At 43.2% G+C, this 72,089-nt stretch overlaps 2 protein-coding genes across 2 annotated transcripts; both read left to right on the top strand.

Moving 5' to 3' along the window:
- The first annotated feature begins 12,676 nt into the window (after positions 1-12,676).
- Positions 12,677-19,703, top strand: FPGT (fucose-1-phosphate guanylyltransferase). The gene is made up of 4 exons (XM_082054147.1): positions 12,677-12,851; positions 12,934-13,101; positions 14,035-14,127; positions 14,944-19,703. The coding sequence occupies exons 1-4, from the start codon at positions 12,776-12,778 to the stop codon at positions 16,344-16,346; spliced, it is 1,740 nt and encodes a 579-aa protein (XP_081910273.1). The 5' UTR covers positions 12,677-12,775; the 3' UTR covers positions 16,347-19,703.
- A 2,121-nt stretch (positions 19,704-21,824) lies between these two features.
- TNNI3K (TNNI3 interacting kinase) lies at positions 21,825-69,670 on the top strand (the record flags this gene model as incomplete). Its single annotated transcript, XM_082054146.1, has 25 exons — positions 21,825-21,864; positions 22,498-22,606; positions 25,045-25,130; positions 26,665-26,762; positions 27,997-28,107; positions 30,743-30,841; positions 32,267-32,405; positions 36,740-36,884; positions 36,969-37,073; positions 37,690-37,784; positions 38,427-38,576; positions 40,586-40,672; positions 41,611-41,667; positions 42,688-42,780; positions 42,866-42,923; positions 43,046-43,240; positions 43,349-43,453; positions 57,503-57,555; positions 58,873-58,925; positions 60,077-60,209; positions 61,106-61,215; positions 65,127-65,186; positions 66,675-66,844; positions 68,514-68,593; positions 69,591-69,670. 25 exons carry the CDS (start codon positions 21,825-21,827, stop codon positions 69,659-69,661), a joined length of 2,502 nt encoding a protein of 833 aa, XP_081910272.1. The 3' UTR covers positions 69,662-69,670.
- Between the last annotated feature and the right edge of the window lie 2,419 nt (positions 69,671-72,089).

Raw genomic sequence — 72,089 nt, 5'->3', positions numbered from 1 at the left:
TAAATGCCTTGTGCTGGGCACTCTGGAAAGCTCGATACTAGAGTTAAGCTGCAAGGCACCAAACCACTGAACAAAAACTGGCAAGAGATGAGCTGCCATCAGCTGCTGCCACCGTGTCCCAAGGACAAAACCTGCCGATCGTCCCCACCTGCCAGCTCCTGTTTAAACAGCCACGGTCCCAGGGACTGTCCTGGACTGGCAAACAGTATTTATCTCTGCACTTAGGTGTGTAATTGCCCCTTTACGCTCATTCTCAGTTGGAGCTCCTGAGCGCTGGGCACGTTCCGAGGCCTGACACTAAAACATGCAGAGCAGCGCATTAAGGCATCAAAAAGGGGAACTTAAAAGTCATTGCCATGGCTACATGACAACTTATTTTGCAGTATAATATGTTTTATGAAGTATGTATGATCCCATTAAATATATAATATTTATTTTTAGCATTTCATTTCTGATAATAGCCTTTTAATGATAATCGTGGTCTTTCAATGATTGTAATAATTAGTCTCTTATAAATCAACATGGTTTATGTTAAATATGTTGAAATTCTTTAAAAATATTTATTTTGCCCTGCACTTTACAAGCTGCTTTGCTCTTTTGCAGTGTCTGGAATCTGTTTAGAGCCACATTCAAAAGTCGTCCTGAGCCGAATTTCTGTGAGAGGCTCCTCAGACCCATTTCTTCTGTCCTTAAGGATAAAGATGGCAAAATCAGGCATCCATGCCCCTGAAGTGCATTCTTCATCTTGTTATTAACCAGAAACCATTACAGGACTAAATCTTGGCAATGAACTTGTAAACAAAGGGCTCAGAACAACAACAACAACAACAAACCACTTCAGAAATAGCATATCTATGCAGCTAAAGGCATCGCCTGGTCTCAGGTGTCAATACAACCAGTAATATTGCTTTATGGACTCACTTTCTTTCTTGTAGAGCTAATATTAGAGAGCTAAGTAGCTTATAACTTTCCCATTCTTTGAAAAACCCACATCCTTTCAGTCTTTCTTGTTAAAAAATATTGACAGCTTTCAGACAGGTTTCAGCAAGATTTCCAGAAGGGAAATTCATTTGATCTTGCAGTGCCCCACATTACACAGGAAGGTTTAATTATACATCTAACTCACCCATTTTGACATAGTTTCATTAGATTTTTATTAAAGACAGGGCTAGGCAAAGAGAGGATCATTTGTAATTCTTTTTATTTTTTTCTTTTTTTTAAAGGGCAAAGTAGCCACCGTGGAAGTGTTTCCATGTGTCTGCCCAGCAGCCACAGGTATAGACCAGACAGATTCCCCTTGTTGGACATGCAAGAGCAAGATGATTTTTTTTTTCCCAAATAAAAAGAAGATTCACCAAAAAGATTGAAATGCGCTTGACAGACACTTTGCATGGATTGGATTTGGGTCACACTGAGGCTCTAATTCCATCAGAAGACAAACATATCAGCATTTGGCTGAGCTGAGGTCACTTCCCACCCACCTAGCTTTGAAAGCAGGTGCTCAGTTATTTTAAAGATTTCCATCCTCCTTTCAAGGTTACTTGGGCTCAGCCAAGAGCTTCAAATACCTTTGGAAAAGACCCAGATGAACAGAGCAGAGCATGGTGACGTGCAGAGCATGGCGATGATGTGCAGACCATGGAGATGTGCAGAGCACGGTGATGATGTGCAGACCATGGAGATGTGCAGACCATGGAGATGTGCAGACCACGGTGATGATGTGCAGACCACGGTGATGATGTGCAGACCATGGAGATGTGCAGACCATGCACTAAAGACCATGCAGCAGCATCCCATGTAGACACAGCAAACCTACGCTACCTCCTGCTGTCTTCCCATGCTGTGGCAGCAGAGGTGAGGGCAGCATTGCTCCACAGCAATTTCGGTGGCAATTAATGAGCAGCACTTCAGTTTCCAAGGAGAAGTCTCTTAATGTTTTCTGTAATCAGACACAAAGGGACTCTGAAGAGAGAAAAATGGGTTTTCAGGTCCTAGCCAGCACCTCAGGATAAATGAACGCCATCAAATGACATGTGGCCCTTGGCTTTTGTGCCTCTCCTTGCCCAAGCTCTGCTTGGGCAGCCTGGTCCCAGCAGCGATGTGACGGACCGACCAGCACCAGCCCCTCTCTGCTGCCTCCTGCTCTGATCCCAGCTGCCCTGGAACCCGACACAAGCCCTGCCCAGGCTGGCAGCGAGCTAACCCAGCTCTAAGGACAGTTTTATTTAAAACAGACAACACTAAACCACATTTGAAACCTGGCAGCGCTCCCGATGGCATCACATCAGGCCGGGTCTGAGATGAACACACCTCGTACAGCCAAGCTCAGCTGCAGCACAGCTGTCCAGAGACACAGTCTGACCGCAAGCAACCAGCACAGCTCTACATCCTGTTACATCAGGAAGCACTGGGACAGCCTTATCCAGGTAACAGCTCCACCACAGAGCAGGCAGCACCGCCAGAGCAGCGTTTGCTCTCGTGGTTTTTGGTGGTGCAAACGCTGTGCTCTGGACAGGCGTGGACACAGAGGTGAGGTGTCTGCCGCTGGGTAAGGACAACGGCTGGGAAACCCGGCTGTGTCCCAGGAGGACACCGAGCACACAGCGCTGTGTGCACAGGGATGCAGCACCTCCTGTGCTGCTGTCCCTCCTCTCCTGTACCCCAGCACACCAGACCCCATCCTGCACACCCACTGCAGCGGGATGGCCAAGAGACGGAAGGAGCATCACCACCCAGCCCGAAAATTACATATTTGCCAGATCTATGAATCCATTATCATGCATCCACACATATTTTAACATTTTCAATGGAGAAAAACTCAATTTAACCAATAATTATAGCAGATCCCCTCTTTATAGTAACAATGGAAGGAGACCATTATCACCACTGCTTGTGGCAACAACTTGAACAAAAACGGGTTAGAGGGGAAAAAAATAATTAGAATGAGACATGCATGCCTGACTCTGAAAGAAAGATTGTTTATGCCTAATACATTAGAGAAATTGCTCAAGAAGAGTTCAGCGAGAACCTGGCTTATCTGTCACGTGCAGCACGCTGGCTCCACAGGCTGCACAAGCCCGACGGCTACAAACCATCTCCAGCAGCCGGCACGAGGGAACATCCCCCACAGACACTTCACAGCTTTATCTTCAAGAGACTCTTGGGAAAAAGCGAGATGGAGAAGAGCAGGAGCATCATCTGCCCGCACCTGCCTCAGGAGAACTGCTCGGCACTGCTCGTTGTTGTAAATGGGAAGGAAAGCCGTGTGGCTTTCCTGGAACCAGAACACGCGTCCTGCACATCGGCACCGGCTGTGGGCACCCCAAACCACCCACCCTGACTGCTCAGCACCCTCATGGACCAGCGTCTCATCCTGCTTATACAGGGGTAAGTGGGCAGAACACGCAAATGCTTGGGGCTCCCTCCAGGCAGAAAGACACCAGGATCCACCCGGAGAGTCTCAGACAAGGGGGAGGCAGTGGTGAGGGTGTGCGCTAAGGCATGTGTACCTCTATTCATGTATGTATAGATATTACCCATTTCTTTAGGTGGGCATGGGGTGCTTCATACACACAGGAGACTTCTCAAAGCAATCCCAGTCAGCAGAGACTCTCCTGCCCCACACCATACCCGAGGATGGATGGAGATGAGAAAAGTTCACTTCACTGCCTGGTCTCTGCTAACACCTGTGGTCCCCACACTGCAGCCGGGCTCCATCAGTGGAGTTAAAAAATACAGAAAACCAGAGTTCTCTGCTTAATATACAAAAGAGTCAAAAGCCTCTAGAACCACAGCTGGGGTAAATACCTTGACTAAAGAGTTATACATTAACAAACCCCCCCCCCAAACAAACCCCCACCAATATATACATTTAGTAGTCAGGGTGGGCTGTGCTGTTCACAGAATTCTAATATTTAAGGAAGGAATGTGAGTTCATGGAAACCAAATACAGAAGTGCCAGTTATATCATCTAGAACCACTCACCCTGTGCCGAGTTCATCATTCACATCTGTCGGGTGTTCTCCAATTCCATAACACAGAGGAGATGGCTGTGGATTCAGGCACGGGATGTTGACTCCCTGGCTCTGCCATGCCTCGGGAATTCTCTCCGGCTCCAGCACTGCAGACACAGCCCAATTCTCTCCAGGGTAAACCACCTATCACTGCAGGGACCTGGGATGCCCTGGGGCTTCGGACCCCGCTCCTCGGGGGGATGACAACAGGTCCCTGGTTCTCAGGAGCATTCCTGCAGAAATAGAGCACCGCTTCGTGTCAGAGGCTGTTCTTTTATGCTTATATATCTGTGAGGCACAGCACAGGGTTGTTGGGTTTTTTTTTTTGTGACAGGAGAAAACAAAAAAAGGGACTCAGCTAGTTCTCTGGGTATCTGCCAAAAGCTATAAAATAAAAACAAACAATAAAGACACAAGCTGCTTCTAACTCCCCAGGCCAGGTATTAACCAGCCTCAGTATATCAGCCCTAACCACAGCATCGTGTGAGCGCAGACATTTGTCCCTGCCTCGTTATCCATCCTTGAACGCTGAGTGACCCTGTCTGCCCCGCACGGTTCCGGGGCCATGGATGGCAGAGTGTTTGGAGCCACGGGTGCAGGTCTGAAAAGCACCGCAGAACACGGGGGTTTCCAGTGAGCCAATGACATGTGGCTGTCTGTACAGCGCTCCACATGAGGGATGCTCCAGCACGGCAAACCCAGCTGACTCGTGCTGGGAGGATGGGGTGGACTTGCACACGTGGGGTTTGGACAGATGCAGCAAGTGACCCTGTTCCAGGAGTGGTGACAGTGCCTGTGACATGGCAGCGATGTCCCATGGGCAAAGCACTGACAGCCAGGAGGTGCGGGGTCACCCAGGACACCCATGTGCTGTCCAGCACCAGTGACCTCGGCCACCAGCACGGACGTGTGGAAAATCACACACAGCACTGGGTGTCCAGGTCACTATCCTGCAACCCCAAAACTGGAGTGGCTGATACAGTGGTACGAAGCGTGGGTTTCTGGAGGAGTCTTCATAAAAGACGCTGCCAAGCAGCCCATTGTGCGGGCAGCTCCAACCGGCCCAAAAAGCAGAAGAAAAACCTCTTTTCTTTCCCTCTTTCCTTCCCCATCTTTGAAGGAATAAGTCCCCAAAGGACATTAGTGTAACCAATAGCAGAATAGTGTATTTATAATAAATAAGTGAACAGAAACAAAAGCTTTGTATTAAAGAAAAAAAGTACTGTATTGAAAAGGGGAAAGGAAAGTGCTGGCAATAAACAGAAAATAAGAATATTGAAAGTACTGCCAAGAGCGGTACAAAATAATCATTCATGTCTTCTTGCATTAGCATCACTTTTTCATGGAGCACACCTAAAGAATGCAAAGCACACAAGGTTTCCTTACAAAACCCCTCATTTCCATTCAAGTCCGAAGTTACAGGCTGGAGCTGATGGGGTGAGAGATCCCAGCGATGCTACAGCCGAGGGCTGGGATCTGTGGGGTTTACACAGCCCTGCAACGTGGGCTGCAGGAAAAACCACAAATACACGACGATTCTCAATGCGCTTGTGATCCTGGGGAGCTTGAACCAAACCCTGACCACAACATCACTTGTAGACTAAAACGTCGGTCATGGGTCTTCATTTTCCTGGGGAGGAAACAGCTCAGCACCCACCTGCCCAATTCAGCGTCAGGCCTGGAAGGTTCCCAACAGCCAGAAATAGAGATTGTCCTCCAGTCACTGCACACTTCTCTGGATTTCCTCTACTGAGCACCTACAGTGTGCTTCTCAATGGCAATTTCTGAAAGGATTTATTAACATCAGGACCAACAGTTACCAAATATTCAGTGATTATATCAAAAATAGATACTTGTAAACAATGTTGTAAAGATTATATTGTGGACTTCTGTGAGCGTTTCCTACATACTTTCTGAAGATTTTACTTTTTTTTTTTTAAATAAATACTGAATAGATGCTGCCATCTACTGGAAAGCATAACTTAATCAAGCAAAATTTAAGTGTTTTTCCCCAAAAACCTTGAGAGGGCATCAACTTTACTTCCTTACAGTTGCTCTGCTGAATTCAAAAGGACTAACTCTGTGGCTTAACATTAAGCACATACAGAAAGACTAGATCTAAACCAGTGGCAAATAAGCTAGGACTGTAAATAAAAAATTAACAAATATGCCTCAGTACTTTGTTTGCCCCATCACAGGAGGAAAACTGACTGCAGTAGCTTGTACCCACTGCACCTCGGAGCTTGTGTTCCTCAAGGACGGGGTCTGTGTACAGCCCTTACTGCTGCCTCAGGAGACACACATCATCATCATCATCATCAGTAGTAGTAGTAGTGGTGGTGGTGGTGGTGGTGGTGGTGGTGGTTGTTATTGTGTTAGGGAACCACCAGCCTTCCCTATTCAGACAACGCAGCTTTTCTGGCATTGGATAAAGGAAAGCCAAAATATTTAACTAGAACTACAGAACATAGGGAGGACAGGAAAGACATGGCAATAAGGTCTAGGACCAAGCATTTTGAAAAGTACAAGGTATTACGTTAGTAAAAAGAGCTTACAGAAATAAGAGCTGTCCATGTGTTCATCTGCAAATTCAATATATCTGTTAAAAGATGGCACTGGGGGAAGAAATAAATAGAATAATCGCCATCAAATGAATTTGGGAAGAAAACAATAGCAGATGAGGCCCAAAGAGGAAAAGTACAAAGGGAAGGAAAAGTCCTTCACTCAAATATTCACTATGGAATAACCACAGCCAGATAGTTACAGATTATTCAGGTAAAAGTATTGGTGAAAAAATGGTTTTGAAGGGATCTGGAGGAGGCAGCCTCAGTCCTCACCTGCCATTGACCGTACAGGTCAGCTTTACATTTATGTATGAGACAACTGGGGGGGGTTGGTTGTTGTGTTTATTTGTTCTGGTTTTTGGGTTTTTTTTTAATTTATAACAGGTATTAGTGCATGTTTAATTTAAACATATTGCCCCGTGGGACTCATTAGCAGTTTAACAAAATGCCTGGGTAAGAATGCTTGGCAGATAAAAGGACAGAATTTTAAAATATTGCACATCTGCAAAAATAATCCAGATGAATGATGAAGGTGTCAGAGAACTGCTCAACCACATCAAACAATGAAAATGCTCTTGGAGATGGGCTATTTAAATATTAAATAAATACACAGAATTTCTGCAAATGCTGAACAGGAGATATGACGGAACGTTATTTTTCCTAATCTGTTCATACTGTAATTATGGACTCTATACTCCAGCTAAAAAGATCATTTATCTTATGCTGAGTATTTCAATTGCTTTTTCTCCAATAAATTCCAGATATTACCTTCAGCTGGTAACTAAGCACAGCAAAGAAGTTTCAGGCGCAGCTTGTAAAATATTTAAGATTCATCTAACATATGACTTTTACAAAATACATTATCTATATTCTTATGAAAGCTCTTCCTAACCAAATGATGTATTGCTAAAAAGTTACTTGATTCTATCCCAAAACACTAATTTTTAGGGGGAAAAAAGGCGATTTAAAGGCAGATATTCTGAACTGTATTCCCTTTTTTTTTGTAATACCACCGATGATGTGAATACAGCTAGAAAGACACTGTTAGTTATCTAGTCCAACCATCTAGATAACAGAACCAACTTGCATTCTGTGATTCCCACATGAAGCCCATCATTTCTGGCTGCCTGTTGCAGAGACACCCATCCCATCTGATTCAGTGGCTGCAGGTGATGGACCACAAATTGAAGCGGGCTGTTTTCACAGCAAATTGCACTGCTTAAACAACTTCAACTTACTCATTCTCCCAATCTGCCCACAGCATCAGCTTCCTGTCAGAGCAAGACCCTCTGTAGAGGTTCTCACAGCCCAGCATTTCTCATGGACCAGCATCTCTCATGGACCAGCATCAACTCATGGACCAGCATCTCTTCACCTCCCCCAGACAAACCAGACCAACCCAGCTTCCCCCACGTCTCTAACTGATTTATCTTCTGTAACACCATCACTGTTTCTCATTCCGCTTAGACTGAAGAATAAACAGCTTCAGGGAAGTGAGCAGCTCTCAATGATGTTTAATGTATAGTTTATTAATTTACTATTAATCACCAGTGTAAACCAACAGAGCACAGCTGATGGCCTTGGTGACACAGAGGTCACAAATCAAGGACTCAGTGACATGGCTGTCACTTGCTTCATCCTACAGAACTTTTACAAACACTATGAAACACAGAACTGAAGTGGATTCTCCAGTCTCTCAGATCCAACAAACACAGAACTTCACATTTATTTTTAAGTCAATTTTCAGAGAAAATGGCAACTTCTAAAGTGCCTTTAAATAGAATGCTTATAAATAAAGTGATAAAAAAGCAATTTCTGTGTATAGCAAAAAAATTGCATTAAGCAATTTACTTTCACCATACATTTAAAAAAATTAACCTTTCAAAATCTTACGTTAACTGAACCAGGATATATTCTAAAATACATGCTTGAGTCATTTTTTTTCATACCAATAATAACTTAAGTTAGGAAACACTTAAAGTTTTGCATCACTAATTTCAATTCCGCGTTCAATTTAACAACACACTATGCAACACAGAAATAAAGTGCTTGCGTCTAACCCAAGCAAGATACTACTAAGCAAACATTTTCAGCAGCAGCATGGCAGAGTATAGATATTTCTGATGCCAAGGAAAGAGCAGTCGCTGCTCTATTCCCAGCACAGCCCAGCCCTGCAGGGTCTCTGCAGCTGGGACGGGCGCACAGGCGCCATCCCCGCAGCCCCATTTGCAGTGTGGAGTGTTCAGAGACATACTTTCCATCCCTAAAATTGTATATCGACTGCTAATATTTATTAATTTGTCCTCTGTTTTCCTCAACAGTTCTTTGTCTCTTCTTTATGGTATCTTCCCCTCCCCTCTGTCAAGTCTTCACCAAGCCCATGTCAAAGGAACACGCCAAGCACTGAAGACACTTTAATGAACACTCAAATGTTTTTGTTTCTTGCTGCCCAAGAACCGAGTATGCCTTTGCATCACAGCTTCAATGATCTTGACGTTTTCAGTTGACGCTGTTGTAAAGCTCTTTCCCTTCTCAAGACCTCTTCTCCAAGAGTTTTCTGAATTTCTCATTGTTTCTCTTCAAGAAACCACTGAAGACCCTGGCTGCCCTTCCCCATCGAGGTACCCACTGTGACCCTGTGCAGCATCCAAGCGGAGCTGCTGCCTTGGTCATGCTCTGAGCGGGAGCAAAATGAACCGAGTCCAACCTTCCAGCCAGGTCGCTCTTTTCTAGATTAACCAGGCAGATTCCGGCACCGTCCGACAGAGCAGAACTACCACAAAAAGAGAGCTGTGGGGCAGCGTCCCCCGGGGGGACCCTCGCTGCCAAACCTGGTGCCGCTGCAAAGCACAAACTGCACTCCATTCTCTGTATCAGTGCTCCCCATCTTCAGAGGACCCACGAAGAACACAATACAGCATTAAAACCAGTCTTTGGAATATAAAAATGCATGATCATGGTGTTTGTTAGAATTTAGCATTTGCTGATGACAGATCTATTGTGTAAGACAAGTTACTGCCTTGCTGTGTTGAATTAAATATCACTGTGCTTTGAAACATGACTTGATCATGTCCTCTGCACCCCACGCCATCAGCTCCCAGAATCTGCCTGTTCAAACACACAATACACAAATACACAATTTCTATACCCTAAACTCTACAAAGTAAGTAAAAATTAATAATTTCCTGAAAGTTTCACAACTTCCTACAGTAGCTGCTTTTTAAAACAGACTTTAAAAAATCTTCTGACAGTGCAAAATTCACTGCATAACATTGTATACAAGTAGAAGATAATAATACAAATGATGTTTCTGCATGTTCATATTTAACATATATTCCTTCTCTACTGGCACAATAGTGCCTCCAATATTTCCCTTGAAATTATGCATCACATTTATGTGAAACCATATATTCCATCTTCTATATTCACACTTCAAATCCAATTTTCCTGGTTTTATAATCCTGATATAACTCGACTAAAATAGTGTCTGTTTAACTTTATTTACAAAGAAAATTCTCACAGCATGACCATATACAAGACTGAGTTATTTTTGTAGGGGATTATTTTACAAAACCAGCATTCTCTTTCTCAGACCGCTATAGAGCCTCGGCTTTTCTCCTTGCGCACTGCCATAAAAAGCAATACAAACAAAATACAGCACCCCTTCTTCTGCCCGGTTTTCCATGCTTTCCACTGCCAGCACTTTGGAGCAGCGTGAATAATTAATCAAGGCTAGATTAAAAAGGATCAGCCTGTCCCCTCCCAGGACAAGGTCCCTTCAGGGAAGATCGCCCAGGGCAGGACTCGCTAAGGTTAATATGTCAGAATTGTGTATTAACCTGCTAACTGCTTCCTTGTTAGTGCAGTTTCACTAACTGCTATTTGCAGTACATATCCAAGCACCTAATACCTAATGACAGTTGTTATTATCCTGGCAGATGATGCACGACATGACACACATGCAGCATGAACGTGAGGGTGGGTATCAAGAACTAAGCACAATTACACAGTCACTTTTTTTCAGCTGAAAGGATAATAATTACCATCTTTTCAACATTTGTGTAACCACGGCTGTATGTTTTATAAGCATCAGCGCAATTGTCATGTTTGTATCCAAACGTTTTCATAACAGAACACAAACAAACACTGAAGGCCGTAATATTTAGAAACAATCAGTACCATCGGCTCCAAAACAAACTTGATTTCCAGCCCTCATCACAAACCTTCCCCGAGACAGGACCGCTGAGCAGAGCTCAGCCCTCCAGCCACCCCGGGACACAGAGCAGGGACATGGGGACACTGGGGACACAGGGGACATGGGGACACGAGGACCAGCCCCACGCCACAGCAACAGCAGTGCAAGTAGGATTTAATATAAATTAATTCCTCAGGCAGGTGCTACAGGGTTTAATATAAATGAATTCCTCAGCAATACTTCATTGCAAGCATTAGGGTCCCAATTACAGCTTGAAGGCTTGCTGCAGTTAAAAATACATCAGTATTATTGTCAGTAAACCATTAATTACTTTGTATCTCTAGTAGTTTCCTAAATGACTTGTAAATTAGCATGTATTTTAATCACACTGTGAAAACTGTGTCACTATTGAGCGAAATATATGAGTTATAAAAGACACCTCAAACTGATTTATTATATACAGACAGACGAGTCAAGGATGGATCAAGAGCACAATTAAAAAGAGGGAATCTACCATAACACAATAAAATGATTTCCCAGTTTCAACTCCTTTTTTTTCCAATTCAGAAAGCCAGGAATTCTCCCTTGGCCACTAAATTACGCATGAGGAATGGGACACAGGAAAACTTGCTGGTGAGTGTGCGAGGGTGCCTGGCTTTGTTAAGAATCACTCGTTCCTCTGACTTCAAATAGAAAACGTTTGCTTAAAGAGCACTCTTTAATGCAACTGGAGTGATGCAATTTTAAATAGGGTTCATGGAACACAGACAATTGATTGGATTCATCACTAGTCAGAAGGTAAGAAAGGAGAAAACAGTATTAAAAAAAACAAAACAAAACAACTGTAAGCAGCAGTGACACTTCACCTGCTGTAACTAAACCTGACATCTTTAAAGCTGAGCCTGGGAACCAGGACCTTCTTCTCATTGAGGGCAATTTAGTTGTTGTCAACAATGAAAACACAATGCAAAAGAACAGCAAAATTATAGATTCAACAAAATATACCATGTTCCTTATTAACTTGAGAACACACAGAAGGATCACACAGATCTTTGCCGTGTACGTTGTTCTCATCAAGGCTGTTATCACATGCATCACAGACAGGTCTCCAACTGATCACACAGTAGTATTCACCTTTTTAATCTTCTCTGTCAGTGGTTTACAATCACGAAAACCATGGATTCTTTTGTAACCTTTTTTTCTACCTTCCTAAAATCCTTTCTCCAGCAGCTCCGATAGCACTTTTACAGCTACTTTTTATTGTAAGATTTATATATAATGAGATGAGATCTTTTCAAGATAAGCCCTCCTTTCGTTTCCATCTGTTTGTGTTTGGTACCTGTAGACTCAGCAGACTCCGAGGTCAGGGAGCTAGATCAAGTCCACAGACCACAAATCACAGTATCCAGAGCACAGACCTGCAGCGGGAAGCGCTCTCAGCTGCGTGACCGGCGCCAGGATCATCAGATCGTTAATTACCCACAGGGAGCGACCCCGCGGCGGGTTCTTGTGCGCTCAGCCCAGCGCATCCCGGGCCGGGAACCCGCGGCCAATTAACCGCGGGGTGGGCGAGGGAGACTGGAACAGACCAGCTCACGGGCAGTTAGGGTTCCGTTCTTAATTAGGTTACCAAACCGGCAATCAGCTCATCCTGCTCCCTCCTGTCGCTGCCACGGAGGTGTAACCTGTGCCTCAAAACAGTGATCAGTTTCTACAAACACACAACACAACGGACTCAGTCCTGGGAAATCCACCCGCTCCGCGCTGTCCCGGCTCGTACTCGCCCGCCCGGGCCCCAGGTGAGGGCCCCGCCCGCACCCCCTGCTCCGCCCGACCCTACAGGGGCTGAGCACAGCTCCAGCGGGGCGCACCCGGACACCCCTGCTCCGCCCGGGGCCGACCTGCAGACCGGGCGCCCGCTCCGCCCAGGCTCCCCGCGCGGTTCTTCCGGGTCGGGCGCTCCGGTGCCGCCTCCCCGGCGGTTCCCGGGGCCCGGCACGGCCATGCCGGCGGGCGAGCGCAGCGCGGCGCGGCGGGAGGACACGGCCTGGCGGCTGGCGCGGTTCGCGGCGCTCAGAGGTGGGGCGGCGGGGACCCGGCGCGGGGCTGCGGAGCGCTCGGCTGGCCGGGTGTCCCTGACGCGGGTCCGCTCTGCCCGCAGGGAAGGCCGCCCGGCCCGGCGAGTTCTGGGACGTGGTGGCGGTGACGGCGGCGGACGAGGAGCAGGCGCGGGCCTACCGGCAGCAGCTGGCGGAGAAGCTGCGGCGGGGGGAGCTCCCGCGGGGCGCTCGCTACCACGTGTTCGCCGACCCGCCCGGAGCCAAGATCGGTGCGCGGCGGGGCGGCGGGTCCGGGCTCTGGCGGGAATAGTGCGGGGACGGGGGGCCCCATGGCTGGGCCGCGGGCGGGGCTGCCGCGAATAGGGCAGGCGGTGCGGGGAGCAGAGCCGGGGTGTGCGGGGAGGCAGAGCCGCGGGGGGGTCAGAGCCGGGGTGTGCGGGGGAGCAGAGCCGCGGGGGGGGTCAGAGCCGGGGTGTGCGGGGGAGCAGAGCCGCGGGGGGGTCAGAGCCGGGGTGTGCGGGGGAGCAGAGCCGCGGGGGGGGTCAGAGCCGGGGTGTGCGGGGGAGCAGAGCCGCGGGGGGGGTCAGAGCCGGGGTGTGCGGGGGAGCAGAGCCGCGGGGGGGTCAGAGTCGCGGGGTGTGGCGGGGGAGCAGAGCCGGAGGGTGCGGGGGGGTCAGACCCGCAGATGGGTTTGTGTGGGTGCGTGGTGATGATATGTGTGGCTCTTTTAATTGTATCTCATAGAATACAGAGCATCACTGACTCATCTTTTTCATAAATTCATACTGCTTACCTTAACCTGATTGTTTATATTGAAAAAATGTTTTAATATCTTACCCAATGCACAGCACAAACCTAGAAGAAAGTGGTGTAACTGTCCATAATATCTCCCTGTAATTATCAATTTCTGTTCACTTTGATGTGGACAGTAACTAATCTCAGTAGCCTATCTGCAGTATACAATAACAGGCAGAGATTAATTTTTTGAAATCTAGAATTTTAAGTTATAGGAGCACATAACAATATCCCAAACCATTTCCTTTTTAAAAAATAAATGATGAGTTAATTTCTAAAGCAGAAGGCACATTTAAAACACAGTTCCTGATCACCCTACCCTAGCACCAGATCCCAGTATGCTTCACATGCTGGTGCAGATACTATTGGTGCTCTTTTCAGCACCTGCTAACCTATTTTTCCTTTAGGAAATGGTGGATCAACACTGCATGTTCTTCAATGCCTGGAAGATCTGTATGGTGATAAATGGACATCTTTTGTTGTGCTGCTCATCCATTCTGGTGAATTCTGTTTTACATTTCACACTCTAAAGTTGTACTTTTTTTTCTTTCTAAAAATAATACAATGGCAAAGGAGGAGTCAGAGTTTGGAAAATACAGTTCAGAAAAGTAATCCTGAATGTGTCTGATCTGATAATTTGAATTTAGATTGATACTTCAGGCACTGAAGTTGTTGGATCAAACATGGGGAAAGAAGTGTAATTAAGAGTATCTGCATAACGTTCTGCTTAGAAATGCCCATTGAAGGGGCTTGGCCCCCTTGGCAGGGCCCTGGGGTCACACTGAGCTTGCCTTCTTACCCCGGTAGCAGAAAAAAAAGGGAAAACAGTTTTGCAGAGAAGAAATGAGGTAATAACATGTCACTTGACCAAACTGCTGGTTATTTGACCTATCTGACAAAATTCCTGTTGGGGGGGGGGCAGGGGCCTGGGCCCTCCTTTTTTTTAAAGTGCAAAGCAGGTGTCATTTGCTTTCTATACTTTAACTACAGACAGGTGGTCCTTATTCCAGCTCTGATGCAAACTAGAGGTAACAAATCAGCCACAATTTTAATATAAGCTATTTAAGGCATGCTAATTTTTGGACGTAAGGTCAGATCTGCTTTGAGAAATGTTCGAAGAAGAATGATCCATGGTGTTTGTTTTTTTGGTGTTTTTTTTTTTACATGTGTCATTTTTTTTGAGGAATAATCAGTACATGACCAAGTTTGGGGTTATTTTTAAACCTTTGTGTATATGTAAAATAGCTATATAGGTTTAGATTTTGCTTACTTATTTGTGTTGTCTCTGTGTAACTAACAATGTCTTTTTCTTCAAGGCGGTTACAGTCAACGTTTGCCAAATGCAAGTGCCCTGGGAAAGATTTTCACGGCTTTGCCTTTTGGGGATCCCGTGTACCAGATGCTGGAGCTGAAGCTCGCCATGTACATCGATTTCCCCGCTCACATGAAGCCAGGAATTCTTGTTACGTGTTCAGATGACATAGAACTTTATAGCACTGAAGCTACAGAAACGGTCACGTTTGATAGACCTGGGTTTACCGCGCTAGCTCACCCTTCAGATCTGACTGTTGGGACAACTCACGGGGTGTTTGTTCTGGATCCATGTGGTTTCACGGGGAAAGGAGGACTGGAATACGCATCTTGCCGCCAGTTCCTGCACAAGCCTGACGTGGGGACGATGCGGGAGCGTGGTGCAGTGTGTACAAGAGGGAACTCGGAGTGTGTGTACACAGACAGCATCTTCTACATGGACCACAGCATTGCAAAGCAGTTACTGATGTTTTATAAACAGATGGGCACTGTTTGCTGTGAAATAGATGCGTACGGTGATTTCCTCCAGGCCCTGGGACCTGGGGCCACTCCAGATTACACAAAAAGCACAGGTAACGTGACAGGGGAGGGATCGCAGCTGGCAGAGGTGCGGCAGAAGCTGTACTCCCTCCTGAAAGGAACCGCGCTTAACGTTATAGTCTTGAACAATTCCAAGTTCTATCACATCGGAACTACTCAAGAGTATTTGTTTCATTTTACATCCGATAGCAAGCTGAGATTTGAGCTCGACTTGCTGCCTGTGGCTTTTAGCATCTCTTGCGGGGAGCCCGGGATGTTGGGTCAGTCAGTGAGTGTCATCCAGAGCGTGGCCCAGCTGGGATGCTGCCTGGGACCCGGCTCCATCGTTGAGTACTCCAGGATCGGGCCCGGGGTCTCAGTGGGGAGCAGCTGCATTATCAGTGGGTCACACATCGATTGGAAGGCAGACGTCCCCTCACGCTGCTTTCTGACCTCGTTGAGTGTGAAAATCAGCAGCCAAGTGCAGTACGTCAGCATGGTGTTCAGCGTGGAAGACGACTTGAAGAGGACTGTGGACCTGCTGTCGGATGTGCACTTGCTGCGGTTCTGTGGGGCCAGCTTAGCGCAGTGCCTGCACCTCTGGGGGCTGCAGATTTCGGAACAGCTCTTCTCCAGCGGGAGCTCCCGGCTGGGGCTCTGGACCGCCAGGATTTTTCCTGTGTGTTCCACATTAAGTGAATCCGCCAGGATGTCATTAAAAATGTTAAATTCTGTGCAGCAAATGTCAGCTCTTGCATTGAATGGCTTCACACTCTTGTCTGTTGAAGAAATGCTCGCCTACAAAGATGTGGGAGACATGTTGGAGTTTAGGAAGCAAATTTATGATGAAATTTGTCTACAAAGATCAAAGGAGAAGTCTGATTTGTAGAAGGAACAGTACTTGAACAAATTTCCCATTTTTGTTTGTGGATGGTTGGTTACATCCCAGCTTGTAGAAATCACAAGAGAAAAGTACACAGATCTGTTTTCTGATTCCATTGAAGTAGAAATAAAGAAATTGCTTTAACAATGTTGTTGTAGCAGAACATTAATAATGCAGCAAATGCAGATAAACTCTTTTTTTAATAATTAATGAAGTATTTCAGGTCTCTGAAAACACTAATTGGTGACTTTTCTTGGGGTACGGACTATTATGTTTTGTATTCTTTATCAGTAAGAATATGATACAGAACAAATTAATTAGCAGTGTGACTGAAAACTGTTTTGAAAGTTTTTCAAAGTAGATCATTAGCTCTAGCAACATGGAATGATACAGCAATAACTTATGTTTCTCTCTTTTCATGCTGCCTTTTAAAATAATGTTTTAAATAGGTAGAGAAATGTATTAAAAGTACTTTTAAAATCAAGACATCCTGTCTTAAACACTAATACTTTTTTTTTTTAATACTTTCTTGGTTTTCATCAGAAGAAAAAGAGCTGCATGAGAGATCATTCTTTCCCTTGTGACTAATAATATTGGGGTCAAAACCTGGCATCAAGATGTACTGATTTTTATTTATTTTTTTTTTTTTCACTATTAGTTGTTTGGAAGCTGGTAGTTTGGGCAGCAGTTTGTTATCCACAGATTTACTGACATGTGCCCTGTGAAAACCTGTGTTTTGTATTTCTCTGAGCTGTCAGAGTCCCTGGAGTGATGCTGGGTGCTCCTGCAGACCGGTGAACACCAGCAGTTACCTGGTGTGAGTGGTGCAGAGAAACAACATCTGGTCTCTGTTCCTCTTCTCTACCCTTCACTAATGATGTGCTGTTGTTCCGGGTGTGGGTCCCAAAGACCCGGCTCCAGATGGATAAGCATGCTTTATACTTCCTGTTCTGGCCTGATCCAAAAGGAAAGTGCCTTTTGCTGTGTTCAGCTCAGCTGTACGTCTCTGTGTTCCCTGTTGTGCTGTCTTGGCAGTGGCACCAGGGATGCTGTGCAGGGGCACCATGAACCATCCACTGCTGTGAGTGCTGCACGGGGCAAAAAGCATAACATCACTTATTTCTAATTTTGACTGTGTTTTCAATTTTTTGATGTTATTTTTAAGAGTGTGTTGTGTGTTATATCACTGTCATATGACTGCAAGCTTCACGCATCTTTTTCTCTTGCATTTATCCATGGATTTTAATGTTTTATTTAGTGTTTTGTTAGAACAGTGTTCATCTCCCTACTGGCTGAATTCCCTAATGGCGTCTTTGTTATCCCACCTACAAGGCAGAAGTGTAATGTCTCATGAGTATCACCCAAGCTGGCTGAACTTTCACGGAGTCTCTTCCTCATTGATAGAGAAACCTTTCAGGAGACACAGCATTTTTCCCAAGGATCTCTTCTGTGCAAGAAGAAATACAAAGGAGCTAGACATGGAGATTGGGAGTTGCTGAGGTTGTCTTCAAAGGAATAAGGAGAATTTCTGAGCAAAGCGAGGTTTTTAAAAGTCATTATAAACAGCAGTAGATTTGAGAATATAAAGGTCGAAGACAAGTGTATAAAGTCACAAAGTAAAAATAGTCATAGAACATGGAGGATAAAATTGTGGCTTATATGTTGTTCTATTTGCATAATCTATCCTTAGAGTATACAAGACATCTGGAGAGAAATATATGTTTGACAGAGTTTGTGTCTTTGATTGGAGACCAAACTTTGCTCTGAAAAGGCTTCCCTGGTGATGGCTTTACTGCTAGAGCAGCTCTCTGGGTGTTTAGTAACCTAAGATGAAGTTGCATTCTTTTAACATGGTTTTTCACTTTAACTGTTACAATTGCATCTATCCTAAATTCCCTAAGTACTGTGTATTGATTTCATTACTGAAAGCAATCTGGATATAAATAGAAAATCATTTGCTTCTGACACATAAGAAACAGGAAAAACGGATGAGGAAAAGCATGCTGATGGACCAGCTTTTGGAAAGTGTTGAGGTGTGGATTTGGTCAGAGACATTCACCATGGCCTTGGAAGTGGTGTTTGTTCCTTCCAGTGAAAAATCCCAGGACAGTGGTGGGATCTGGCTGTAGTCTGGATCTCCCACGCCTAGCAGCTGGGTCAGGAGCTGTGGGACCTGCTCTCAATATGTGTACAAATTCCTGCTTCATTTTACAAACTAGCTAATCTTTCATCATCTGCTCTGAAGATGACAACCACTTCCTTTTGCAGCCAGCTGGGATAAACTTGTCCCAAGGAAACAGACCTGTGCAAAGCCACACAGTAAAACTTAACAGCAAGATAACAATAATGGTGAGGTGGCTGTTTTCTAATATCAGATTCTGAAAACAAGACCATCAAGGCATTCTGGCCCATGGTTTTCCTGCAGTCTGTGAGAATGCAACGTGACAGTGACTGTCAGGTGGGACCTTCTGAGAGCAGGAGGTCCCTGCTAGAGCTTGGTTTTGGTTGGGGCTGGGTGAGGGTCCCAGCCAGAGGCAGGTTTGGTGCAGCCCCTGCGTTGTTGCCTGGCTCCAGCTGCCCTCAAAGGCAACTTGGGCTGGAACAGGCTCAAATAAAGCCAGGATGAGTGTTTAATGATTTTATTCATGTCAGCTTTCTTTATTTAATTAGCTTTGCTGTGTAGTGCAATAATAGGGCTCATAATGAACATCATCTTAATGATTTCCCAGAATGCTTTGAAAGCGTGCTGTAATGAACAGAGATTTAGCTGTACTGTGTATACTGCACTATGAAATCTGAGCGAGGAAGATTATTTCAGTAACCTTTTAGGCAGGAAATTGAAATCTGAGAAATTTGGCACTTAAAAAAGAACGCAAGGGAAGGCAGCTGAGTTAAAAATGAGCAGCTGAAAGATGTGGGTGCCAGGAGGTCTGGGGCGTGAGGATAGACAGGGAGCTGCGGCATCACTGGGGTCTGCCCAGAAATGTTCTGGATCTGGATGGGAGTTTGTGCTGGAGCTCAGTGGTTCCTGCTCCTTCCTGTCCCTAAATCACCAGTGGAACAGCTTCATTTTCTCCTCTATGCACATGTGGAAAATTAGTCCCTGCGCAAATGCCACTCTAGTAGTTTGAGAACAAAAATAGCAGTACTATTCTTCTCCACACTGCTTTTAATCCACTGCCACACAGAAACCATTGTAAACACCTGTTTCATTATGTGGGCTACAGAGTTCCTTGTACTTTATCTTCATAAAAATGTATTTTCTTTTAGTGTCCTTTTCATTTTCTGTGACATATCCAAGTGTCACCAGAATGACATCGATGTGTATAGGAGCAACTTACAGCCTCTTGAAGTAAATGATAGATATGGATATGTTCTGATTAATTTGAAATAAAGATTGTTTCAAAAGACTTGTACTTTAAAGATTCCTTATGAAGGACATTTAAAACCAGAAATGGGAAAATAAATTGTTCATGCTTCTCATGTAGGAAGCATGACAGGTACACTCTCCAAACACAAAACTGCAATAGAACTTCTAAAAAAATGGACCAAAGAAATTCATACAGCTCAGTAGTCTGTAAACATTACATCTGAAGTCTTTACTCACTGCTAAATGTTGCTTTTCACATTTTAGTGCTGCTTATATAGAAGTTCATTAGAACTGACATCACATAGTAGCCAGTGCAGTTATCCCTTTCTACCGTTTAGCAAACAGGCTCTTATTAATTTTTGTCTTTTTTTCCCCCCTCTAGTTTCAATTGTTCACATAACCTATGATGCGGATGCTTCAAGAATCCAGCTGAAAGCTGATTTTGTGGTGAGCAAAGCTGTTGTGTTCACTTTGCTGACTGACCAGATCACCCTCTGCTGTAGTTCCCAGTGGTCCCCCCAGGTCCATGATGATGATGCAGATGACGCTGTGGGTCATGCAAGATGCATCTGTGCCAGAGCTGGCCAGACCCTGTCTGTGGCTGCGTGGTCATGGCTGTACTTTGGACACCCCAGAAAAACCAGCAGCGCTGAGCTAGCGAAGCAGCAGGAGAGGAGGTGATACCCACCTCGGGCTGCATCTCCAGCTCTTCTGTTGCTTGGCAACAAGATGAGGAGGATCAGGTACCGGGCTGGGGCCTTTCTGCAAATATTTGGCTGAATATCACAGGGCATGTTGTCAAAGCAGTTCAAAGTCTTCTGAAATGCATCCTTGGTTTTATGTGTAAATCAGTTCAAATAAATAGATGAGCTCAAGCTGTGTCAGGAACTATCACAGGAGCACAAGTTTGTTTACAGTGGGATGCAGTGTGCTGAAGATTTTATATATGTGCATTATATTTACATTTCTTGCCTCTAATCCCCTAACTGAGGAAAGTGAGGACTTGTACATAGAACAGCTGCCAAGGTCAATTAACACACTTTGAATATATAAATGTGTATGTGTGTATATTTATACACATATAAGTATAGGTATATCAAACAAATTAAAAAATAAAGGAGGAAAAGTGACATATACAGAAACCAGCATGAATCCCATAATTGGCTTGAAAATATGTGCAAAGTAATTCCATTTGATAGAAAGCACAGGGAAATGAATGTGAGAAGGGTAAGCGATAGATGAGCTAACCAGATGACTGGGGAGATTCCATTTGTGCAAGTAAAAAGCAGTGTTATTTTGTTATCAAACAATCTTTCATGGTTCTTAAGCACAAGCTCTTACAGGAATGCATCTGTGCACACAGTCTGGATTAATTTTGTCGTGGTTCGTCTGCACGTGTATATACAGAGCTCAGTTCACCCACCACTGGCCATGGGGTTTTTACTGTGTTGCTGTGACATTGGGTCCGAGCAAAATGCTCCCAAACAGGACACATCGGTGAGCACAGCATCAGCTGGGCTGGACACACTGCCCGGGGCACCAACAAAGCAGCAAGGTTGTGTTCTCCCCATCCCAGAGAAGTTCTGCCTGCCCAGGACAGCAGCGTCTACCCCTGCTCCAGGTCCCTGTGCGGGACCAGCCTGGCTGTGGGAGCCACTGGGGTCTGTCTGTGGGTCCCTGTGTGGAACCAGCCCAGCTGTGGGAGCTGCTGGGGTCTGTCTGTGCCCCCAGTGTCAGAGCTGACATCAGCCCGGCCTCCCCAAACCCCAGTACCCCTGGGGATCCAGCTTCTGAAGTCCCTGTTTCTGTGCAAGATTGGTACCAAGCTGCTCCATCACCAGTTTTGGGTACTCAGCAGATGAACGCCGATGTTGCTGCAGAAGCAGACAGTGGGGTTTTAAGCAAGCTGCTTAGGTACCTCTGTTATTTTTTGACAGTTGACAGCACAGACCGTTGTGCTCCATGTCATTGTTGCATGACATTCCGTTTGGCACAGGGTTTATTTTTAGCCAGAGACTATCAAAAGTATTTTTCAGTAGGACTGTCACTGCTCTTGAACAAGGAATCATATTACTGCAAGAACTTTGCTGGAACAAAGAAGATCTACTGGACAAATGGGAAACTATAAATCTAGACCAACCCAAACTTGCACTGGTAATTAATGTTGCTTTTTTAAATGCAATATACCATACATCTGTCTACAAGAAGCAAATGATATTTCGGGAAATAACTCATGGCTAATTTGCTCCTGAGGTCAGGGATAAGGTATTGTATTGTTCTCAGCTTATGAGAAGAATGGATAAGCCATGTTGCATAGGCAGCTTGTGAAAGAAGACAAAAAGCTTGTGAACTGAAATTTTGTGCAGTCCTATAAGTTTATGTTAACCTATATTATTATGTTGATTTAACTTGCACTTCATTAGAATAACCTTTAAACTTCCAGCCTTTTTGTGCTGTGTGTCTATGCTAAGATTTAGGAAATAAGAGCTAACAAATGCTGCCTAAGGGTTGAGTTTTCTCTTGTTCAAGTTAAAAATATTTCTAATAAGGATTCATATGTATTAGTTGTCCATGAAATCAGTATGTATGTGTCTATATTGGTTGTAGCAAGAACAGTTTAAGAACTGTCACATTTTAAGACTTCATACTTTAATAGAAAAGTATATGAAACGGTGTACAATTGAATGTTTAAAAATCAAGTGCTTTGGTTACTGGGACATTATGATTTGAGTTCCTGCTCTCTATATGTTTTGAAGTGTTTTCTGAATCAGGGTTTTTTGTTGTTAGATGAATGGAAGAAGAAAGTTAGCGAATCGTATGCTATAATCATAGAACGATTAGAAGATGACCTGCAAATCAAAGAAAAGGAGCTGGCAGAACTGAAGCATGTTTTTAGGTAAAATATTCTGGAAACTTCTTTAAGAATTTATTTCAAATGAATATTAGCTATTAAGCAGTATTTTCAGTTTCAGGTGTTTTCTTATGGAAGGAGTTTCTCACGTATGGAATGCATGTTCTTTAATGTCTGTTTTTGGGAATATATGATTACAGTTCTGGCACAGAGTCCCTCAGCGTAGTACCAGAATTAGTGGGTGTTAGTTCCTCATGCCAATAGTTTATAACAAACACCTATATACTTCTGTAAATTAATTATTTTTAATGGGGTGGCTGATTTTGTTGTGAACTTTTCGGTTTTGCGAACGTGTTGCTTCAGACAGGAATATCACAAAACCACGGACAGGCTGGGCTTGGAAGGAGCCTCTGGAGTTAATCCAGTCCAACCCCTGCTAAAACAGGTTCACCTCGCTGAAATAACAAATTCTAAATGAACACAAATCAGATTATCTTCTGAAAGTGGATTACAAATTTGCGATTGTAATCACTTTGTCAGGACAGCACGTGCTTGCAACCAAGTTCACCCTAGTAACACACTCATATGTTTGTTATCTGAAAAGCTCAAACAGAAAAAACACCCAGCTCATGGACTGTGAATAAGTAAGAAAATGATTGGATAAATTATTTCGGACATAAAAACTACTTGGAAAAAATAGTGAATTCTAAGCAGAAATAAATAGCAAGCTCAAAAAAGCCCAACTGGTCATATAAATGATTCATCATGCTGGTTTCAGCTAGCATAATTTTCAGTGTTTGAGCCCAGTAAGCCAAAGAGCACGTTGGGCTGTCACTGCAACGTGCTGAGCCCTCCAGCCCTGGTACAGTGAGGTACTTGAGGACTTGCCTCATTTTAAGTAGTAAAAGTAATTATCTTAACGAATCAGAGCCGGAGTGCTCTCTGTTTTAGATAACCAAGACACTGAGCCCATGGTGGAAGTGCTGGATTCCTGCCTGAGGCACCAGAAAGGAAACAATCAGGTTTGGGGGGCAGCCTCGGCGTTGGGCTCCTTGGTCCCTCTCAGCACCCGTGTCCCTCTGGCTCAGGTGGGACCCAACTTCTCCCAGCGGGAGGAGGGGAGCTGGTGATGCTGGTGCCCTGCACTGGGAAGGAGCTTTGTTTTCCGTCTCGCTTGAGGAATCAGCAGTGGTTTCAGTTCCAAAAGCTGCCCCCAGCCATGGAATCAGTCCCATTCTGCACCAGCATTCCTGGTTCAGAACCATAACATGGATTAAACAAGTGGGATTTATGTCAGGGTAGACCGAGCTGAGCGAACAGAAGCAAAGACAGGTCAGCGGCTTTGTCTGCGTTTTGAATTCTGTTTAAAGAATAAATTATTGACATATTTATTGAAGGAAAAGGCCTAAGTGTCACCTTGCTTAACAGGAGAGGTTTGCAGAGGTTTATATTTTAATTTGAGAGAGAAGTCTTATACCTTATTTTTAATTGTAACTGTGTTAAACACAATTAACAGTACTACTCAGTATGAATGTACAGATGTACAAATCTAAATGTTCTGCTAAACTGTGATCATTGGTAAACTGATACTGAATGGAAAAAACCTGAACTTCTATGGACAGACCGAAACTGGCATTCTCCACAAAAATATTAATCATTTTGTGTATTAAATTTTCAACAAATGTAAGTTTAGTTGTCTGAGAACTTTAAGTGTCAACATGCTTTTCCTTCATAGGATGCAAGTGCAAACTGTAATATTTTAGTTGTTCACATCAAAACCAGAAATACTTGACTACAAGATAATGGGAACTGAAAATAAGGATCTATAAAGGATTTTAAAATTCTATTTTACTATATTCTATTTTACTATATTCTAGTGCAATAAGGCATTGGCAGTTTTTTGCAGTAATCATTACCAGATTTTGTCTGAGCATTGGTAACTTCTGTGTACGTGTTTCCATAGTGTGTTCACAGAAATGTTCCCATGTATTGATTCTATGTTGTTTCTGTGCTCTCATTTGGGGAGCATAAACTCACTTTCTGAAAGACTTTTTCTGGTTATTCTTTTTACTTTGTTTGCCTCTAGTTCTGTGCATGTCCTGCTCTTTGTTTTAGAATGAACACACAGATTTTAAACATATTTCTCAGTTAGTATTGCATAAATAAAGAAACTGATTTTGTATGGATTATTTGTATTTCTGAAGAGTCTTTCCTCTTTTTTTTTCTTTAATGTAAAATAGCTAAATTCAGAATGTATATACTGTGACTGAATAGCAGGATCATTCAGAAAACCGTAAATCTAGACTACTCATTTGGTAACAGTAAAGTATTCCTAGATTTACAGAGTGTAAACTGGAAGTAAATTGGGCCCCATGTCTAAAAAAAAAAATTACATTGAGATTTCTCTTTTAAATTTTTTCCAAATGAAAGAAACTTTGATGAAGGATGAAAACAGTAATCATCTCTAAAATCTCTTTTTTCAGCTCTGATGAAGCCTTCTGCAAAGTCAATTTAAATTATCGCACAGAAAATGGGCTCTCTCTACTTCATTTATGTTGCATATGCGGGGGTATGTATTTGAAACCCGATGTTCTTTAAACATTCTATTTACATGGCTGCTGACCTGTTCTGTCTGATAGCTGTCAGGATGATTACCTGCTCTGTTAATTGGTGTCTGTGTTGTCCTTGCTGACAGCTGGATAAGTGTCTGTGTTACCCCAAACCCCATGTCCAAGGGGGGTGAATCGAGTTACACCCAAACCCGCTATAGCTGATTCTTCAGCCCAGTGGAAGTTTTGATTGATAATGTAGCATGTTTTACTACAGGTGCTCAATTAATTCAAGATTACTTGTGTGTTAGTTAATCAGTCCACACTCATTGTGTAGTATTGCTCTGCATTTCTGTGTTCTGTACATGGTACAGACTGACTGTGGGATAGGCAGCTACTTTTAGCAATACTTGGCCATGCATACAACAACTGTGTTTCTAGTACAATGAAAATAACTGTGCTTGATTTCAGAGGGATTAAAAGAAAAATAACTCAAATGCTTCAGTGAAAAATATCAGCTGTTAGGATTTTTGCAGATAGCAAATCAGAGTATTCAAGAAAAGAGTGTGTGATGTCTTCTGGGGTGTTCATAAAAACATCCATTTCCCACTGATCAGCATTGCTGCTCTGCTATCCACGTAGTGGATTAGTTCATGCACACTGTGTGTACTTGTTACACAAATTTCTGCAGAAATTGGCTGAGAGAGGCAAAGACAATGTTACCGTCAGGTTCCAGCTCTGTGAAGTATTTACGAACAAGATGCATGAAGGATTTGCTGGATCTTGGTTGGGCACTGGCAGGGGACCTGATCCTGCACTGCTCAAAACCCAGAGGATCTTCATTTCTCATCTCAGAGGGTGCAAGATGGGATCCCGAGCTGACACCAGTGCCCGGTGACAGCAGAGCCACTGGTGGGGTTGCTGGGAGGAAGCTTAATAGAACACACAGAGTTCATTAATTAGGCACAGTCTGTGAGCACTTGGAGGAGGCAGAGAAGCCATTAGACATGACATTGGCCTTGATTACTGCCAGAAGAGTTCAGAAGGCAGATACATTTTTGGGATCATCCCTGTGCTCCAGGAAGGTAAGAGCAGAGTGACTTTCTGTGCTGACATCTGTCAGCATCCTCAGAGCTGTCCCCGAGTTGACTGTATGTGGGGAGGGGAGCAGGGCATGGCTCCTCCTGAGGGTCTGAGGAGTCCTGGTTTTAGGAACCAGGGGCTCTGAAGCCCCTGCTGATTCCTGGAGCTCTTTGCAGCATGGTCGGGGTGCTGAAAGAGCAGTTTGCTTTACAAGTTCAGCTATCCCTAACAAATCCCGATTGAGTGCGAACAAACAGCCAGGCAGTGCGTGGCCAGGTGGCAGCTGTCCCTGGGTGACGAGATGGTGCCCAGTGCCACTGGCAGGTTTCACCAGATGCATTTCATGACTCCTCTCGGGTCAGCAGACAAGCTACCTGTTTCTCTTTGCTTTCAGACTCACACAGAAATTTCTTACTTCATCTGCGCATTCTTTTCTGTAAATGACTCTGTTTCCCAATTTTCATCCCAAAGGTAACAAATCACATATTCGAACTCTGATGCTAAAAGGACTACGTCCTTCCAGGTTAACAAGAAATGGATTTACAGCTCTGCATTTGGCAGCCTATAAGGTAAATTATTTTGAATAGAATTGATGAAAAGAAATCAGAACTGGGCAGCTTATTTGTCTGAACTATCTATTTGAACTCTCTAGTTGCTACTTCTGGTGAAAACATAAATTTCACATTTACAGTGCATGAGAAAATGATCTACAAAGAGCCTATGCACAGGAAATCAGCATGTGCTTTTCCAGTGTCATCTCTGAGGATACAATATTGCTTGGGAAATATGGATTAAATCATGCAATGCAGCTCAAGATAGAGGAGTGTTCTTTTTATTATTATAGCTATTAATAGAAATAATCTCAAAGGATTTTAGTTTACAATTTCTGTCTTTTTTACTTATTTTTTCCTCCTCAAGTTCCACATTCAGCCTCAATGTTAATTTTCTTCTCTATTGTATTTATCTTTTAAGACTCAACAATAGAAGTAGCAAGGAATAAAGTGGACAAAGACAGAATTTTCCTAAAGAATTATGATTCTTATTTTGAGATGGAGCATCTTAGAAACTTAATCCATGTATAGACTAGCCCTAAAAGCACTTAGTTTTTTAGCAGGAACTCAGATCAAATTTAGAAGTTTATATTCTAGACTGTAGTGTTCAACCCTTATATGTCCCATAGCTGCCGCAAGGTCATAAGTCTCCTCCTTCTGCCAAGCTCTCTATTTGTAAAGAAGAATTTATTAACAGTCATATTACCTGGGCCTTATGACTCTTAATGTGTTTCTCAAGTTAATTTTTATTACTATAATTTGATGGTGCCTATTGCTGTTGCTATACCTGGAAGAAGTCATAGCAAAAATTGTGTTCATGGCAGGAAAGAAGTGAAATGATATGAAAAACAAGCTCACTGTTCAGAATTTGACGTACGTGCTATATATTTATCCTGGGAACTCCTCAGGTGCCCTCATTCTGTGTTAGGTACTATAATGTTTTGACATTTAAACAGCTTGTGTGAGCACTTAATAATGGCTTGGAGAGATCTTTAAAGGCATCAAAAAATCATAATAGAGACTGGTTTTAAAGGCACAAAGTTTATATAGCGAAAGAGAGACTTGTGGTGCCCAGACGGGTCTCCCCTCTGCTCCATCCTCGCACCCTGTGCTCTGGGGTCACAGTTGGTCCCTGCTCTGAGCACAGCGGGTGACAGCTGGGGACACTGGGTGCACACAGCTCTGCTGGGCTCCCCCGCAACCCAGGCAGCTGTGAACCAGAGCTATCGAGTTCTGTGTGCACTTTTTGCAGGACAACACGGAGCTGCTGACAGCGCTGCTGCACGGCGGGGCCGACATCCAGCAGGTCGGGTACGGAGCCCTGACAGCCCTTCACATCGCCACCATCGCCGGGCATCACAGGGTGCGTCTCTGCTTTTCTGTGCAGCAAATTAGGAGTGAGTGCTAGTATTAGCAGGTCCTTTATTTTTGATCAATGCCATTCAAAACAAAACTCAGAATTGGTTTAGCGCAGCTAAATTTTATTTATTTTTTTTGTACATTTTGGGAAAACAACATCTGTGTAGATGTTTTTACATTGAGCAAACATGCACAAAGAACATAGATCTGTTTGTACATCGCTTACTGTAATTTAAATCTCTTTAAAGTCTTAGCAACCAATGTAATTGTTTTCTAAATGTCAGGATTTCTGAACTTGGATATGGAGGGAGGTTTCCAAACACTGCCTTTCTGAGCATGAAGGGAGCACAAGGGAAGAGCTTTATTCCCTCAGTGTCACAGGCTCCACTTCACAGCCCTGTGACTTCCACTTCAGAAAGGGACAGAGGTTCTCAGTTTGGAGCTATTTTATACTCTGAATTAGTGCAGAGAAAATTGTTCTCAGGGTAAGTCATTTCCAGCAGGAAACTCAAACATCTGCACTGATAAGTCTCCTGTAGGCTGGAGACTCGTCACTGGGAGCAGGGAAAGGAGAGGGACAAGGTTCCCTGGGTGCCGTGATCACACTCTTCCCTCTCTAGACAGTTTCTTATCACCCACCACCTCAGCGCAGTCATTTCACACATCAGCTCATTTCTGTCACCCTGGCAACAGCTCACTCACTGTAACTTAATTATTTTTTTAATCTCTTCAAGTACCGGGTGTGCAAAAATACCTCGGTAATGAAAGGTTTATGACTGTAAACGTACTCATGAATTCAGATACTTCGCTTTTTATCTCCTTTGGGTCCATTAAGCAAGCAAAGATTTTGTCCTCTGCTTGAGTAAAACTTTTAACTTACAGAGTGCTGGACTAATTTATGGAGACAGAAACATCAGAATTCTTTACAGCAAGAAATGCATGAAAAAATAGCTAAGTACAAAGCAGGAAATACAGATGATATTAATACCTGCCTTTAAGCTGTGAATTCAGCTGTGCATTTTAGGCTTATAAATACACTTCAAATATAAGAGTTTGGCTGAATAAGTAGAACAAAGGTGTGTCGTTTTCAACAGAAAAGAAGAACCTCTGTGCATGTACATTACAAGAAAAAATACATGTCTGATGAACTCCCAGGTTAAAGCAGCCATGGAGCTCACTGATGGAAAGAAATCCATCTTTTGTGCTACATTTTCAGTCAACCAGCTTATACAGACACACACACACACAATTTGCACTGATTCAAAGGCCTTAATTGCTAAAGTTTTCTTCTCATTTAAAGTTTACCTGCTAAGGGGTCAATAATAATTGATTTTATTTTCTTAGAGGATTTCTTATCCCTGCCCTTGTCCAAAAGACAAAGTCCTTATGTAGTCTGCCTTAAGTTTTATTTTGTTGACTCCTTCTAACCTTCAGAGTAGCTTAATTAATTGTCTCAGAAGTGAACATAATTGGCTCGAATGTTCAAAAAGCTTCTGAATAAGCCTTTCATAAGAGAATTTTAGGAAAAATTACAAAGTAAGAGTATTGTTCAAAGTGTTCCAATTATCATTTTGAAATAAAAATTGGTACCTTCATGGTGGCCTCTGCCACCACGACACAAGTGCACCCATCGCTCCCAGCTGCACTGGTCCCAGTACAGACCCAGGTAGAGCTCAGCTTGACCTGACTTTCCAGACAGGGGACAATGTTTTGACTGCTGTTCTCCAAGCCCCATCAGGTATGTAATGATGTGGTGTCACCTCAGCAGTGACAGAAAGGTGCATTGGGTGCAGGTGTCATAGCCAAGCATCACAGCTGCCATGTCCCCTCGTCCATCACCAGAGTGGGGCTTCCCAGCCACCCACCGTCCAGCATCCTCATCATTGTGAAACTTAAAAATTAACATTCATCAAAACGATATGTAGAACTCCTCCAGTAAACCACAGCACAAGGCCCATAGCATGCAAAAAGCTTCCCTTGTGCTTCAAAAAAACCAGCAGCCCTTGGGTGTCAGCGTGTGATCCAAAGTGATTTCATTCACACTCCTGTTTTGACAGTTATTCGGAAAGCCAATGTTTGATAGTTCATAGCTAGCCAGGAAAACACCGGCCTCCTGAAAGACCAAAAAAGTGACATTTGAAAGAAAACACTTAGGGTTATTTATTGAAACCAAAGGGCTATTGTGTTTTAAAATAAAAGGAATCTTTACACACTGAGGGAATTTACCTTCACACATTTACATTTAAAAGAATCTTTCATTTTGTTTTGGTTTGTTTTTTTACTTCTGAAAACTCTGATATGTTTACTGCTCTTTGTTCACAACTGTACAAGAAAATTAAAGGTTATTCTGAAAAACTCCAGACAGTCATTTCTCTGCCTTTTACTTCATAAATCAATCTCTTTACTGGCAAACACATTTTCAGGCTTATTTATAAAGCATCAGTGACATTCAGTGTTCAGTTAAAGTACTGTAAGTAATCACTTTTACATGTACACAGTTCGACACCTTTATAGCTCACTTGTTTGGAGCTTTTTGCTGTTTTTTAAGCTGGTGATGTAAGGTTTCCAAATCTTGCATTACTAGCTGACCACCTATATATAGCGCTTCTACTTGGGATTTTCTGTTTGTTTCATTCCAGGCTGTTGAGATTCTTTTGCAGCATGGAGCTTATGTGAACGTTCAGGATGCAGTTTTTTTCACCCCATTGCATATTGCTGCATATTATGGCCATGAACAGGTAATAAATGGGGGAATTTGAGAATGTTGAGGAGTAGAACACCAAGGCAACACTAAACTCAGAGTTGGAGCCCAGAGGGTCCTGCCCTGGAAAGATCTCACATACTGAAGTTACACATCTAAGAGTCTGAATATCAACAGGACATTTCTACACTTTAATCCCCTGTGCTAGACCCCAGCAAAAATTGGTGTTTTCCCCTCTGAACCTCTTGAAACAAATGATTGTCTCACTAGCTGTGATAACCTACAGACAGACCTGGACCCAGAGGCACATTTCATTTGGTGTTTATTCACCCCACATTTCACAGGTTGCGCAAGGAATGTAAGTCTGCTACCGTAAACTTCTTCAAGGAAGTGGACATCACTTCCCAGTAATAATTACATGGAAACTCTATTGGCTTTCTCTGGAACTCACAAATTGTGGCCACTTTCACGTTAACAGAAAGAAACAGTAATTTGGGGAGCAGGATTTTCCATGAGGTGCTGTACACAGGACAGGTCCAGCTGTACTTGCTCCATTCAAACAGATCACAGACCTGTGAAACGTGATCTGACGTTCTGCCCAAAGCTGGCATCGACCTTCCCGATTCTTCCTTTTACTAAAGGATAGTTGTCATGTGGTTAATCTAGCGCTCATTTGCCCTGAATAGCCCTTCTATGTGAAATGTAATAATGAGTCTATTTGGGTTTACGCAAGTCATTCCCTGTACTGTTCCTTGGCTAAAAGCGTGTGTTCTGGGATATTGTCAAGTTTCAAAGGATGACCTACGGGTAGAGTGTATTTTTCATTCCAGTGACATGTTACTTGAAGTGTTTTTGTAGGAAAAGCTTTTGAAAGAGCAGAGTCTGTGTGCACAGATGATTCAAAATGCTTCTGTGGCTGTGTGACAGCAAGGGTGTAGCCCACAGAAGCATCCTGAGATCCCTCTTGTCGTACACATAAATATATGTGCCTCATCATCCAGCAACATTAAGAAACTCTTTGCATGTTGGGCTGAGAGATTAGTTTGCTTATTTGCTGTAAGCCACTTCTGAACAAATAATCACAGTCTTGTGAAATTACACTAAAAACTCGGATGGTCTCTTGTGGTAATAATGTTTGGAAAGGAAGCCAAGGCTCTAACATCGTGGACTTTGGAGGCAGTTGCTGTGTTATGCTGACTGGTCAGTTAAACAAATACATGTCTTGTGTCTAGCCCTTTACTATACATAACATTTCAGAGAATTAATGAGCACTTGCTTTTGAGCATTTTAATATTTTCATAGAAGTGTAATTTGAAAATGAGTTTTGTATTGAATCTCCTCTCCCTCTTGCAACTTTTAAGAGATGCTCATGTATACTGTTACGCAATGCAATATTCTATCTGATTTTGTCGAAAGATTTATCTTCGTGTGATATTTTAATTAGCTTTGATGAAATATTTAGGTAACTCACCTCCTACTCAAATTTGGAGCTGATGTGAACGCAAGCGGTGAAGTTGGGGACAGGCCTCTCCACTTGGCTTCTGCCAAAGGTTTCCTCAACATCACAAAGCTCCTGATGGAAGAGGGAAGTAAAGCTGACGGTAAGAAAAGATAGTTGAAAAAATCAACTTTAACATTGTATTTTATAGGCAGAGTCGTACCTTGAATGTTGAATTTAGCTTCCTAACACATACTGTGTGTTTGTGTATCATCTTTGGGCAACTGAAAGAAAGAGCAGCTGGAGAGTTTTCTTCACTTGGTTTGTCATCTCACTTACATTCTGTTTCCATTCTTGTTAACTAATATGTACAATATGTAAGGTAGAATCTTGTCCCTCTTGTAGTCTATGGCAAAACTTCCATTAATTTCAGTGGGGTTAGCAGTTTGCCTTGGGATCTTGGAAATCTGATCCTGGAAAAACAGAGCTGGAAAAAACAAGAAACAAATGAACCAAGAGAGCATTTGGTGCAAGAAGCCTTTTGCTCCCGAAGTAGCACACTTTGAAACTTGGTATAAATATAGCAGTGGAGGAACAACTCTTAAATACCTAGGAATGGAAGTAATTGCTGAAATAACCTGAAGAAATTTTGGTAGTGTTCTGTGCAGACCAGTAATTGGTGTCATAAAGTTGAACTATTCCTTTTAACCCAACCTGAGTGACTTGTTGATCAGCTCTGGGGCCATGGCAACTGAAGAAAAACAGCAACTGCTGAATCAGACTGAAAAGGTCAGAGTATTGCTGAAATATGGCAATATTTGCAGCCTAACAACAGCCAAAGTCCTTCTTCATCCCCACCACAGTATACAAGAAAAACTTATAAAAGCTATGTACTACCCATGTATATATCATCACAAATGTTCGTATTTTATAGATGCATGTATATAAAATACATTACAAGTACAATTGGTTCTCCAGATACTAATCTCTTCATTTGTTTCATCATAAAGACTGTAGGGAAAGACTGAGCAAATTCTGTGTATTTTCAGAAATCACATAAGGTCTCTCAAGCACATTTCTTGAGCTGTTGATCAGATTCCTTTAAGCTTCTAGTTAATTCTGAGATCTTTAATATATCTTGAAGACCAGCATGCCATTACAAGCCCCTGTTACTTGAAGTGCCTTAACTATCTGGAGATGTTTTCAAACTGATTTAGCCTGGAATTTTTCATTTATGTTTTTATTTTTAACAATTTCCGTTTCCTTCTTCATTTTTTTCACACCTTCCAAATTCGTAGAGATTTCTTTGCATTACTGAGTCAATGGGATTGCTACCAACGTGCATTATTCATTCTGTCAGGAAATTCGGTTTTATATTTTAGAACATCCAAATGGTAGAATGTAGCAATAATTGGGGCATATAGCATCACTTCATAGTTTTCGATTCATTCTTGTCATCTGGTAGAATTTTTCCTGGGTTAATTGTAATAAACAAAATGGAGAGGAGGGTTTTTTTCTTAGGGTAAAGATGCAGGTGAGCCCTGGGCTGAGCCTGGTCTGGGGATAAGCCTGACCTAGGACTTGTGTTGTGGAGTCCTGAACCCCTGGGCCATCAGAGGGGACATGGTCGGGTCCCAGCAGTGCTGGCATCTGGACTGGAGCCCAACTCATCCAATTAATTGGTGTTTCTCAGTCTCATCTGCCCCTTACATGAAGGGAGTTAAACTTGATTATTGAAAATAACAGGCTGTTGCTGTGTTATCAGCTGGCCCGTCCCAACACTCCAGCAGAAAAAGGAATGGGTGGATGAAAGGAGGGCTTTTAAAAAAAAATTAATGGTGATTTAGAATTATCAGTATGTTCCACTCTTTCTTATGTTCCATTTGTTTTTAAATAATTGCTTCTCAAATGCTTAAATGTAGAAGTAGGACTTCTAATGTAGATGTTTGCGTGACTTCAAAAACTGTTTCCTTCAAAGTGAAAGAAAAAAATTCATATTTAGAAAACTGTTTTCTAGTCTAATGGGGTAGCTAAGAAACAGAACATCTACAAACTTAGCAAACTAGTCGATGGCCAGGAAACAAGCATTTTCTTTTCTTCACATAAGCTAAATGCTTTTTTTGTATTATTCTCCACACTGGTGGTTCTGGAGATTTCTTTCATGGACCATGTGATATCAAATATATTCTTTGACTTCATAACTTCTGTGGTCTTTTAATAAAATTTGTATGCTCTCAGGACTACTGACCTGCCCAGCATTCCAGCTCCTCTTTTTTCAAGTATCTTTGAAAATCACTATCACCTCTGCCAAATACAATCCATTTCAAATTTTAAACCAGAGTTTCATATTAAAAATCCAGCCATGTTCAGTCAGGCTTCTCTGAATGTTAATCAGTTATCACTCACTGGGACTTGAGCAATTTCCCTTATTTTTTTTTAAAACAGACTTGCACTGGGTTTTTTTATCCTTTTACTTACTGAAATTATTTCACCTGTTACTTTCTACCTAACTAATGTCTCCATCCTAAGAATAATTTCTACAGTACTCCATCTTCTTCCAAACAAGAACCTGGCATCTGCTCATTTTTACTGTTTACTTGTAAGGCAACCAGATTTTTCAGTCTCTGACTGCCACAACAGATGTATTGTCTATCTTCGATTTAATATAAAAATACTTTAAAACTGCAATTTAAAGAACTCTCCTGTACTCTTATTTAGCAATACCTGAATCAATATGATAAATACCTTTTTGCCATAGCTCTCTTCTAAAGTGCTTTTAACTGATTTTGGTTTGTTCTGCCTTTGAACTTCTCCTTCTTTTTAAGACAATATTCCAGTTTGCCTGTCACATTTCATTTACGAATCAAAAAGCTATCAATTAAAACAAAACCCATCATCCCATGTTGTATAATATATCCCTCCAGAGCAAAGGAAAGGGTTTGCCAGCAATTGACACCATTTCCATCTGCACAAAAAAGGGTGATACACATGTCCTCCTTGCAACCCTTTACACCTTGTTGTGGTGCAGCCGCTCGTGGCCCCAGGACCCCGATGTCCTTCAGGCCGTTCTGTGGGCACGTATTCTAAAACACTGACATTCACTGTTGTAAAACTTTGACATTTATTCCCCTCTTATTTATTGCACTTCAGAAGGAATCTGTGCCTGGTAGCTCATCATAATAAAAAATAAAGGCTAACATGTCACATGAATCTATAAAGTGAAGAATTATCTTAGAATAGAGAAATAAAACAATTTACTTTTCTTTGCTCCTTTTAATATAAGACTGCTAGGAAGGTTAGTGGGGGCAGTTAATGAAATTTGTGGGCTACAAGCTTAATGCAAGTTACAGAAATTCCTTTTTTTTCCTTTTTTTTGGCCTGAAACACAATTCATCTTTGGAACTACCTGTCACTAGACATTAGTGAAGCTACAAGTTCAGCTCAGTTTAGAGGGCCATCCATTTCTGTGAGCATTCAGCACTACTTCAGGCTCAGCTATAGGAAAGAACTGTTCCCAAGAGCTGTTTGTCAGAGCTGTGCTGAACAGCACGAGTCTGGACACCTCCAACAAACACATCATTCCTGAGTAGGATCTTCGTTTCTTGTAAACCATCTCAAAGATCTGGTGCTAGACTGGACTGAGACCTAAATGTTGCACAGGTAGGCTGGACTTGTCAGTTCTATCAGCTGCGATATCAAACAGCTGTGGTTGGATCTTTAAACATGGAAAGAAATACCCTCAGAACCACAGCAAGGCGTGCTCTCTTTTAAAACAGAATAAAGACCTTTTCCAGATAATGAAATATTTGTATGTCTCTGCGCCAATGGAGAACTCTGCCTAGAGCCTTGTACCATCTCAAGAACTGTTGGGTTTATCTTGTTCTGTTACAGGTTATTTTAAAAATAGAAGCTCATGATAAATATTGTGTCTCCATTTTGTTTAAATTTTCTTTCTGCCACTGACTTTGATCCTGCTACCTAAGGAAGCTAAAATAAACCTTAAAACCAACTGGATTTTCCTTTCCTAAGAGCAACAGCGGAATTTGTTTCTTTCTAGTATTTGCAATTAAAAACTGTTGTTCCATGCATTAGAATAGCTCTGTGGATTGTTTTCTTACATGTAGTAACTACGTATCTTACTTCTGCTTCACATTGTAATATGCCAGCAGCAATTGTTCTTTCTAAGGGTCATTTATAACTCATGATTCATTCCTGGAAAGTCACATCAAAATGTTCAATACATCTGCTGCTGGAAGAAAGCAGTTGTACCCAAAATCCAGAAAATTGTCTTGACAGTGAACAGATGATACTGAGTAATGTAGTTTTGATATATGCTATCTCACAGAAATTTCAATTTTAAAGAAATAGGACCATAAATACTTTAGCAGGAGATTTTATAACATATATGCACAGCACATGAAGCATTACTAAATATCCCAAACAAGCTATGTTAAGTATAAAATGCTTTCTTTTGTCTCTTTCTGGGTCGAACGGCAGTGAATGCTCAGGACAACGAAGACCATGTTCCTCTGCACTTCTGCTGTCGATTTGGACACCACGAAATTGTGAAGTTCTTGTTGCAGAGCAGCTTCGAGGTGCAGCCCCACGTGGTGAACATCTATGGAGACACCCCCCTGCACCTGTGAGTCCTGGGGGGCTGGGGCACATGATTTGGGCATGACCAGAAGGCTGGTGTGTTAACAACCATCACTGGCTTCATCCTCAGCGCCTGCTACAACGGGAAGTTCGAGGTTGTCAAGGAAATAATCCAGCTCTCAGGAACAGAAAGTCTCACTAAAGAGAATATATTCAGTGAAACGGCTTTCCACAGGTGGGTGTTTAAAATGCCGTTATCAGCAGAATGTGCCACCCGAAATTACAGATGTCCTAGGTGAGGAACAAAGAATGAGAGCGCTCCAGGTGGATGGTGTGTCTGGAGCTGCAGGAGAGGACGTGCTGTAAGAGGTAGAACCAGGTGCTGAATGGCGAGAGAGTGAGCAAGCGTAGGGCAGGCATTGGGTTTGTCAACATGTGTGTGAATGGCGATCTCTCCTCCTGTCCGGTTTGAAGCTGAGTTCAGAGCCTGTTCTGCCTGGAAACTTGCTTGAGCTTCGATGTTCTACATCAGGAATGAGGTGGCAGAACACGGTTCAGTCATGATGCTGTTAGTTTGTAAGGTGTTATTTAAGCAGTACTTTGCAAAACAGACTGTATTATTTTTGCATCATTGTGCAAAATTAATTTATGTAAGAATAATCAGAATGTTTCCGAAATGACAGGAATGAACGTGCTTTGGTGGATTAATCATGCATTTGCACGTTTCTAAAGACCCTTTATTCTATTACTACATCTTTATCTTCATGTAGTACTTTCAAAATTTTTGGCTACCTGAAGTATTTGTCCTTTTATGGACTATAGCATTCACTTTTGCCTTTATTTTTTTTCAGTGCTTGCACCTATGGAAAGAATATAGAACTAGTAAAATTTCTTCTTGACCAGAATGTTGTAAGCATCAATCACCAGGGAAGAGATGGACACACAGGTAACATCACCATCTGCTTGTATATGAGTGCATGTAGCAGTGCATGTACCATGGAAGCCATGTATGCAGTCAGGATTTCCAGGGTAATTCCCACGATAATTCCATGATCAGCATCCCATTACCTTTCAGACAGATCTCAACTTTTTTGAAATATATTTGCAGGCAGGCACAGAAGTGGTAAGAGTTCAGTGAGGATGTGTCAGGCTCATTAGCTTGTATGTGAGTGACAAAACCTGATGTAAACTGATTCTCATGTTGTTAGGCTTCTCAATAGTTTGTAGAACTGGTCCCAAGTGTTATTCTACCAGGGATGGGCATATAAGACGTGGTGTCTGAAGGGCCACACACCTCCATGTTCCTCCCCACACCAAAAAAGAGCTTGCTTTATTTCTAGTTGCTTTTCCTCAAGTACAAAGTTGTTAAATGTGATTTGCAGGTGGCAGAGTAAATGATAACATGTTGTATAGCAGGCAATAGATTGGTTCTTGCAGCTTTAGTATTTTATTTTCACCTACTGCCTCAGGTATTTTTTTTATAATATATTCCTTTATCAAGGAAATCAATTTGTGTTTTATAGTTGTTGCTGCAAGCCCTATTGTGATGTTCTGGCGGTCGTGCTTACAACCTTCTCTGATGTTCCAGGACTACACTGTGCTTGCTACCACGGGCATATTCGACTTGTTCAGTTTTTACTGGATAATGGAGCTGATATGAATCTGGTAGCTTGTGATCCTAGCAGGTCCAGTGGAGAAAAGGATGAGCAGACCTGTTTGATGTGGGCTTATGAGAAAGGTACTTCAATTTTCTCATTTCTGCTACAAAATCCATAAGGACAATCCAGGAAGGAGAGAGCAGTACAAGAAGCTGATGACAGCACAGAATAACCCTTCAGTGCCTGTAGACTGAGAGCTCTCACCATCTGCTTTCCAGTTCCTGGCACAAGGGGTTATAAAAAACAGCCATTTTCTCTATCTTCTCAGATATGCTGTTAAACATCAGTTTAATACAACACAAACTCAAGGACAGGAGTATTTATGTGTTGCTACAATAGAAAACATACAGCCTGTTTAGAAAAGGTTATTTCTCCCTCTGGTATGTGTATGAGGAGTTTTAATTTTATTACTGAAGGAGGCATTAAAGGAGCAATGAATCAGAGTCTGTAATCTTAAATTCTTGCAAATTTGTATCAAATCAAGACATTTTCCATGTCCTGTATGTACAGTGTTTTGTCAGATTTCTGTCCTGCTTTTGACTCCACGCAAATGAAAAGCTCTATTTCTTCCTGAAAATGCTTCTGATGTTCACATCCGTGTATGGATTTCATGGGTGTTTGAGAGCCCTGTATTTCTGTGGGATGCCCATCAGCTTGTCCTTCCTGGCATGGCCATTGCACCCACGGTGATGGAAACAGCTTCTGCACTGCCTGGGGAAGGGAGCGACCACCTTTGGGTCAGCATTGCTGTTACCTGGGGTGATAACACCTCAAGCATTGAATTCAAGAATCCTCTGAGTCTGGATGTCCAGAAAGCTGCTACCTGTAGAAACCTGTCCTTAGTTTAAGTTCCTGTGTTTTAGAGAGCTGTTTCTTTCTGGTGACACTGGTGCAAGCCCATGTCCCCAGCAGCCCTGGAGGCAGCAGGGCTGTCCTGTAGAGGTACCAGGATGAGAGTCAGCAAAAAAGCTCTGCCTCCTGTTTCCTCCAGAGCTGGAGCTGTAGGTGGTTTGCAGGACTCCAGAAGATCTGGCAAACAGCCCTTCCTTAACTCGTGGGCTTGCTGCCCTCTCCCTGGCTTCCTACAAGCCAAGAAGTTTGTACTCATCAGGGTACTGGTGAAAAACATCCCTAAAGAAATGCCAACAAGCTCTGCAATGGGACGAGCAGGGATGACGGGGAGCATTTGGAACATGACCGCAGCATCAGGTCCCCAGTGCAGACACGTCTGCTGCTCCTCCTGCCCACTGCCATCCCTGCGAGCAGCATGTGGGACTGTCCCCGGGGACACCAGCAGCACTGACCCAGCACCCGCACACCGCACAAGGCTCCTCTCCGCTGTGTGCTGGGGATGGGGACAACAGGTACAGCTGGGGGGTTCTGGGACGTTCCCCCCGCGTCCAAAGGCAGTGCGGTACCATTTATGATGAGAATGACTGTCATATAGCAAAACTACGGGTTCCAAAGGCTTTTCCAATACCTGATCGTGGCAAAATACTCTGTATGAAATTGCTGAGGGAAAATTCATTTTTGAAAGGTTTAGGAAAAAGTTGTGAACGCTGCCAAGCAGAACTGTGTGCATCAAATGCCTGAGAGCAAGACATCGTGCACACCCCGCTCCGGTTCCTGCGGAGAACGGGGAGCACAGCAGCTGCCACAGCAGCACCGGGGGGGAATTTTGTCCGGTTTAGGACACCAGAAATGAAATATTTTCAGGCACTGGTTGTTCCTGTAAGGCCTGTTGAAGACTATTGTCAGCTTCCATTCTAGAATTTCTGTAGCAGGGTTCCCTATTGCCATATATCACGTTTTAGGATTGGGTGGCCTCGTGAAAATAACATGCTTCATTTTATTGGTAGGTATTTCCCTATATTTCTGTATTTAAGAATCCTAGTATGCTTCAGATTAGCACCATTGTATCTTTGTTTACATGTTTTATGGACATATTGTGCCTTTTTAAAAAATCTCCTGATTTTTGTATAAGTCAATTAATAAAATTAAATTAAATAATAAAAACAAATCAATCAAACAAACAAACCCCACTATTGAATTTACCTACAAATCCTTATATTTGCTCTTTCTTTCCTAGGTCATGATGCCATTGTGACTCTCCTGAAGCATTATAAGAGACCCCAAGATGATTCACCCTGTAATGAATACTCACAGCCTGGAGGAGGTAGGGTCTGAGAAATCACTTTATTCTCTCACTGAAGAGTCTGATCCAAAGGCCACTGGAGTCTCTGGGAATGTTCCACGGATGGCAGGAGCTTTGGATCGATTCTGTCTGGCACAAAGAAAATTAGTGTCATGAGAATCCCCATTTTCCAGGTACCCCCTATTTACGTCAAAATCCATCCTTTATCTTAAAATAGAGTTGTCACACTGTATTACTCACTAGAAAGAAAATCTAAAAGCTGTGAGGTGACGATTGATTCCTGGTAATCATTACCCACAGCTTTTTACATCCTTCAGACCTTGTTTAGCCATTCTCTTTGTGCTGTTAATTCTGATGTTTCTTTGATTACTGACATTTAGCATATTTCTATAACCAGTTCCCTTCATATTTTTTAATATCTTTTGATATTTAATTCCCCCTTGGGAAAAAAATTAATTACCCTTTTTGCTACAAAAATCCTCATTTATTTTGGCAAGTGGTTAACACACCCAGACAGAGGTTTTGCTGGTGACTGTTTGAAGCTTGAACAGAGACACGAGAGATGAAATCCCTGGTAGGTGGAGCAGCCGAGGTGTGTTGGGCACCTCCCAGCACACTGAGCAGCACGATGCGCTCGCAGCCCAGGCTGGGTTTGTGAATCTGCTCCAGGATCCTTCACGGAGTCTGGCTGATATAGAATAACAGGCTGATATAGAATAACAGGTGTCTGGAGCAGCGGGGACAGTCCAGTCGTTCCACAGCATTTGGTGAAGCGCTACACAAATTACTTTCAAGAACACAGCAATATCATGTCACAATCATACGTGTTTGTGTGCTTATATGTATTTTAACCCCTTTATTTTTCATTATTTAAGCAATCATTGCCTCATTAATTTATCAGTACTCATGCTTATACTTTCTTTGAATTCCATAAAATGTATTCTGTTCTTTTATTTCAGATGGTTCCTATGTGTCAGTTCCATCCCCTCTAGGAAAGATTAAAAGCATGACTAAAGGTACTCCCAATGGCAAGGGAAAACTTGAACTTGTATGGCCTTTTTACCCAAGATATTAGTCAACCTGAATGTGCTACACGATTCATGATTCCTGGCACTTTCATTGTTCAGAAACTTAATGATGTGCATAAGCAGCAGCTATATTTCCCTACGATAATTTTAGGAAACAATATACTTAGTTTTGTTGCTCAGCATCACAATAGTTCCTATATTTATCTGATTTTCATGAGCTTTAATTTTTTTTTTTATTTGGAGAAAAGGATGTGATTGTGAATCAATGCTAATGGAATACTCATGTATGCATGAATGCAAACAAATATCTTATTGAATTCCTCTGTAAAATGCCTGCATTCTGTCAAAATATCATTTGTGTTAATCCGAAACACATATAGATAAAACATTCAAATGCATATTTGTACTTTAAAATATTTCATTTTTCATGGTGCTTTCAGTTTAACACTTCAGATACTCACTCTGGATATGATCAAATCCTTACATCCTTTACACCACATCATTGGAGTGCTCCATTTAGAAATATTCTGACAAACTTTATAGTAATAAACCAAAAAGATCAACAAGGTAGGAACGTTTGCTAATTAAATTAAGTTGCAAAACGTAGATTCCGCATGTCACTAAAGAGCCAGTCAGATCCGGAATAGCGTCCCCTGCACCAGCAACAAGCACCAGGTACACAGGCAATCGGGAGCTCATTCTCCCTATGAAGAATTTTAGGCAACCATGATGCGGTACCAGCAGAACCTGCCCATGGGGCAGCGCTCGTCAGTGACACGACTTAAAGCCAAGAAAGCCCAAGACAATGGTAGCATTGCAAGTGTTAATATTTGTTCTTGGGGTTTACTGCGGTTCCTGAAAGAGACGGCAACAGGATTACCAGCCAAGCAAGTTACAGGAGGAAAATTAGCTTTCCTGTGCAATGGTTTGGTGAAGTTAAATGTTTCTATTCTGTCCTTCCATGTGACTCTTGTGTTTTACAGATAGGATCTGTGTTTTGTTTCACAGAAAAGGCAGACGTTCTCCTCCTCCGTGCTGGTTTGCCATCACATTTCCATCTTCAGCTCTCTGAAATTGAGTTCCATGAAATTATTGGCTCAGGTACCAGAAATAAGAATGCATCTGTTTTAAATATCTGATGTTCATAATAAATATATTGGTGCTTATTTATTTTAAACCATTTTAGGGTCTTTTGGAAAAGTATATAAGGGACGATGCAGAAATAAAATCGTCGCAATCAAACGGTAAGTTTATGTGACTTTTCCATCTTGTTTGGTTAATGACCTAGTCTGAAGGGTTTTTTTTAAAAAAACCCCACATTTTATTATATTTTTGCTTTAATTTTTTCTCTCATGTAAATTCTAAGCTATCGGGCCAATACCTACTGCTCCAAATCGGACGTGGACATGTTCTGCCGCGAAGTGTCCATCCTGTGCCGGCTGAACCACCCGTGTGTCATCCAGTTTGTGGGTGCCTGCCTGGACGACCCCAGCCAGTTCGCCATCGTCACGCAGTACATCTCCGGCGGGTCACTCTTCTCCCTGCTGCACGAGCAGAAGAGGTGAATCCACCGGCATGCCACAATTTACAGATAAAAGTAATTTACAGATAATTCTTGTCTGTTTATTAACTTTGAGGTTTGTTTGTTTGTTTGTTTTCCAAAATATAGAACTCTGGATCTGCAGTCTAAATTAATCATTGCTGTAGATGTTGCCAAAGGCATGGAGTATCTCCACAACCTGACACAACCCATCATACATCGTGATTTGAACAGGTGAGTTTCTTTCTTTATCCTAAGAGTTCAGGACAGATGAAGCCCCAAACACTGGTGCTGCTCTGCAATCCAGCTGTTTGCACATCTGCACAGGATCTCATTGACAGCCATGGAGCTGGAGGAAGGCCTGTGCAACCACCGGACCAGGGAACCGGGACACAATGCTTCCACATTCACTGGAGGCTTTCACACGTTTTAGTTGGATGACTTGACAGACGGAATTCGTGCTTATAAAAATTTCACTGACAGATATCATATCTGAAATTTCAAAGCTATTCAAACCCTACCTGCACACACTGGCCCTGTGGGATAGCCTGTTTACAATTGATGTGATGTAGTGTATTTCCCCAGTATAAGTTCTTAAATCCCAAACATTAATTAATTCATTTCATGAGTTTTTGTCCTTCTAAGAATTAAGTGCCTGATTCAAACTAGTCACTAGTCCCCCTAAGTTCAATGCAGGAATGTGGAGCATTTCTAGAGGCAACCCCTCCCTGTTGTTTTCCCCCTTAGAAAAGGGGGAACCTTGATGATCCTGTCCGTGTCCTGGGAGGGAGCAGCTCAGACTGTGCCCAAAGCTGAAAAGACTCAGAGTTTTTATGCAAACTGCTATGAGTCGCATTTGCTGAACTGTAATTGTCATTAAAGCATGCAGCTGCTAAAAAACAGTGTTTTCTTGCATCTAGCCCACCAATGTTCCATCTTTCTTAGAAGGAAGAAACATCCTCTCTGCTGAGCAGAACCTTTGTGTGTCCTATTTACATCAGAAACCTCTCAGTCCAGCCATTCTGCACTAACTCCTACTTTGGAGGGACTGAGCCCAAATTACCTGTAGGTGTTTTTAAAGAAAAGCAAACGGGAAAATAAGTCAGTGCTGGAGAAGTGGTGCATTTCTGAGCCTTGAAACAGCTCCTGTGACAAGAAAGCTGCTGCAGAAAGAATTCTTATAAAGTAGGACAAAGTGAGTTACAAAATGGGGTTTCTTCAGTGTCAGACACACGCCTCTTCATTTCCCACTAGCTTAACTACTTGTTCTTTTAAAAATCCCAGAAATGTTCATTTTGTTTGCATCTCAGGTGACCGGGCCTATAGAGTTGTGATGATATAACGAATAAGGTTTTCCTGCATCTTGCTCTAAGTTTTCATTTTCCGGTGACACTGACAGCTGCAGTGAAAGGTTTCTTGTGAGAAACACTCATTCTTTTGGAAAAGGGAGCTGAGTTTTTCCCTTTGCTGAGCAAAGAAGTGAACCACTTGGGAGACTATGCTCAGTTCAAGGTTCTGGTATGAAATTCTGAAAAAATATGAGGCAGCAGCAGTTTTCTGGACGTTGTTGTTGGTATCTCCAAGAGACCAGCATGGCTTGCACGTGTGAAGGGTTCTGTGTTCATGCTCCAAGCTGACAGCTCTGCAAAGGACACCAGTGTAGGCAGGGACTTCAAATGTGGTGTTTGTTCTTCACAAATGGAAGATTTCTTGGGATTTGTAGCATAACGAGGACACAGGGTCTGTATATATATATATATATATATATATATGTATATGTATATGATCAGTCACAGGGGTGCAAACTGAAGTCCACCAGACTCAGAGTCCTGTCTCTGGCAGTGGCCCATGCTGACAAATCTGAGAGCCAGGCATGTATATAATGATAATGTATTGAATTCTCTCTCAGTTCCCAAGAACTTTAGGTTGAAAAGGATGTTTTCAAAAGTGAGTACCTGCTCTTGAAGTCACATTTTTTAAATGAAAGAATAACTCTATTTGTGGTTATAAAAGAAGAAATTTCCTTGCAGACCAAAGAAGAAAATCAGATTACTAATGCAAAAGAAACTGCACATTTATTTATTTTATTCTGAAAAATATCATCTTACAAACCATATCACTTCAAGCCAGTCTTCTGGGATTTATGTGCCCTAGGTTAGCAATATTGGCACAAATTCTGCTTTATACTCTGACTGCAGATTTTAGCACACTTGGCATTATTCTTCTGCTCCAATGTACGAGCGCATCCACCTGCTCGTGGTAAAACCTCTACGAGCACAAGCACCAGCCTGGGTTATTTCTGCTGGGACCCCGAGTGCGAGCAGCTGGCCCTGGGTTGCAGGTGGGGGTCATCTGTCTGGGGTGGCCTGTGGTGACAGTGTTACCAGTGGGTACATCCCACCGGCGTTTGTGAAATGCTTTTGGGCTGCTGGCTGATTTTTAATTACCCCCCAACCCATTTGCGCTGGGTCTATTGTTTGGGTTTGGTTTCTGTTTCAGTTCCGCATTGAAGTTGCTTTAAGCTGATTATTTTCTTGGAGCTGTTCTGGGGTGCCCTCATGACACAGACCCCATTACTTTATTGAAATGTGCAGATATGGTGTTTCTGTGTGGATATGATAAATGTATGATGTTTAGAAGAATATTGCTAAAACAATAGATTAATTGTTTACATTGAAGGGTTAATCCAAGTATATTAATATAAGCCATATTCTGCAATTTTACTGTAGCAGAACTACATAAAATTTGTCAGAGAGTATTTTAAATGCACTTTGGATTGTCCAAATACTTTCAAAACCTATGTCACTCATAAAAATTCTTTTAGCCTAAGAAAGCCTGAACTCACATTTCAGAGGCCTTTCAAATGCTTCATTTTGACATTTTAAATTATTTTTCTATTCTTCCTAGCTTTTTAATTTTTTAATTGTCATTCAACTTCCAGGTTTTAAAAATAAAATTTTACTTATCAAATCTCAAGAAACTTTTTTAAAAAAAGGAATGTTTCATCTTCCTAAGAACAAGTAAAGTTTTGTTGACAAGAAATGTCTGTTCCCCACTTCTTAGTTGACATCTTGTCATTATGAAGACTCTCTAATGCCTTAATAATTGAAATTATGAAATGCTGGACACTTAATTCATTGGTTTCTGTCCTTGTTGATTGGATTTCCCACACAGTCAAATACTTTCTCTTGCTGTCCTGAAACGGTGGATCACAAGTAACACCTTGTCGCTTTCTTTCATTACTGCTTTTCCTTTTCTTTGTTTGTTTTGTCCTTTTTTACTTTAAATATTTTCCCCTAGTCAGTTTCTTGGTTTGTTTGGCCCATTCATTACAGATAAAGCATCTCTAATTGGTTGACTTCTAAGAGCCGAAACTGAGTACAGATCAGCTCACTCATTTGGTTTCTTTAGTGATACCCGAGTGGAATCACCAAGTCCTTGGTCTACGCAGAGAAAATCCAGCTATGGAAATAGGCTCAGGGTGTGCACCTTTCAGTGGAAGGTGGTGAAATAACTAGCTGGGCTGAGCGGTGAGATTTTAGGTGAAAATGCCTCCTTTTGCTAAAGACACACAGGCAGTTATTCAGCAGAGCTCACAGCAGCTCCCCCAGGCCATCACATTTATGGAATGAAGCGGTTTGCTCGCAGTCAAATCGCACACGGTGGGAAAGGTCCACACCAGCCCCCTGCACGCACCACTGATGGGGGTCAGGTGCTGTTCTACTCCCTTGGGTCTTTCCTAAAGGAAAGTTCTTGGCCCAGCTGCAGCTCAGGTCTTTCCCTCCTGTGCAGCCCAAACCAAACCGCTCTGGTTTGGCTGGGGGGTTGAGTGCATCTTCCACAAATGTCTTCTACCTCATTTTTTCTTTCCATGCTTGTATTTGACCCGGTTGTCTGTTGCACACCATCCATGTGCACCACTTGCTCTCCTCCTTCCAGCCGAGGTTCTTCTCCTCGCCCCATTGACTCCTCACACCCTCCATTTTCTCACCAGCCTCCTTCATGCATCTGTGTCCCTCCATGGGTTCCTTTGGGCCACCAGGCTGTGGGGCTCAGATGAAGATACTTTCTTTGGAGCTGTAATTCTTGCCCCAGTCATGACACAAGCCAAGAGCCCCATGCCTGCGTGCTGCACTCTGTGGAATGGCTTCAGGACAGCAAAGATCCAAACCTTACCATTCAGCTTTACACCTTGTCACTACTGGCTGTTAGAAAAATGGCTCTGCTCTAAAGGACTTTAAATAATGTTTTCCACAAAAGAAAACCCAAAACATTATCTCACTAGAGAGCCAAAAAGCATGTCATTGCCTCACAGATCTTCTACCAGATCATATTTGTGAGGGTCAAAAGATAATTTGCTGTAAGCACATCAGTGCGGTTGCTGTGTGGTACTGAGAGCAGCTTAACTTCTGAAACTTTTCAGTGTGAGAGCAGAAGTCGTGTTTGCAGCATGAGTCCCAGCCAGCCCACAGGCACAATTACTAGATGAAAATCTTTACTACCACTGAAGAGAAAGATCAAGAGTGAAATTCTGACCTTTTTGTGTTAAGTTTTGCCAGTGGCTTCACAGGAGCTTTAAATTTTTTACCTTAAATTTTCACATAGCTTGCAACCCCCCTTTTTGAGTTCTGAAATCTAATGCAATGCACATAATGCATTAAATAAATCTGCAATATGGCCTGGCAGAACAGAGAAGAAAATGAATCTTTCATGTCTTTACCCTGGAAAAGGGGTTATCCTTCCATTTTGAGAATAATTGTGAGTTCTATTTGGCTTCCCAGTTCTGGAAAAAAAGTTCTGACAGCTATCAGCAATGGTGACCTGTATCAGCTTATTACTACTTACACTGTGGTGAGGGATTGTAGCCACAATGGTTATAGCACTTTAATAAAAAAGAGACCATTTTAGTATCAATTTAATTTAAGCAATAGCAGCTGAACATGTTTAGACCCAGCCTTTGAGCCCCTGACCTTCATTTGCCGGCTGTAAGTGTGAAGGTTTCGGAGCTGGCTCAGCCAGGGCGATGAAAGGGGACAGCAGGCTGGTGGGGATGGGGACGGTGTCTGCAACTCCTCTTTGTTACAGAGCCCCTAGTGAAATCTGAAAATAGCACTTGCCTTTCATTAAACCCACAGCGTGTTACAGCAGTTGCCTTTCATTAAACCCGCAGTGTGCTAAGGGTATAAGGATCTTTTCATGGCCCTTTTCTCTGGGAAGGGACAGCCCTGAATGTGCATTGCTGTCCCCTGCCCTGGCAGGTCTGCAGAACTACCTGCTCTTGTAAAGCCAGGATGATTACATGCTTCTCATTCTTCTCTCATATTTTTCCTTCCATGGTTTCATGAAGAGAATGGTGCTTGGTCTCACCATTTCAAACTGTATGTGGCCTGAACAGAAGACAATTAATTCCTGATTCTGCTGAACTCATTATTAACCTTCTCAGCTTAGATTTATCTGGCTGTATTTTTCAAATAAGAGGCTTAAGAGTTCCTTTCTCATCTGTGGTTTTCAAATTTCCAAGTGCCATTGAGGCAATAACAGCATTTTAGAGCTATTTCTGTGAGTTATACTTATTCCTTTAGAAAAGAAAAATTAGTAACTGTAGTGTTCACGGGTGGTACCAGACTGACAAAGCCGTTCCAGAGATTTACCTCCTGCTCTCACGTGCATCCTGCACTCAGCACCGAGATGGGCTTCTCGCACATTTTGTCGGAAAGGCAGATGCACACCATGCATAGAACGGGTCTGTTTAGTGATTTTTCAGCCCCTCTACAAAAACTGTAAACCGAGGTCTTGACACTATCTGTTGTCAAGCTGGGTTTATTTCAGGTCTATACAATCCTTGAGTAAACTCAAGCTGAAGCTGGAGCTCGATACAGTTTATTCACATTGAGATGTGGTGACCATTTTTGTCCCTGCTGACAGAGGTCAAATTTGAACCAAGCCCACAGAAAAGTCTAGTTTTGTATGATTCATGTGCCTACATTCAACCTAGGGTATGGCCTTCAAGGGTCTCTCTAGTTTAGCCTTGTTCTTGATTAATTTTCAGTTGACATCTGGTGGGGGTCTCAAAACAATTCCAGATGTCACACTCAAATCAGTTAAATATTTTGTTGGAAAGTATATATGGGAGCTAAAATCAGATTAAATATAAACTGAAGGAGTCTTGGCTGTATTGTATGAACCCACTGCACTTTAATGATTAAAATTATCATGCAGGGGTTAGGGTTTAGGTGAAGCTGGAAATCTTGAAGACAGCGAATTGTGGGAGTCCTGATTGGGAGAGCCGCATTTTTTCTGTCCTAAAAACTGTTATCTGATGAAATTTTTGTTTATCACTTGACTGTTCTTGCTCATAACTACAGCTCTAATAAGGGCAAGTTATGCTTTTTTTGTTGAGACCATCAACATTACTTTCATTTTCCCTCCATCACGTAAGCCATTGCCAACTCTTTAATTTCTCTTTTTCATATACTTTTCAGTCTCCTGAATTTACTTGGATCAGTCAACATGTTGTGATAAATACCTTGTAAGCATTGTTGTGTCCGCATTCATCTGCTGTTGTGTTGTAATTTGCTCAGCCCTACAAGAGCCATGTGTTGTGCAGGTATACAGTGACTGGTGTGAGAATCTGGAGTTACTGGAAGTTTTTGACCTAGATAAAGCCTTTTGTGAATCTTTCCCCACAGTTCCAGCTTGTTTGAAAATCTGTGTTTGTGGTGCTAATTTCTAAAAGCCTTGCTCTTTATTTGTTGTATGCAACTGGTGTTTTTCTGCTTCCTCTTGCGTGTTCTTTGCTGGAAATTAAATCAATTGCAATAGCTTCCTTGAATCAGTAAATCAATTTTCAATAGATTCTATACACACTTTTCCTGCTAAATGACATTTTGCAATAGGCAAAAGATGTTTTGCTTGCATGGTCATGATCTGTATTCTTGTTCTGCATCTTGGATATAGCACATCTTTCACTAGCAAACATTGGAATAGCAAGTATTTTACCTTTGTCCCTCAGCTTGGTTCTGTCCACCTTTTATAGAGCTGTAAAAGATTGTAAATGTGGCAATAGCTCCCTTTTCCAGTTATTTTAAAGGTTTCCTCTCTCATCAGGTGTCTGTACCAGGCACAGAACCCCTCTGTTCTCTATCAATTGTGACAGTGATGGAGTGGTGCTTTGCTGTTTCACAGGACATCCAGCTGGATGTGGTTCAGGTGGAAGCGGGGAGATGTCGTTCCAGCTCTTTGAGCTTCTCTGGTCGCCAGAATCAGTGGCAGACGTCCCTGCAGCAATATGTAGCTGCATTCTGTGATAGTATCACAGGGGCTTAAAAAATAAATGAATTAGTGTGTAAAAACTCGTGACTTTCTTTTTCTCCTGGAAAAAGACGTAGGACCCTTCAGCCTGTTTCTAAGCTGCCTGGGGAAGCGCAGCTGGTTCTGAGCAGTGGATGTGTGAGGATAACAGAGCGAGGGGCTGCGTGTAAATCCTTCCCTGTCCATTAGCGTCACCCATACCTTCTCAGTAATTCTAATTTGTGCTGCAACACTCTCTCAGTGTTACTGACTTCACAAAATCTTGACATACTTGAGCTGATCTTTCCGAAGTGGGGTAAATGTAATGTTTTGTTTAGAACACACACATTGAGTCCCTTTATCCTTTGGCTGCTGGCTGTGCTTCATCTTGATCAAACATAGAAACAAACAAAGAAAAATAATCAGAGCTTCAGTTTTGTTAATTCCTGGTATCTCGACTTTACAAGTTTGCCTTCCATTTTCCATTTTATGTACTTACTACAAAGTCTCTCCCAGGAAACTGAGATCCATAAAGCTTTTCAAAGTTCGAAAGAGAAGCTTACATCTCCAGACATGCTTCTGGCATAGTAATGACTTTTGATCCACTGTTAGTGTTCTGTCACAATAAATGGATTTTACTGAGCTCTTTTAGAGAGCCCAGCAATAGATATTAGCTCTTGTGTACATGTTCCATCACCTGAGGAGATGGGTTCTCAGACTGTTTCTGAGACCATCCTTCATCCCTGGCACCCTGCGGGTCCCGGGGACCCTCCAGCCAAGCAACCTGGTGGGAACACACTCGTGTCCTATTCCCAGCATGTGACAGCCCCGTCCCCCCCAAAGTGTTGGGGATGCCGGGCTTTGGGGCAGGGGGTGACACAGAAGAGCAGCCCTTGTACCCACTTGTGACTCCAGGTCCCTGCACAGTGTCACTCATGTGGCAGCACCAGGCTCCTGGTTGCTGCTGGTCCCGGTGCCACTGGTTTCCCCAGGAATGTTCCTGGGCAGCTTCCGCTGGCCAGATACCCAGGGGAGATGATGCTGCCACGTGTCACATCAGGATTCGAGAGCACCCAGCTTCAGGGCACTGAGTGGGAGTCCCAGATGGGGCATCCTCGTGGTGAGAGCTTTTCTTTGGAGCATTTTCTCTTGAAAAGAACCATGAAGTACCTGTGTCTTGGTGTTGGCCTCAGTGTCCTCTTGATGTTGCTGTGTCTCCCTTCATGGAAGGTGCACGTAAGCCCCTGAAAAGCGCAGCCTTCCAGGCTGGCTCACAGACACAGGTTTACCCGGAATAATCTGTCTGCAGCTGCTGCGCTGGAGTGGCTGACGGGTGCTGGCCAAAGGCTTCCCCTCAGCCACCCTGCCAGGGTGTCCCCACTGCTGTCACCTCCTCTGTCCCCCGTCCTGGACGCAGCTGGAAATTGCCCCTCAGCTCAGGCCTTACCTCAGCATTTTGAGAGATTATATTTATGGTGCACTAATCTGCAGGGAATTGTAGCAAGGGTTTTAAGTCACGATGTGTTGTGTTAAACTATTAAATCTGTATTTCTACACCCGAACAAGCACCACAGTCAGGAGAGGTGTGGAAAACCTGATTTTGGGGAGCTCGGTGGGGTTGCAGCACAGGGCAGAGGGCAGGCTCTGGCTCAGGGTTATTAACCTGCTCTCTCTGCTGCATGCAGCCTGGAAACGCGGGATCCAAAAGCTCTGGCTCAGAGTTATTAACCTGTTGTCTCTGCTGCACACAGGCTGGAAACATGGGATCCAGAAACGCTGCTCGGGGTTTGGAAGGGCAGCACAGAAATATTTTTAACTGTTTTGAAAGCCAGACTCCAATGTGGAGACTGGTCTGCGCACGTGTATATGCTTTTGCAGAAAAAGTCAATATAACAAGAAATGTAATTTGGACACTGATGCAATCAATAAGTACTATGGCTTACATCAGAAGTTTGTATAGAGTAATATCCCCTGGAATCAATGCCCATTGCAGGATACAACCATTTATAATTTTGCACTGATGTTGCAATGATCCACTGCAAGGTTAGGAATAAAAGATCTCAGAAGCTGTAAATAGAGTGAAGTGAATCAGATCACCTTTTAGTCTAACTAGCAGCTATGCGTACTTGAAAACTATTGCCCTCATTTTTTTCAATTTGCCAACCTCAAACTATGGTTTCCCAAACCCTCATATCTAACAGCTCAGCTTCTTTTCTAAAAAACCTTCAATTGAGAGTGTCATGTTGAACAAGACACGAATGTGACCTAATTCTGAAGACTGGAAGCAAATTTAGATTCAAAATAGTCTGTTTCTATACAGCCAGGAATGAAAGCACATCATTTTTCTCCTATGGGGGGTATTTTTCAAACACTGTGCTTAGTTTCTTGTTCATCCCACTCTATAGATAACAAAAGTAAAAAGAATCATTTTAGTCATCACTCAGCTTAGGACTGTGGGACATTATGTCAGTCAACAAATTTAGATCCAGCCATGCCAGAGTCTGGGCTGTATGCTGTGGGCTGTCATTTTGGGTGACTAGTGCATTCATTTCAGCTGGAACACCACTATGTACTCAAGACTTTAAGGAACACATAATCTATCACTTTTCATAGCTTCCCTTCACTTTAAAAGTTGCAAGTGCCCTAGATCTGCCAACATCTATTGACTGGCCTCTTCACCTTCTCTTGGATTATCATAAGACTTTGATTCTCTTAATGTAAAGTAGGTGCCTTCCAAGCCCGCGGTGTTCTCTCTTTCCAGACAAGCTTTGTGGTTTTGTCCTGGTGATTGCTGTGCTTGTGCTCACCTTAGTTCTGAGCCACTACACCCTAATTCCAGTGTGAGGTCACTCAGTCTTGTGAGTATGGCTTATGTTTCTAACTCCTTAGTGACCTCAGTTTTGTTATATTGAGTAAATGTTATGTGTTTGCACTGAGTTTTCCAAATTATAGACAGGTCCTTTGAACCTTGTGAACACAAGTTACACTGGGAGTTTTCCCAGGTGAAAGTCCTGTAGTTCAGGTGGCTGGTGATGTGGAAATACTGCAGTCCTAAGAACACAACTGTCCTGCTTTCTGGTGCCTCAGAACACCATGGTTCTGGAGTCTTTCTATAGCCAGTGCTGAGCATGAGTAGCTAAACTCATTTGGATATGGGGAGGGAACACTTCAGTTCTGATCACTAAATGCTGTCAAACGTGTCAGCATTGCAGTAAAATGCCACATCGTTTTGCACACTCAGTATAGAACGAAGAAGAAGAAGAGGAGCAGAGAATAAGTGCATTCAAAAGGCATTTACGGATCCGCAGAAACAAAAGCCTATATGTGTATAAATATGCATACAGGTGTTCGCTCAGTGCTTGGGGAATTGATGAATTCCCGTAGCAAGTCCCTAGGCAGTGCGTTGCACAAAGAGCTGCGTGCATGTGGAGAGATGGAAAGGAGGCCACGGGAAAGCTACGGCTGGGAAAATCGTAGAACACTTTGGTTGGGAGGGACCTCCAAGGTCGTCCAGTCCAAAACCTTCCCTGAAGTTGCGCTGACTTCAGAATGAAATACCTGTATGAAATCCAGTAATGGCACACAGTGCTGGCTTCAAAGCTTCTCCAGCAGAACAGTTCATTTCATATGGCAAAACCCACCAGCAGGTTAGACTGAACACAAAAGAAAAGACATTTTGGACTAGACTCAATTTTGGTCATTTTGATTGCCAGAACTTGAATCCTTTGCTTCTCTGTCCCTCCGTAAAGAATTTCTGCTGCCAACAGCTATCATTTCAATCCCACAGTCCAGTCAAAAGCCATGAAATAGGGACTGGTGTTGGGAGAAAGACAGAGTTTCAAGATTGAGGTTTTGAAGGCTCACTGACCCATCTTTGCAGTGTCACAGTGCTTGTAAAACAGTAGTGTCTCCTAAATGACCAGGGAACGTGTCCATCTTTCAGAGATGTCACCAGGAGTGTCAAATAAGCTGATGTGGTTTAATGCTCACTGCCATTCACTGGGCATTAACAGACTGTGAAGGGGAAAAGGGATCTTCTTTTTTCCTGTCTTTCTTATTTCTTTTTTGGTCCATTAAGGATTAGGCACATAAAAATAAGATTTTTTAAAGGATATATACCTGATAACCCTGTTACTAGCAAGTGGTTTAGTTCCACAACATATTGACAAGCATAAGAAACATATAATTTGTGGTACTGTGTAAGGTAAGAGTTGGCAAAAAGAAAGTACCTACTCCAACAGTTCCCATGCTTTGTAACTGTTCGCTGGTTTTCTCTATACTTTTGGCAAAGTAAATATCATTTGAATTATCTTTCCAGAATGACCAAGTGCATTCAAGCTGAACCAAGTGTTGTCAAAAGGCTTAAATGATTCGTATCCCAGAGACCCACAATGAAAGGAAATTCAGAGACACTGTGCTGTGTTTACAGACTGCATTGCACCCCCCTCTAGTGACCAGTCTTGGTAGGGCCAGATGGAAACTTGTCTGCAAGTATTTCCTGTCAGAGAAGTTATGCTTTTGTTTTGGTTTTGCATGATGTTTGTGGAATCCTCCCTGGGAATTATAAAAAATGTCCTTTTTACATGGAGTTGTTTGATGGTCAAAGAATGTAGGCTCCTGGGATTTATTGTCATTTGTAATGATGGCCAGCTTAGAGGATAAGTTCAGAATGAAACATTTCAGTCAGGTTATGCAGTTACAGGGAAAAAAATGTCATCTTCTTTGTACAGAACATTATGAAATGTTGGCTTACCATCTTAATTCAGAACAAAATCAAATGTTTCAATCTCGAAAATTTCTGGAAATACCTGGGTTTATTTCCCAACCCACTCTGCAAAATGAGTTTATTTCCAAGACCTTTGAGGCTTACATTTACTTGGGACATTAACCTAGTCCCTGTTTATATGTTATCAATTTTCTGCAGATGCCTTCATCCCGTTGTCCTTTTGTTAATAATTCTGACACTTTGGCAAATGGATAAAGCTGAACAGGTACCAGAAAATCAGCAAGAAGTCCCTGAACTTTTGTCGTTCTTGTGCTGTTGTGTTCTTAGGTGGTTCTGTTGAGATAATGCAGTTTGAGAAGATGATACAAAACATCCAGAGTATTTTAAGTTCTATCTATTGCTCTGAGGAAGAAATTCTCCCCTCCTCATTGCAAACATGCGTTGGGTGCTTGTGGTGAATGCCAGCCCGGAGCACAGCTCATATGTTTTTGCTTGGTTTGCAGCTCTACTACCTATCTGCTCACAAGTTGACACTTATCAAATGCATAGGAAATATTTACAGTCTGATATGGAAATATTTTTGTATTTGTTTTGTTCATACTTGGAAGCTTATTTTTTTAAATCCTCTAATTAACAAAAAGGGTGCATACAGAGGGTTAGATTTCCTGCCAGGAATTATCCGTATGCCTCACTGCCTTTGAGCAAATAATATGTAGGTAAATCTGAATTTTCTTCACAATTCCTTCAATAAATGGATTTTAACCACCACACAAATCTCATAATTCACCTCTTTGGTTCTAGCAGTTTTAGGACAAATCCAGTAGATTTAACGTTAAGCCTCGAAATATCTCTGCTGACAATGTAAGGTACAGTTCTGCTTATCCGAGTCTTTACATCCACCGAGGCCGGCAGTTGCTATGGCTTCAAAGATTTCACAGAAATCAAAACACTTTGATAAGTGTCAGAACCAGTAGTTATCTGTGATAGAAGATTTCTCTGATCTCTGGATGTCCTGACAGAAATTGCCCCGTACATCTGCTGACCAAACAAGAATTTTCCTGCAGTTATTCCTTTCTTCCTGACTCCAGAAACTGTCTGGGGCAAAGATGAAGATGTTTTATTGACATAAGAACCTGACACATACAGGTCTAATCGGAATGGCACATTTTCCTGTGATTTCTTGCTGCCTGCAGCTCAGTTAAAAGAGGTGACCGTGAACTTCACCTCAGCTGCAGATCTGGGATCCAGGGCACTTTGCAGGGTGCAGAGGCAGTTCTGGCTGTAGATTTGGGTCCAGGGCACTTTGCAGGGTGCAGAGGTGCAGGATCTGGGATCCAGGGCACTTTGCAGGGTGCAGAGGCAGTTCTGGCTGTAGATTTGGATCCAGGGCACTTTGCAGGGTGCAGAGGCAGTTCTGGCTGCAAATCTGGGATCCGGGTCACTTTGCAGGGTGCAGAGGCAGTTCTGGCTGCAGCATCCCCCAGATCACTGGGCTGTACAGTGTTCTGTCTGTGAAATCTTGCTGGGTTAACCCCCAGTTCCGCTCTCCTCGGAGCACCGGCCATTGCCCCAGACCCCTCTTTGTTGCCGCTCAGAGTTACAACCCCCAGTCCCTGGGGATGCTGATCACACCGTATGGACCAGTTTGCCCAGGGAGCTTGTCTCATGAAAGTAACATTTACATTATCAAGTGTGGTTATTAAAATGAATAGGACTTACCATTGCGTCATCATTTTTTCCCCAGCTTAATGGATTTCTTATGGCTTCTGGTGATACATTCTATATAGATTCTTCAGATCTGTTCCTTCCCTTCCATACCTTGGCATTAATCTGGAATTACCACTATGGATTTATGTTTATGTGAGCCTTAAAAGAGAAAATAATCAGCCAATGTAATTTTATTTAAAGGCCATCACTGTATTTATATTCAAATATCATCTTTTTCACTTCATCAGTGTGATTCAGTGCACATATTGAATAAAGCTGTTGTACTTAATCTGTAACTGTTTAGAGTAAACATTTTGCTCCAGTATTGATTAGAAACTGACATTCTCATTTATGAAGCTATTGGGTCTGCCCTCTCAGAGTTAGTGTGTACTTTAGAACAACAAATGTGAGATTTAGCTGAAAGTTTTTATTTATAGACTTTTATCTACTTAAGCAGGTAATTTGAACTCCTCAAGAGTTTAGCTACGTACAAAAACTGTGGAATTTTCGCCATCTTTAAGACACTATTGAACAATTACCTATATTTCTTGTTTCCCCAGCCACAATATTCTCCTGTATGAGGATGGTCATGCAGTTGTTGCTGATTTTGGAGGTAAGGATTTTTAATGAAACCTTTATAAATTAACCTCAGATTCTCTAAACCAAAACACCTGCTGACTAAGAAGATACTAGGGAGGTTGCTCTTCATGTTGTTATCAAGAGACGACACAAAAGGCTTGGGGGGTGAGATACCCCTGGGTTTGTCCCCTCAGTTAGCAGGAGCTGTGGATACCCAGCAGCCCAGGTGATGTGAGGTGGAGGCATCTTGGTTGGAGCAGCTTCTAGGGGCAGGCTGGAGGAACAGGTTGAGTGACAATGCTGGTGACAGCAGATGTGCCCTCTTGTCTTCCACGGCAAGTGCTCAGGACCTGGGGACGGTGCAGTTCTGCCAGTTTGCCCACTGGCAGCCAGCCCCACGGTGACAGGTTTCTCTCATTTTAGTTGAAAGAGCAGAACGTGGCTCATTATTTCAGCTATGGACCTCAGTGACTTGTGCTCAAAATCAGCTTGGGCTTTACTCTGTGACTCTGGATGTCCTGCACTGTCTTGGTGCTTGTCTGCCCAGCTCCACGGGAATGGTCTGATTGCTGCAAGGTGTAGTCCAGGGCGATGGGCTTGACCTGCCTGCTCACAACTGCTTGACGTGAGATGTGGCCATTGTCACCATGCGATGTCACCACAGGTGTGACCAGGAGAGATGCATGAACACCAGCCTAGGGTAGGAGGACGGTGTCAGTGTGACCATGTCCACAAGGACGCAGAGGTGGCCAGACCTGCTGTCACCAGCCCCAGGCTGGGACAATGTGGGATCAGCTGCCTGGCCACAGCGTTGCTGACACACTCTTATTCTTACTGTGCACACTTCAGTGTGTTTGCCTGATATGTCAAAGGCATCCGAGTCCTGCCTGGGGATTTGTTTATGTGTCACAAAATGTGACATATCCCACCTTCACTACAGTCATGCCAGATCTTGTCATGTTTAGGTGGGCTGCTTTTCTGACATGGAGTAAGACTGACAGGGTCTGTGGGACTGCTGTTCAGTTCAGGGCTCAGTGTGTTGTCAGTCCAGATACGGTTATATTGACCAGTACAAATAACCATGAGCTCACAGATTGAGCTGCATCCTCAGCTGCTGTAAACTGCACTAATGTCGATGGAGCTTTGTAGGTTGGTGCCAGTGCTGAACAGGGCATGCAGATTTCTGGAGCCTCATTATCTGTACACATCCTGGTTGAAAAACAGTTATCACCATTCTCCTGGACTCTCAAAAAACAAAACACCACAACAAATGCTTTTTACTAAGACTTTTGTATAATAAGATGAGCATCAGCTTAACAGTAATTTGTTGTTGTTGTTCTGTGTATTTCAGAATCTAGATTTTTGCAATCCCTGGATGAAGACAATATGACAAAACAACCTGGGGTTTGTTTCTTGTTTTGTTCCACATAATTAGTATAAAACATACAGACAAACTCTGGTTAGGAGAAAATTACACTAGAAATATTTTTGTTGGAAAAATGAACCAGTATAGTGTTTTATCTCTCTTAATGTTTCTTTGTGTTTGGTTGTTTTTTTTAATTTAAGCCTTTTTAATAACAGAGATGAGTGAAGATACAATATCTGTAATGGAAAATAATGCTTTACAAGGTTGTCTTTGAAGCTCTATTTACCCCAAAATCCTTAGTAAGGTGTCATTTTTTTAATCCACCCTTCCCCACTCACACACATGTTGCTGGGAGGTGGTTCCTGCGTCTAACAGGGAATTGGTTATTCGACACTGATTTTCTTTCAAAGTACTTTTGTCCATTACAAGCCTGTTGCTCACAGAGAGGCAGCTTCACAAGACAGTGTTGATGTCTCCACAGGTTTAGTCCAGGTGCATTCTGTGTGTCACTGATACTTTGCACCATCTTAATGACTAATTGTGGAACAGGGTGGTGATGCTAAATCCAGGGCTTAGCAATCATCTTTTTACCAAGTGCTAATAGGTTTTGACTGTGTGAGGAGTGAGCACTGCTGCTGCAGGCTCTCCTGGGAAGGGCTGCCCTGCAAAGGGTGATTTGGTTACTGGGTGTGAGGAACCTGCACAACCACCCTGAAGCCCTCACTGCTTGTGCAGCAGCCTCAGGATGGGGCTTGTGTAGAATGCGTTTTGTGCAGAACATGGTGAGATGCCCAGAGAAGCACCAACCCCATGCAGTTATCGGCAGCTTCTCCATCCGCCAGCTGGAGCAGCAGTTAATTGGCATTACACGGAATGCTCAGAACTTATAATGTGGTCTCCAGGCTTTGAGGCTGGTGTCCTGCTGTTATTCTAGCACCACTCTCCTGTTCAGAGCCCGATCAGTCTGGCTTTACGGTGCTGAGACAGCTGCCATGCTAATGCTGTTACTTATAATGTGCTGCCTAGATTTTGCAAGCCAGGTGGAATTTTTTCCTGGCAAATTAACCAGTTATTTTGTGGAGCAATGGTGACAGGGAAATAAGAAAGGAAGACAAACACAGAAATACAAAGGATGCGTATGTGAGGAGGTAACCCCTGCTGATGTGTTGCTGGTGTGTCCTGGGCGCAGAACCTGCGCTGGATGGCCCCCGAGGTGTTCACCCAGTGCACCAGGTACACCATCAAAGCCGATGTCTTCAGCTACGCTCTGTGTCTCTGGGAGCTGCTAACGGGTGAAATCCCATTTGCTCACCTGAAACCAGGTAAGGTGCTCAATGAATGGACATTTAAATTTCTCTGAACTGAAGAAGTAGCTGCACTGTATAATACTAACCAATTTTTACTGAAGTCTGTTATTAGGTGCAGGCAAAAGCTGCAATGAGGACAGACAATGGCTGAAATTATTTTTATGATGAATACTATGATGGGAATGGGATATGGTTAAAAAAATGTTAGACCATTCTTGTTACAATCTCATGGTTGCAATCTTACAGTTCCCCGCATATCCCATGTACTCTGATCACATCACTTCAAACTGTCAGGCAAACGAAGTATTTTACTTAGTTTTTGATAGGAGTTCAAAATACATTGGTTTTGAGTTGAAAAAGTATTGCTCAAAAGGAATGAGAGCAATTAACCATGTGTTTGGATTCACTGAATGTGCAAACTCAGTTAAGAAAATATCTTCCTGTGTCTCAGCAGTGCCTTGCGCTTATAAAAAGGCAGTCATTAGGTTTTTACTGAAGAAATACTTAAAATTAATTTTTGTCTTATACTGTGACAGAACTAGCCATGGGTTAAGAGACCTGAGTCTGTTGCCAGTTTATCTGAATTGAAGTACACCCGTCACCCTGTCTAACTCGTGAAGATAATGAATTCTTTTTAAAGAGAGTTGAAGTTTAACTCATTTTTGCCCCTGAAGTCCTTTTCTCTTAGGTTAAGCTAAATTAGGTTGCCTTCATCCATGCTTAGCGCTAACAGCAGTGTGTTTCCACTCCGGGCTGTGACTGCCTGAGCTGTCTTCATGGACAGCATGGGCTGGAGATGCCTCTGCTGGTCTCTGTCCAGGGTTTTGGTGGTTTGGGGTGGGTGTCCCCGCTGGAGGGGGTGGGTGTCCTCCTGCTGGGGTGTTTGTTGCTGAGGCCGCACTCTCCCGCAGCGGCAGCCGCGGCCGACATGGCGTATCACCACATCCGCCCGCCCATCGGCTACTCCATCCCCAAGCCCATCTCGGCGCTGCTGATGCGCGGCTGGAACGCCTGTCCCGAGGTGAGTGTCCCCACCATGGAACGGGGGTTTCTGCCTTGCCCACCCTGTGTCTGTCTGCATGGGGCTTCCCCAGAGCCCGGGTTCGGAGGGAAGTGTCACTGCAGAGAGCCCTGTCACAGATAATGGAGTGACAAGAAATACAGAGGGGTTGATGAATCAAGAAGGAAAGCAAATTAACATTTAGCCATTAAATGAAAATATAAGCAATTATGTAGCTTTGATTATTACTAGAATTATTATAGAGAGAAGATTTAGCCAGAGCTTTCTCATGAGCTCGAATGTTCACAGGTTTCTCTGTGCAGTCCCCTCTCCAGGACTGCAGAGAACACCCGATGCTGTCACACTGTGTCCCCGCAGGACAATGGTGCAGCCACACGGTGCTGGTGCACTGGGCAGCAATGTGGTTGAAGTGCCGTGTTCCTGGGGATGCTGCTGTCCCTGCGTTGCACAAAAGACTTTAAAATTCAATCAGTCAATTTCATTGAACATTATAAAATGTGACCATAGCGTGGAGGGTTTTTCATTAAAGATAACTTTGTTGCTGGTTAAAAATATCCATCAGCTCTCTGAAGGACAGAATAGGAAAATCCTGAGTTTTGTGCTGCTCCTCTGCTTTTCAGTCAAACAAATATACCACTTTCCTGTCCCTGCCTCATATTAGTCTAGGTTAGGAAACCATGACAATCTCTTATTTGGACCTGGTTATGTTACTTTGGTTTTCTTAATAGCCACCTATACCAGCATACAGGAGGAATAACATGTCCTTGAATTTTACTTATGGTCACTGTTTTACTTGGATATGTCCTCATTGAATGTATAACAATGGAAAATCAAGCTCTGCTTTTCTTTCTGGATTTTGAATTTCATTCTGATTCTCACCTTACAGTCCTCTCTGTTCTCTTCTAAAAGAAAATCCACCGTTACCAGTCTTTGAGGGGTCATGCAGTGCTGTTCTCTGTAAATCTTCCCAGTGGTCCCAAGTGCTTGGGTTAGTAACAGCTCTGCAGAAATCCCCTTTTGGGGACACTCATGTGCATTTACGTGTCTGCAAAGCTCTCAGAGCAGAACTGCACCAGCCTGCGCTGGTGCACGGGAACAAGCCGTCACTTTCATCATCAGGGTCCCTCTATCTGGGAGTGCATGGATGTTTTAGTTGCCTTCAGCATTGCATGAGGCCTGTTTTGCTGTAGAATCTGTCATATTTCTTTGTCAGACCCAGCTAGTGACTTGACTACTGTTTCCCTTTCCTGAGCTAAGCAGTGGTTACAGGATCCCATAGTGAGATAATATTTTGGCTTGTGTTCACGCTGGGATGCACCTGGAGTCCTGGATTTGTGCCCTGGAGGCCCTTTCCTAGTTAGCCTGGCTTAGAAATATGGGCTATCAGGTGTCTAAACCTGTCCTTGTCCTGGACCCCTGAGAGTTTTCCCAGCCGGGGCAGTGCCCTGAAGCTCAAGGTGGGGGCAGTGGGGTGGTTGTGTGACTTTTGGGCAGCCCATGGCTGAACCGAGCTCTGCCCCTTGCTGTGCTCCTTAGGGACATAACACATCGGTGTGGGAATTGTGGAGAAAATCCATTTGCAGTGCAAGGCGCAGCTGCTTGATCTCATCGCTGGTTTATTTATTGTTATTGGTGTTTCCTGCCCTTTGTGAACTGATGTTGGGGGCGTGGGGGGGGCATTTGTTTTCCCTGTAACTATAAAGTAGCTGCTAAAAATCATCAACATGTAACTCGCATTCTGTTTAAAATTATTAATAAGATGTCACAGTAAATTGTTGACTTAAGTAAGCACTATGTAATGGATATAGTCACAGTATCTTGTTAGCATTTCCACAGCTCATTTAGCCCCAATAAAAAGAAACCATCTTTTCAGAATCCTAATGCACTTCATTACTCATCAGTATCACTCCAATGTCACTTAATCTTGCTAATGTTCTAGGGCTGCATGATGGAATTATAATGCAATTGATAACTCAGTCAGCCAGCGGATAGCTTGAACTTGGCATAAGATGTGGGTAGAAACTTATTAAAATGTGCTTTATTTAAGGTGTTTTGCTACCATTCTCAATAAATAAGGGTTTGAGTTACTTCTGAGGGCCTTGGAGTGGTTTCAGGAAGCCAGTGAAGAATAAAACAGCATTATCACCCCCTTGTCAGCCTGGCAAGGGTGGCTGCACAGTCACAGCCCATCCTGAACCTGTTGCGCAAACCCATGGTGCTGCTGGAAATCCAGGTTCACCAGCAATTCTTCCCCAGTGTCTCAGTGTTCTGGTGTGTATGATAATCCTGGACTCGGTGATGTCCCTTGGACACACCACCTAATGCTATTAGTGAAACACCAAAACAAGCGGAATGAGCAAAAGATCTGAATGCTAAAAGGCATCACCGTGTCAATATCCATTTTACAGCATCTCACTGGAGATGCATAAAGACATTTACTTAAAAGAAAGGCTGTTTGTTAGGGGAAAATGGTGAATTTTGGAGCTCAATAAGTGTTCACAGGTCACAATTCTCCAAGAAGTTTGCTCAGTTTAAAACAAGCAAACAAAAAGACAGAAAATTGAGTATATCTGTACGATTTTGCTGGATGGCTATAAAATGCCTCTAAATTTGAAAATTTATTCTTTTGTTTGTCTTTGATTTCGTTCAAGGTTGATCATGACCAAAAACTAGTTCCCATGTGTCATGTCACTGTTACTATTTATCAGGTACCTGAATATCTGTTTCCCAGAAACTGTAGGCAGTTGTTTCCAAAGGCAAACTGATGACTAGAAAATTAGACAGTGTCTCTTAAGCAGCATTTTTCATTAGCTGTTTTAATTGGTAAGCTTTAATTAGAGTCAAAGTATTTGCCATAATACCTGGGGCTTAGTTCTGTACAGAAAATTGACATTGTTTTAGTTTCATGAGGCACAACTGAGGTGTCACAGCCGGTTCTCCCATGGGGTCCCATCGAGTCCCAGTACAGGTGACAGGGTGGGACCCTCTCTCTGCCTTCAGCACTTCATGAGTTGCTCAGAGCAGCCAGGATGCTGCCAGGACACCATAAACTCACTTTGCTTCCTCCCTTTCTTGTGTCACTGCAGACAAGGACAAGCCTGTGCAACTTAAAATGGACTGTGCATTTTCTTTCTTACCCTTTTGAGAAAGAAATATATTTAGAACCCATTTTGTTAATACACTTTCTCACGAAGGGCTAAATGCTGAAGTCTCATTTGTGTGAATTGTCCCTCTGCTATGGCTCATAGATGTGAGGGCTGCAGGACCTTGTCCTCAGCTCTGAAATGATCCTGTCTCTTGCAGAGACTTTGTTGAGGAAGATGTGGCGATGGGAATGAGGAGCTTGATTAACAGTTGATTAATTAAGCTATTGCTGGTCCTCCTCTGGCAAACACCGCTGTACGCAATGATTTAGACACCCTTATTTTGAACGTGAAGGACTTAAAAAGGAGCAGAATTGGTAAGGGAAATGAGATGGCTAAGAAATGCAGGGCTGTGATTTTTTTAAGTGTGGTTATCCAAAGTCACTGCTTTCTTTACAGTCTGTGTTTTGGAAACATATAATAGAAAACATGAAAAATACATTGTTCAAGCCATTAATTAACTGCAAAGTTAACAGAGCATATAAGTTTAGGTTGCAACCTTAATCAGTACATGGAATGTAGTCAGAATGTGCTATTTTTTATGAAAATTTCATTGCTTAAGTTGTCATGCACACGCCTCTTAGTTTCATAGCTTGGAACTGAGTTTGCACTTCCCATCAGATCCCCGAGCAGCCTGAAAGCAAAGCCCTGAAATGCAGAGAGTGGGACACAGAGGAGCTGAGGTTCATCTCGTACCTGTGGGTCAGTTCACTCACAAAGATCTGCCTCCTTCTGCTTTTAACACATCTCTGCATTTTGTGTTCACAGGGGAGGCCAGAGTTTTCAGAAGTGGTCACAAAATTAGAAGAATGTCTGTGCAACATTGAGGTAAGGACCTTGTTTCCACCGTGGAGCATCCGTGTGTGCGCTGCGTGGTCGGGAGAGCAGAGCGGTGGCTTTGGATCTCTGAGCTGCTTTGGCCACTTTGGCCAACATGCATGTCTGGGAGGCACGTGGTGGTTCTGGGGTGCCAGGGACAGGGACCGGGTGTCATTGTGGGTGTCAGGAGCTGCTCGGAGGGGTCGGTGACGGGAGTGTGACTGGGGCTGGGGATGCACTTCACAGCAACCCTGGGCAGAACTCTGCGCTCTGTTCAAGGCTGCTGGTTGTGAAAAGAAGATAAGACAGACTGGCTAAGACCCTTGGGAGAAAGGTGGAAAGAGGAAACATGAGGACAAATGGAGAGGCAATTCCTGCTCTGCACTCTGGTTGTTACACAGATGATGTATCACCCCTCAGCCTGCTGCGAGATGAGTGGTCAAACAAAGTCAATGATTCAGGGCTGCAGTTCCTGAAATTGTATTTTCTCTGTGTGTGTGTGTATGTGTGTAAGAGGTTTGGGGTTTAAAAACAAAAAATTAAAATGGACCAGTGCTCTTGAGCTTAAGGGTCAGACAAGACACCCATAAACTATTACATTTCTTCATGCTCTGACTGCAGCTGGCTGCTCTGCGCGTAGGTGGAAGCTTTTAAGTGTAAAAAATAAAAAGTGAAGCACTATATTGCAAGAAACTGTGTCGTCTCATGGGAGACCTGACTTCTGTGATACATTAGCAGCAGGGCATGCAGGGAGAAATCTGGGGCAAGAGCTTACATACAAAAAGAAGAAAAGAAAGGATTATTTAGCTGGGGAGTTAGACCTGAGCTGCACCGTGTCCGGGGCAAAGCCTTGTTTGAGAGGAGTTCTAAGGAAAAAGATCTCTGGTAACTAAAGCATGGCAGGTGATGAGGGATGAAGGTGGAAAGGTTTTTCTCTCCACCTATGTTTCCTCTCTTTTTTCTTTTCCTCTCACAGCAAATCATACAGATCTCTGAAACAAGGCATGGTGGGACCATCTGTGCCAGCATGTCTGGGTCCCTGCTGCTGCAGTATGTCTGTTGTATAGTCGTTCCGTATATATAAACATGTATATGATGTGCTGCCCTGCATTTACATTGCCTGCCAGCCTGGGTTCCTGTCCTGGGACACTCGGGCCCCTATGACCAGGCAACGTCACTGTTCTTGTACAGCTGGGACAGTCTCGGGAGCCCATGGTGTCTCCCAGCTGCATGGCAGATGCTTGCAAGCCCAGTAACTCAGGACTGAAATAAAGCCTGTCTGCCGGAAAGCCACCCAGCCCCAGCTCAGAAACTCCAGGCGATGATAAACTGGCCGCTTTATTTGGCATCCAGTTCTGAGCTGACCAAAGCCAGGCAGCATGGCTTCTCCAGCCAGACTGCAGAGGCAACATGGGACACACAACTTAGGAGAAAGAGCTGAGGAAAGACTTGTAAATATGTAGTAACAGTGCCCTTTTTTTTGTTTGCTTTAACCAGCTGATGTCTCCAGCCTCCAGCAACAGCAGCGGCTCGCTGTCTCCCTCCTCCTCCTCCGACTGCCTGGTCGCTCGCGGGGGCCCCGGCCGCAGCCACGTCGCCGCGCTGCGCAGCCGCTTCGAGCTGGAATACGCCTTGAATGCGCGAGCGTACGCTGCTTGGTCACAGAGGTACGCACCGGCCACCGCCTTTGCATTTTGCACTGTAACATAAAAATAGTAGAAAATCAAGTCCTGCCATGTGCAGGTCCCCCATGCATCTGGAGAACAGAGCAGGTGGTGTTAGTGTCACGTCAGAATCGGAGGTCAGGATTTGCTGGTCCTGGTCAGAGTTACCCGGTGGGCTCCCCTCTCCGCAGAGATCCAAGCCCTGCAGAAATGTGATAAGTGTATTTGCTGACTCGGATCACAAGCATGGCTTGTTATCTGTGCCAAAATACAAGGCAGACATGTCCTGCTGCTTAGGATGAATAGGGCACACTGGGGGAAAAAAGAGCTGAAAATCCTAGAAATAAGCAAATTTGGGAAGAAAGGTCATACTGAAATGCCATTTTTTTTTGTTATGTATGAGAAAGTTTGTTTCCTGATACATTTACATTCATATGTCCCCTTTATGGAGCACATGGCTTGTGTCTGGCCAAGCATCTGAAAACTATTTTCTAACATGCCCTCAACTCTATTAGATCCTCAGTACTGGTTGAGTTTCTTTAATGAGAAGGAGCTTTATGGACAGGGAGACCAGCCCGTTCCTTCCCCATGAGAGCCTGTGGTGAAGATAAACCACTGGCAGAGAACAGTGAGCCCAGAGAGCAGCTGCGGTAATGGAAGAGGTGCCATTTTCTGATGTTGTGTTTCCCAGGTCTGGATTTTAGTTTTTGGTTTTCTCATTTTGCTCTCAAATTGTGCTGTGAGTGACTGAACAAAGGGGCTGTGCAGGAGCTGCAGCACCAGGCAGCGCAGCTCATCACAGATCCCAGGCTGCTGCCCAGGCAGGACGGCGGGTGCAGGGACAGACGGACAGCAACCCGACTGTCCCAGAGGTACAGAGGCAGGAGATACAAATACCAAGTCCATGTTCCTTAAGGAAGAGGAAAAGCATCTCAGCCTTTGTTGGAGTCAGCATTGCTGGAGCTGTTCCCACCAGAGCACATCCTAAAAATTGCATTTCATCCAATTTATGAACATGGAAGTGCAAGAACTGCAGATATTTTTAAGGCAAAGTCACATGTGGGTTCTCTATATTTTACCATTAATATCTGAGGCAATCTACTCTGCCACTTGAGAGACCCAGTTTTGAGGGCATATTTAGGAATCTCCCATGGGGAGTGAGTACAGTGAAAACAGAGTGGTGCTCTCATCTCTGCCAGCCCAGCTGTGCGCTCAGTCTAAACTTTACCCTGTAGCACCACTTACAGTCAGAGCTGGGAACAGCAGAGCCAGCTGTGCTCAACCAGGGGGAATTCAGAAATATAATCCTATCAGCTAAAATAGGGAGCAAAATGAATCCATCCTCACCCTGTTCGAGGGCTCATTTGGAGAGGCAGAAGGCAAACACATGCAGACAGACCCTGAAATCTTTCACATGAAATAGAGATCAGACCCCGTATATTTGAGGGAAATTACTTGGAGAAGGGATGAAATGTGAGTGTGCATGTGATTTGGGTTCTTGCTTCATAACTTTCATATTTTTTTGATTACTGCAAATGCCGGTGGCCAGGCATCAGGCTGATGTACTGGTGGTACCACCTTTCCCTTCCAGCTCTGTGGAATTAGTTCTCATGGTCTGGAGATGTGACATTATCAGTCTTATCTAAACTGACACCTCCTCTCTCATTCGCAGCACCGGGCAGCACCCTTCGCAGGGCCTGTCTTTGGATGACATGAGAAGAAACTTCCAGTGCTCTCCAATTGACAAAAATGGTGAGTTAATGCAGAAAACTCCTCGGTGTGGTTGCCCAACACAGAGCTCCAGCCCCCTGAGGTACAAACAGTGTGAGGAGAGAGCTGGTGCCTGGTGGATGCTGCAGGTTGGGGGTCTGCGGAGCCAGCGAGGTCTCATCTGAGCTCCTGCTGCTCTCCGCCTGTGCACCCCAGCACCTCGACGCTGGGATGGTCCTTTCTGCCCATGCACAGAGCTGTGAACTGGGAGAAGATGGAGCATTATGTCCTCAGGACTCCTTCTGCGAGCAGTGGGCAAGACAGTCCCGCTCCTGTGGTGCCCCAGGAGCATCAGGGACACGGCACAGCCTTTTCACAGCCACCCCATCCTTCTGCTCCCCTCCAGAACAGAAATCTGCTTCCTTCTTGTTCCTGGTGCCTTCTGCCCATCTGTCCTGCCACATTCAGGTGTTTGTCCATGCATCACTGCACAAACACCCCCCAGCCTTTCCCAGCCCCTGCACTTGAGATCATCTCCATAAGCCTCTCCTGCTATTGCTCAGTCTTTTCTGGCAGCAGCTCCCCCACCCTTTCTAAATAACTCACAAACTCACTGCCTGGTTCAAATATTTTTAAAATGCTTATCAGAATGTTTATTTTGAGGTCTGCAAAGCTCTAGTTGAAAGGGCAAAAGGTGGGGTTTTTTTGATGGCAAACTCCCACTGTGTTGTTGAAACACTGAGATCTGTGTGTTTTATGTCAGTCACCAAACATTCTTCATGCTTCTTTGTGATTGCTTTGTGATTATTGTGAACTCATTGCATGAATGACAGGGTCTGTTTACTTCCTATTTAGATTTTTCCTCAGCAGATGATACTGAATGGAGATTTGCAGACAGCAAAAAGGCATCAGCAAGACCTGTGCCTCTTTATCTCGAAATGATACGCACAATATTCTGTTGGCATTGTGACTGCAGGGAAGGGTGGGGAGGAGCACAGCTGTGTTGAGCCACATGTGAACTTCTCTCTGCCCCTTGCAGGGTATGTGTCAGACCCCATGAGCACCATGAGGTTCCACTCCTGCAGCAGCAGCTTTGAAGAAAGCAGCTGATGACAAGAACCGTCCACTAGAGAGATGCTGTCAGCCGGCACCAGCCACTCTCACCCCATCAGCCTCCTCCAGGCACCGCTGTGTGTTGTGCCGAAGATCCCCAAGCTGAGCAGCTTTAGTTGTTGATGGCAGCTGTCCCCGTCACTAGTCCTGCTCAAGCATCTTTCTCTGCTGACCTGCTTGTTGGGTTTTTTGGTGGTGTGTACCTGTCTTTAACCAAGTCCACAAGGAATGCTGCACTTTCATCTTGAGCATTAATAATTTGAAGAGATGAAAGAAAAAATGCATCTCTTGTAGTTTTGGAGCTCCAAGGGCAGTTGTTCCCTGGGCTGCACCAAGGCCTGGGAGCCACCAGTCCTGTCCCATCAGGGAGAGGAGAAACCTGTCCTCCCCAGCACCATCCTAACTGCTTCTCCAGACATTTATGTTTTCTTATCCCTCTTGGTTTGGTTTGAGTGATTGTTTTTCGTAACGACTGTTTTCATTCAGACATTTGCTTACAAAAAGCAATACAGGTACTCCGAAACAAACTTTAAACTGGAAGGAAAATATGCAAAGTCATGTCACAAATATGATAATCTTAAGACAGTGCAAAGTTGCATTTTTGATGCAAAGCAAAACTGCACCAGAGTTCCAGCTGGTGCATGGGGAGCCAGGGGGTGCCACAACTGGGCTTTGCAACAGCAGCTCTGATCACTGGAAATTTAAAAAAAAATAACAGTTAAAGAAAAAAAAAAGTAGGGCAGGATAACTTGAACTCTTCATCTATTCTTCTAGAGGCAATTACAGAGTTAATTATGCTGTTATTTTCTGAGGTCATTTTTCAAATTAGGAAAATGTAGCTCCAAGTGATCCTGCTTTAATATTATTCCTTAAGCAGACTCAAGGACACAACTGTCGTATTGGCCCAGTAGAAATTGGTGTTCACAACTGCCGTGTGTTCATCTGTGAATGTTATTCAGGATGTTGGTTTCCTACAACCGCTGACCGAGGTCTGTGATGAGGCACCGTGCAGTGCAACACACCTGAACTGTAGGTTCTGCTGCCTCACATCGTCCGTGCATGTCATTAATTTCACGGTCCTGAAGCAATAAAAATGGGGAAGATTTCACTTAGCGAGGTTTACAGGTGTTTTTTCATTTGTTTTGTTTCACTTTCTGAAAAAAATCATTGAGGAAGAAAGGGAAATAAAGCTGCACATCAAGTACTGCAGATGGTACCACCACTTTCTCTTCGGTTCACCGACAGCCAGAAGCTGATCAAGGAAGATGTTTTTAACCCAAACAGTTGTCATTTTTGGTTCCTGAAAAACAGAAGCTATAAGCAGCAGAGTTCATTGGCGTTAACCCCTCGGTGCGCTCAGCAGTACCTGAGCTGCTGGTACGAGCTCCCAGTAGCTCCTGGGAAACGCTCAGAGGTGGACACGCAGAACCAACAACAAAAATCAGAAAGCTTCTGAAGGCAAAACTTTTGTAATTTAGAGAGCTCTTTACAAGGCCAGCTGCTTGCAAATAATTTCACTAGTAATGGAAATTAGTGGCTCCTTGAAGCAAACAATGTCTTAGTTAATTGGTCTCTACAGGAGAAACATCAGGCTTAGGGGAAAGCATGTTTCATAGGAGTGATCAGTTATTAATACATATGAAAAGTCTGAAAAATATAAATTACTGCATAGGACATGCTCTGAAGTTATTTGTGGGAATGAAATTATTTTGTTCCCAGAGAAGCCCAAGGATCCCAGCACACTGAAATATTTATAAAGAATGAGAAGCTCCAAAGACACTTACCCTGCTTTTCAGACCAGCCCGTGCCTGGTAGCTGTAGCAATGGTTTGAATTGTTTCACACATCAGTAACAGGGGATCTAGATTAAAATAAACTGGTGTCCAACAAAACATTTCTTGGCTCTGCTGCTGAAATGCAGCTGTTCAGCCTCTGCAATGTCACTGGGGACGATTTGAGCTGCGTGCACCATAACGAGACATTTGAGACACAACCATCAGCACCCAGTGACAAGCTACTGAGAATGCCTGACAGCTAACGGAGTTTTAAAATGCCTTTCTAATGAGCCAAAAATGAGGTTTTCCTGTGGCAATGCTTAGTTTGCTTTTCTCACATATGTTTAGTTTGATAATTAGTCTTTTTTTTTTTTTATTTTCCTGCACATCTTGTTTTTCCCTAAGGTGTCACCTGCATTTTTGCACTTTGAAGTTAATTACTAACTGGAAATGGACAGAAGAAATTACCATGGGTAGCATTTCCAAAACTATGCAATCATCCATTTCAGTGGTTTTGCTTCTTAACGAAATCCCACCTGCTCAGATTAGAGATTTACTCCTGTTTTAAAAGCACACAAATGATTCATCATTAGCAGCCACACCAACAGCATCAGGGCAGTTCTCTGGGGCCAAAATTGTCAAATTCAGCTC

The sequence above is a fragment of the Streptopelia decaocto genome (genome assembly GCF_964273445.1).
Source record: "Streptopelia decaocto genome assembly, chromosome: 5".
NCBI classification, from domain to species: domain Eukaryota; kingdom Metazoa; phylum Chordata; class Aves; order Columbiformes; family Columbidae; genus Streptopelia; species Streptopelia decaocto.
Note: the sequence above shows the minus strand (reverse complement) of the source record. Positions and strands in the feature narration are given on the sequence as shown.

What these genes read in the sequence shown, in the direction of transcription:
- FPGT (XM_082054147.1), top strand. Translation starts at nt 12,776, where the DNA reads ATGCCGGCGGGCGAGCGCAGCGCGGCGCGGCGGGAGGACACGGCCTGG. An exon ending in CCCGCCCGGAGCCAAGATCG is followed by an intron (nt 13,102 to 14,034) that starts GTGCGCGGCGGG and finishes TTTTTCCTTTAG; the next exon opens with GAAATGGTGGATCAACACTG. An exon ending in TGTGCTGCTCATCCATTCTG is followed by an intron (nt 14,128 to 14,943) that starts GTGAATTCTGTT and finishes TTTTTCTTCAAG; the next exon opens with GCGGTTACAGTCAACGTTTG.